Genomic DNA, 72089 nt, shown 5'->3' with positions numbered 1-72089 from the left:
GGTAATATTAATGCCAAATAAATGCTATAAACAATAATCTTCCATCCCATTTGATGTTTTCTCTTTTTAATTGCAACAATTTGTTATTCATATATGATATTTATCACTTTATAGCTTTATCATACTTTATACCTATATTATAGACATTGTGTTTGTATCTTTTATGTGAAAATGAAGACCTCTTGGGAGAAAACCTCTTTGCTATAGTTCAGTTATTAAGTGTCGCTTAAAGGTGTGTTAAATTTTAGTTCCCAGGATTATATTGTTGGGAAGTGGTGGGAGCTGTGGGACATGGGACCTAGTGAGAAGTCCTTAGTCAGTGTGGGGAAAACTTCAAAGGAGATTATGGAGCCAGCCCATCTTCTTGCTCCTTTGCTTCCTGGCTATGAGGTGAGTGGTTTTGCTCCACCAAGTACTCCCACTGTAATGTGCTTCCATGTACCCAAAGCAAGTGAAGACTCCATAAGTGTGAGCTCAAATAAGTCTTTTCTCTTTATTAATAGATTAGCTCAGCCATTTCAATATAATGATGAAAAGCTAACACAATCCATGTTAATGTTTACAATCTCATAGTTTCTAGCCTCACTGGCTCTATGCAAACTTAATAGAAATTTGTTGAGATTATTGAGAATGGGTGAAATTGAGGAAACTGATGTTGTAAAGTCTCATTATATTCCACATACTGTGCTACAAGCCATAAATTAGGTCACTTTTTTCCCCCACTCCAATTCAACGGAATGTAAATATTCCAAAAGCTAGATCACTGTCTATCTTGCTTGCATCTCCCCTACTCAGATATCTGGCAGTCACAAGCCTTCAGTATTTATCTGTTGAATGAGTGAATGAGACCATAGTACTTCAGAGTGACTGTAGATTGTCAGGGCATGCAATAATGGAACCTAAGCTTAAATGCAATATTTGACAGTAGTTGGCTAGTGTACAAGGTGCATTAAGGACGTCAGGATGTAGAGCAGGACATTTTGATACGGTCATTTTGACACTATAGGTTTTTCTTATTTTATGCATTTGCTTCAGAATGATTCTGGGGAAATATATGTGACAGTGACAAAAATATCATATGGCAAGTGTTTGTAGGTTTTTCCCCCTCTTATTCACTCCCAGCAATAGCCTGCTCTTCTGTCCGTCTCTGGATTTTGTTGTTCTGATCATATAATGAGGGTTATATCATATTGGAGAGATTTCTCTACTATATCTCCAGTAGAGAAGAACTAAAGACAGGAGAGGAAAGGTGTGATTGATTTACATAACAAAGATGATTCAGTAAGTCAAGAAAGAAAATAATTTACCAGGAAGAGAAATAGGTAAAAAGGGAGCTGATGTTCCTATGAAGAAAAGAGACTTAAAAAGTAGCAACTGTTCTTCAAAGAAGGGATTTGAATAGTTAAGTGGGTAAATAGGATTGATTAAGATGTTTGGAGTGTTTATATAATGTGCTTTCCCTACTTCACTACCTCTTTGAGGTACTGCAGTTGAGAATTTTCAAGGCTATTGGAGTTGGATTTTTGTTTTTTCTGAAAATGATGTCTTTAAGGGAGACTTCAAGGGAAGGGTTTAAAAACACAGATTCATTTGGCAATGTGTATATATTTATTTCTACTGATAAGTCGTGCTAAAATATATATATATCTTTGGTTCTGACTTCATTTTGAATCTCCATTTCTGCCATAACCCCATTTTTCATTTATTTTTTTCATTTTTTAAAGAAATATTTGACAAAAATAAAATGTATGTATGGCATTGATTATTAAGAAAAAATTTAGAATGTTATTGAGAATTCCTTATGTGATTTAATGCTGAAAAAGTTAATCATGTTTTCAGTGAATTCTCTCCCTTATTTGTTTATAAATGCACCTTTTAAAATAAACATTCTCAACAAAACTGCATTGGCAGAAATAGGAAGTTAAACCAAAAATAGTTTCTCATATATACAAGCAAACACAAATTATCATTATTAGGCCAACTATTTAGTTTTTCTATTCCCATTTCAAACTGTTAATTTTTAAGTGATAGATCATAAACTAAGGGAAAGGCCATATACAGAGTTTATTAATATGGAGAGAATAAGCATGCACCTTGTTTGATTAATGATTTTTCCAAAGAAAGTGAGAGCTCATATAGCCTAGCTAGAACTCCATTCTCTGTTTTTTCTTTTTAGGAGGTATTCATTTATTTTATTTTATCTATTTTGTATTATTTGATGATTTGAATAGATTTTATATGCACATGATGTAAAATTCAAAATATAAAAATGGTAAATTGCAGACAAAAATTATTTTCTCATCTCTGCCTCCATTCACTTAGTTCTCTTTCACAGATATAAATGCAGTTTCTTAGTAACATGGCTTTACAATTTAGTTTCAGTTATATGATGAATGATAAATCATTCTCTTGATTCCAAGGCCAGTGTTGCATGATAAATTGCAAATGCTAGTTAACATTTTCATTCTTTTTAAATTATTAATTAAGTTTATTGGTGCAATTTAGATATACATAATGATCACATTCATCATATGGAATTAGTACCTCTATGTGATGTATCTTGATTCATAGATTTTCCCATTCTCTCCCCTACTTTTTACCCCCTCTTCTCCTATTATTTACAAAAGCTTTGCTTCCATTTCATCTTTCTTTTCTGTTTTTTATTTTCTCATTTTTTTCTTTTTCCTTACTTCCTTTCCCTCTTCCCCCTCCCTTGTGCCCTTTCTCATTCGAACAGTTCCTTCCTATTTCTTTATTGTACATTTTGGTCCTTATTTACACTTTCAGTTTCTCACACCAGAGAAACAGTGAGATATTTACACATATATGTCTGATTTATTTCACTTACGGTCTCTAGGTGCATCCATTTAGCTATAAATGCCTCAAGTTTATCCTTCTTTATGGTTGAGTACTACTTCATTTTATGCAAAAACACATCTTCTTTATCCATTCAACAGCTGATGAACATTTGTGTTGTTTCCAAGATTTAGCTATTACAAACTGTGCTGCTAAAAACATAGATGTGCATGTATTACTGTGGTATGATGCTTTCAATTATTTTGGGAAGATACTAAGAAGGAGGATATCTGGGCAAAATGAAATCTCTAGTCCTAGTTTTTTGAGGAAACTCTATACTGATTTCCACAGTGGTTCCATCAGTCTACACTCTAACCAACAATGGAGAAGTGTTCCTTTTTCCCCATAGCTCCAGCAGCATTTGTTATTGGTTGATTTCTTGTAATAGTCATTCTTTCTGGAGTGAGATGGAATCTCAATGTTGTTTTAATTTCTATTTCTTGAATGACCTGTGATGTTTGACTTTTTTTCATTTATTTATTTGCCATTTGTACATTTTCATCTGAGAAGTGTATATTCTTCTCAAATGCCCATTTTTGCATTGGATCTTTAAATTTTGGAGAAAGGGTTGATTATTTTCAGTTCTTTATAGATTCTAGATGTCAGTCTTTTCTCTGAGGAACAATTGGCAAAATTTCTTCCCATTCTGTTGGTTGTCTTTTACTGTGTTGGTGATTTCTTTTGCTGTGTAAAAGCTCTTTAATAAGATGAAATCCCAGTTGTTGATTCTTTGTAATACTTCTCACAAGATCAGGATTTTGTTCATAATGACTTTGCCTATACTTATGTCTTCAAAAGTTCTACCTATTCTTTCTTCTAGCAGATTTAGTGTTTTTATTTTAATATTTAGATCTTTGATCCATTTTTATTTTAATTTAGTGCGTGGTGAGAGACATGGATCTGTCATTATTTGCAGATGATATGATATTCTACATAGACGATCCCCAAAACTCCACCAAAAGACTTAGAGATTTAATAACCAAATTTAGTCATGTAGCTGGATACAAAAATCAATAGCATTCCTGTACCAAAATAAATTTACAGAGAGAGAAATTACAAAAACCATGCCTTTCACAATAGCATTGAAAAAAAATACTTAAGAATTAATCTAATGAATAAAAGATCTTTACACTGGAAACTATAGTACTCTGAACAAAGAGATTGAAGAGGATATCAGAAAATGGAAAGATATCCTTTACTCTTGGGTAGGAAGAGCCAACATAATAAAAATAGCCATATTTTCGAAATTGTTAAACAGATTTAATGCAATCCCAATCAGATTCCCAATAGCATACCTCACAGAACTAGAGAAAAGATTTCTAAAATTCATTTGGAATCAGAAGAGACCTAGTACAGCAAAAGCAATTCTGGATAACAAAGGCAAAGCAGGGAGCATCACAATTTCCAACTCGAAATTATACTACAGAGCTACTGTGATAAAAGCAACATGGTAGTGGCAAAAAAAAAAAAAAAAAAAAAAAGATCTGAGGATCAATGGAATAGAATAGAAGATGAAGAAATGACTCTAAACAGACTCGGCCATCTTATCTTTGACAAAAGGGTCAAACACCTTTACTGGAAGAAAGATAGCTCCTTTAGTAAATGGTAGAGAACTCCATTCTTAACAAGAGCTGAGCCACTTCCCAATAAAACATTCACATGACTTCTCTGCATCCTTTCTACATTATTCCTGGCCCTGAACTTCCCCTGAGCTGTTTCTTCCTTCTCTCATCTCTTTGGTGAAACTCACTCATTCTCTAATTGTTTTACTGCCTCTTTAAAATCATTTATGAGCATACTAATTGTAACAGCCTTTGCCTACACACAGGTATTCAAGATTTCTACACATTCTTTCTTCTAGCAGATTTAGTGTTCCTGTTTTAATATTTAGATCTTTTTTTTTTTTTTTTGGTATCAGGGATCGAACTCGGGTCCTTGAGCTTGAGCAGCAGGAATATTTAGATCTTTGATCCATTTTGATTTTTGTTTGGTGCATGGCAAGAGACACGCTTCTTACAATTAGTATGAACATACTAATGGAACCATCTCTCATCTGCTTTAATGTCTCCTTTTATATAAGTAAAAGCAATATAGCCCTAACTTCCTTTCCCTGTAGAAGTCAGCTTTCCTTTCATGAGAGTAAGCATCTTGTCTAATCTTCAGATGAATTTGTTGGCCTGGAACTTTCCCAAGACTTCCTCAAAGTTGACATAAACTACTCCCATCAGTTTCCTTGTTGTCTCAAGTTCTTCAACATATAAATACCATTTAGTTGAAGTTAATATCACTTTTTGACCCATTTGACTTTTCCATAAACAACTTAAAACTGTTCATTTTATTACTCATATTTACTATATAATTTACTAATTTTCAATACCGAAGCAGCAAATCAATTCCAAGGTCACTTTCTGAGTCCTTTTTAAGAGATGGCAATGTGCCAAAGATCTGGTGCAGTGTCCAATTCTAATGAAAGATTAAACATTTTAGCCAGCAATTCCACTGCCTTCTGACTGTTTTAAAAACATTTGGTTGCATGCCATCTGTTCTTGGTGATTTATTTATGACTTGTTTGTCAGTTTGTTCTAAAGTATCTTCTACATTTATTTATTGATCAATTCTTCTGGCCTATGCACTCTGAAAGAAAATAATGATTAAACAGGTAATCTGTGCCCAGCAGAGTGCTGGGCAACGTGGAAAAGATCAAACATCTGAGCTATGCATCCATTCTCTGCAAGTTTATCATTAGTGGAAATAAAACAATAACAAAAACAAAATTATGTGGATTGTGTAATTCAGGTGACTCAGGCACTATTAACCACTGGTAGAAAATACATTACACATCTGATTTTAGTGTCTCTGCAACTCCTTCCTTCTGCTCTGTACACTTCATTGCCAAGCTGTTCCATCATTCTAAGGAATTTCTAGTAAGTGTTTCCCATGAGCTCTACTCTTATTCTTTTGTGTTAACATCCTGTGGGGCATTTGCTGCACAAAAGTCTCGTGGACAACAGTACCTCATCATAACCCCATAATCAGTGGTGTGGAGATTTTTGTCTCTGCCTGGCATGGCTGGCATCACTGACATTTTTGATCTTTCTTTTCACTGTGGCTTGATGTTGCCTCTTCATGTAACAAAGAAACAGGAAGGGTTTCATTCTTCCTAACAATATGTCCTTCGACTCCTGAAGCATAACTGACTGTACATCTAATTTTGTCCTTTATCAAAATGATCCCTTATCTAACTGGAGCCTCTTTTCAGAACTTGGTCTGACTGTGGAACAGAGTTCATAGCATTGTATATTTCCTCAGCTTGATTTCCTCTTCTTCTGATAACCATGGCCATTTTTTCTCTTCTGCAATCAAAATAAAAATTTTCATCGATACAGACTTAAACAAAAAATTCTGAGCCATATCACTGATCCCTTGTGTCCACCTTTTGTTCTTTCTTAAGTGAACCCACAATGTATCACAATTAATCCTCACAGAAATTCTACAAAGTGAGAACTCTACATGTTTTACAAGAGAATTTACTAAAGGCAGAGAAAACAGTTCAAGGGCACACAAGTAGTAAGATTCCATTATTAGAAATGTTGGCAGCCCACTTCAAGAGGGGTAAACTTCAGTAAATGAGTGCTTTGATTTGCATTCTTTTTGTGATAAAAAGTGAAAGTAATATTTTGATTACAGAGAAACCAGCAAAATGAATTTAAGACAAAATAGAAGCTTAAGTTAAATTTTCAGTGACTGATTGGTCCTTCCCTCAGAATCATTTTATTTTAAACTCTGTAGCCCTCTAAGCTAAATTTGAAATCAATAAACAATAAGGCCGCTGCTCAAATCAGGCATCATCTGCATCAGAATTTGTCATGTCTCAGCTTCGGATTGACAGCCAAGTGCTTATTAGATTGCTAGGCTCCCTTCCAATGTAGTCTTCAATTATCTTTGTTATTGTAAAGAAAAGAACATTTACTTGATGAAGTAGAGCTGATTTGCTTATTGTATGTCTCTGCATTCTCGTTAATCTCTCCAATTCTGCAATTTGTATTAGTTTTCTAGTTATTAGTGTGAATTCATGAGAGTATGTTTTATTATTAGTGCTGCTGTCTACCAATACCAAACCCTTTGGAATATGAAGAAAATGTAACAAATCTCTCAGGCCTGAAGTCTTTGCAGGCTCTATCTGAATGGCTCGACTACAGCAAACAGACAGGAAAGAGGGCTAATGTTTTAACTGGTAGCTCTCAAGAGTGGGAAGGAACTCATTAACTTTCTTAGTTATCACTGAAACAACCTTTCTTTCTTTCCCTGGTTCCTATGGGTTAATTGTAGTTTAAAACTTATTTTTATATGTTTATGGATTCTTTTAAAAATGTATTTTTAATGTTTGTAGTGTGTCTATTACTCTTTTTGGTAGTATATCCTGCAGTGATGCTAGACTCAAGTTCAACTTTTATGCAAAAATTTAACTGGAGATCCTTCAGCCTCTTAACAAAGAACTTCCTCCTGTGTGACCCACATGCACCCTCCAGTTTATAATTAAATACTAATCATAAAATGTTCTTATGTCTATTCAGAAGATCTCAATCAAGAGGTCACGGTGCTAGATTTGGAGGATAACTTGTTGTCTTAGTTACTTTTCTCTCATTGCTGAGACAAAATAACTGACACCCAAAGTTAAAGGATGAAAGGTTTATTTACTTCACTGATTGTAGTGGTTTCAGTCTATAATTGGCTGGCTCTAAGACAGTGTGGCATCGCAGAGGAGAGACAGTTCATGGTGGGCAGAAGGTAGCAAAGGAACAAGGGATGTCCTTGTTTCTATCACTGATATTTTATCCAAGCTACTTAGGACAGGTAGCACTCACACCCTTAAACCCAGTACCCTTGAGCCTACCACTGTTTCATGAATCAATCCCAGTGTCACACACTCTAGATCCAGCTACCCCTGAAAAAACCTCACCTATGACTGCATGAAGGTTTGAAGGTACATATAGACACAAATCATAACACATTTTTTCCATACATTAGATTTCCCTAAGTATCTTTGTATGGTACATGACAAACAGAGCCAGTAGGGGACCTCACCCTCTTGAATAATAACCTAAGTGGAAAAGAAAATTCAAAGGTTTTCTAATCATATACTCCACTAAGGAGTGCACTGTTTGCACTGGGATAGTATAACTTCTGCTTCAAGGCCTGAGAAATATAACTATGGAACTGGATATGTAGATTCACACACAGCATATGATGTTGTAACATGTAATTCCCAAATGGCAGATAACTGGCAATAGCTTTTTTAGAGTATAATTGAAAGGTTCTGATAAAGAGTGAAGTGTTGCAAGATGAATAATGGAGGAAATAAATGTTCATCAGAGGAAGGTGATAGTGATAAAAATACCTTTTTTAACGTAGAAAATACATTTATGTTTATTCTCCCTGAAAATTAAACCCTTATCTTTCTAGACATATATTCAGATGAAAGGGAAACATATTCTTTGTGTGTCTTGTACATTTTTTACTTTGTTAACTGCTAATTATGATCTTGTGTCTTCCTTTGCTATTGATTGTTAGACCTTTTCAGATGCCAATGGGACATGACCATTTCCCCATTTCTCATTAAATCTTACAATATTCGATATTTTGCTAAGATGCCCTGAGAGACAAAGTGAGAAAATAATGATGTTTTATGGCAGCAATTATTTCTCAGTTGATTATTCATTTCTTGTAGTTTGAACCTTTAGTGAAATTTACATTATTTTCTTATAGGTAAATGTTACTATCAATTTAATATTATAAATATGTCAGATATAAAATAATCATCCTTCATTTCTCTATATCAAATTGTCTTTAAGTGAGTGATCAGTCTTTACTATACCAATTTTTATTACCGATATTCATACCTGCATAGTACCATAAATCTTACTCATTAAATGAAAGATAATGGTTAGTAGTTCTAACTCATTAAGTGAAAATTGACGATTAAATATAATTCTTGACAGTATTTTCCATATTTCATGTTTTCCCTAACCTCTATGAAATGAGCATATATGTTTTCTTCACATTTGTGTTTTATCCTTTTACTACTTTATTTTTTCCCAAACAGTCCTATATTTGTACATTGAATTTTTCCGTATTATTTCAAAGCAATTTTGTACTATGTTCACAATGAATTGGATGCTTTCTCAAATATGTTCCAAATCTCCGTTCCTAGGAAAATCTCAAAACCCTTTTCATTTTCGTTTGAAAATACTTTGAATAGCTTTTTCATTTGTTTGTTTTAAATACAAAACATGTTCATATGTTTGGCCAAAAGTATTTAAAAACTGATTACATAAGACAGTTGTTGTAAACAGAGAATAATTTGAGTGTTGTGTGCTTTTTTTCTGTACATATTTTTTGCTAGTAAAATTAAACAATGCTCTTATCCATATCTGTATCTGTTGTCTGTAGTTTCTTACTTATTTATTTTTTGTGCATTTTTCTGCTTCTTCCTTTGAAATAAACCATTAGAAGTTGTATCATGAAGATAAATTCTTCTTTAGGGATATCTGTGTCTTTACTCAAATTTCAGAGTTAAAAATGCTCTTTCTGGGTCTATGTGTGTGTAAAATGCTGAAATTATTTGTATATATTTATTGACCATTCATATTTTTAAAATTATGAATCACTTGTTTATTGTCTTTTGTTCATGTGCCTATTAAAAGTTTCATCTTAATGGGTTGTAGACGATATTAACAACTATGTGAGATTAGCATATGTATATCTATAAATGTACAATTTTTAACTGCACACATTTTATTTGGTCAAATTTATTAATTTTGAAATAATCTTCCCTTTATTTTAAATGAAGAACTTACTTAACAATGTAAAATTAATATTGCCTATACTTTTAGGTTTTTGTACTTTCCATGATTTAGCACTTTAATGAATATATAGTTGATTTTTTCTCGAAATACTTATTTATTGTAAATTTCCATTATAACACGATCTCTATAATTGTATTATTCTACCATTCAAGAATTTTACAAAGGCATTTTTTCATGTTTTTATCTTTTTGTGCTGCTGCAGCAAAAGAACTGAGATTAATTGATAGAGATTTAGTTGTCACGGTTATGGAGGGTGGAATTTCCTTGTGTACTTTTTGTTTTGTTTTGTTTTCCTTGTATGCTTTTTTGGGATTTTAGTTTCTGTATACATGCATGTGTGGGAAGAACACTTGATGCAGTGATTTTAAACATTTTTGTGTCCTCTTCAAAATTCTTCTGAAAATCAATGGGAAATATTAGGGATTGAGTCTCAGAATACCAGCAGATTCTGTGTCTGGGGAGGATCTGGTCTCCGCTTCCAGGATGTCGCCTTGTTGCTGCATCCAGCAGAGAGAACAGACGCCACGTCCTCACATGGGAAAAGGCATACAGGCGCAGAAAGCCTCACTCTTTTCCTCCAGTCCTTTTCTAGGGCTATGAATCCATTTATAAGTGAGGAACTCTAGCCACCTACTGAAGGCTTCACCTCTTAATACTGCTGCAGTAGTGGCCGAGTTTCAGAATGATTTTGATTTTTTTTTTCTGGGTACAGGGGATAGGACTCAGGCCTTTGCACTTGTAGACAGGCTCAGTTCCACTGAGCTAAATCCCCAGTCCAAGAAGGATTTTGAAGGTGGCAGAAACATGTTAAAAACCACTTCAAGTGAAGTATTCTTACTACTCACATATATATAGGCGCACACACACACATATCAAAACCAAAAAAAGTGTACAAGCAAAACAAAATAAAAACAAGAAGCATACAAGGAAATTGTAGATGTTGATGTGACCATTACATTGATCGTGGTTATAGTGTAGAGGATGTTTGCATATATCTAAACTCATCAAATTGTATGCATTAAATATCTGCAGTTCTTTGTATAGCAATAATACCTCAAGAAAGCTGTTAAAAACAAATCTCTATATTGCTTTTTCATTTTCTTTCACCCTAGTATACAATTAGATTTGCCTTTAGAACTCTTGACTAAATTTACTCTTTTGTTTGCAGGACTCATTCTTCACTTTTTATGTCAATCGCATCACCACTACTCTGATTTCAACTAGCCTCAGACACAAATCATAATATTAGTAGGCAGAATAATGGTCCACCAAAAATGCTCAGTCCTGTATCTCTGGACTGTGCATGTCACCTTATACAGCCAAAGGAATTCGAAACATAAAATTAAACTCATAAACTTTAAAATAGGGAAATTATCTTGGACATCTGCATGTACAGAGCACAATAAAACGTGCCTTTAAAAGTGGAAAAGGAAGGCAGAAAAGTCATTCTGAGAGATATGGCAGAAGAAAACAAACAGGAGATAATCAAGACACAAGAAGGACTTGACGCTCCATTGCTCATTTTTATAATGAAAGGAGAAAGCCATGGATGAATAATGTGGGAGACCTCTAGCAGCTAGAATCAGCCTTCAGTTGACAGCCACAAAGAAATGAAAATCACAGTCTGACAACCACAAGGAATTGAGTTCTGCCAGAGGAGTGAATGAGCAAAGAAATGGACTTTTTCCAAAGCCACAAAGATATACAGCTTTGTCAAATTTTTACGTTACCTTAGAGACCTATGCTGAACTTCTTCTGACTTATAGAAAGGGTGAAAAACAAGAACCAAGAGAGACTATGTAAAGGTGCAAATTTCCAATGATGAATGTCATTACATTGTATACCTAAAATGTACCAATTAATAGAATGAATAATCGATAATGTAAAATAGGAAGAAAAGGTCCAAAGGGGTAGGGGTAGTGGGAGGGGCAGGAGAAAGGAAAGAAGGGAAAGGAAAAAATGCTGAGAAATGGAAAAAATGGAAATAAAGTCTTTGTAAATAGGGAAGGGTGGAGGGCGTGAAGGGAGGGCTAGGAATGGGGAAAAAATAAGAACCAAGATGCATTATGTAAAGGTACAATTCCCAATGAGAAATGTAATTGTGTTGTATACCTACAATGTACCAATAAAAGAATTTAATACAAAAAAAAGAACTATAAAGTAATAAATTTCTTTTGTTTAAGCTGCTAAATTCATGGTAATTTGTTGTAGCAGCAATAGAAAACTAATACATGAGACCTTATGATACCGGACAAACTTGCTTTAAATTCTGGCAGAGTCCCTTAATAGATTAGTAACTATACAGCTTTTCTCGCCACCAACCTAATAGGACTATTGGTTTTGAGCTATAAAGTAGTTATAATGATGCCAATGCAAACAATATTTTAATACCAGTGATATTTTGATACATGCACATATATTTAAAATGATTGTTAGTAACTTTTATTGTTTACTACATAGCAGATGGTTTTTAGTCACTTAGCATGTATTACTTATTAAAATCCTTACAATAAATTTTTGTTAAATGATGTTATTATAATTCTTTCTCTTTTTCTATTTTTTTGTACTTAATTTTTATTAGCAGATGTTTACTGTACATAATGATTACATTCACTGTAGGGAATTGGTACACATACATAACACATTTCAATTCCCATCACTCCTTTTGTTTTTCCAGCATCAGATACATTTATTTATCTTGTAAAAATAAAGTTAATTATCATATATACAAATTGAATAACAGACTAATAGGCCAAAGAACATATAAAACATGTAAGACAATTGTACTAAGTCAAAGTACACTTTTAGATATATTGTCTGCAAATAAAGGATGATTATTATTACTATAAAGCATTATTTGTAAAGGAGACAAAGCGACAGGTAAGGTAACATTCCTAATTGTTAAAGAGCATTGGAAATAGTGTACAAAATCTAGGTGTGCCATGTGAGTTCCAGTATTTGCATGCTCTATTACTTTTCTACAGTCACCTTATTATTACTGCAGTTATTATTGCTTTAATAATTATGCTATGGCTGGTTTGTCTTTGCTTTTCTCGTACTATTAAGTTACTATATCTTAATATCAGTAAAATCCTATAGATGACAGAAAAGTGGTTGTGGGAAGACTTATGTGTGGGATTTTAATCATGAGCAAAGATTGTTCTGGATCACCCCCTCTCTTGGTGAAGTGGCCAGCTTAGCTAAACAGAGCCTTTAGACCTGGTCTAGTTGTTGGTAATTCATTCTGGAATCACAAGACGTGCTTTTAAGTATAAGAAATTACTAAACCGTTCTGTGTGTTTCAGTAATTTATTTAATTTTCATATTCTGATTGTATAATCAATTGTCCTAGTGCTACATGCTTTGGTGGCATAAATTAAATCAGATTTACGGGGGTCAAAATTTGAAAATATGATAGAAATCATTCAAATAGAAAGCTTTATATCAGCATAACATTTTTAAGATTTATTTTGCTAAAGACAGAAGAATGAATTGTTGGATTTTTCAACTATATCCAGTGGGTCTGCATGTTTTGTTCATCAGCAAAGTTGCTTTTATAACACATTTCCTCTGGTTTTCACAGTGTTTAGCCATGGGACTTTTGTCTCATAAAGCAGAAGTGTGTGAGAAGTGAGACAGTGAGAAGCAGTGCACAGCTGTTCAATATTATGATAACACTGAAATGAATAAATCTGTCTTCCTTTGGGAGACAGAAGGTACCTTGCTCTAAAGCAGCAATGTGTGCAGAACTGAGATACTCTGAGTGCTTCGGATGTGGTGACAAGGACAGGGCTGAAAACCACAAATGAATTTGCAGTCAGACAAGACTCCTGTCCCCCACTAGGTAAATGATGTAACCAGTTGGCCGTCAGCATCCCACAGGCAGGTCTTGTATTTGACGTAAGGAAAGGGCAGCAATCATACTTTTTCACCCCAGTCTGAACAAGAAGAATAATTGAGAGCCCTTGGGGGTTGTTCAATAGGTTGAGCGGTGGAGGCTGGGGAGAATGGAGAATATTGCAATCAAGTCTGCAAGTCTGACAAGCCTGAGCAAAAGAAAGCAGTTGACTTTTTTTTTTTTTTTAATAGTACATGTTTGCAGTAAGTAATGATTACATTCACTGTGGGGAGTACTACTTGTACATAACCCATCTTCACTCTTTCTTTTTTTCCCCTTATTGTTCTCTCCCTCACTCCTCCCATAATCTCTTGGACCCCTTCCCTTTTACAAAAGAAATAGTTTATTCTCATTCCTTATCACTCCCAGTGCTCCTCTAGCTTTTCAATTAGTGTTTAAGTTCTTTGGCATAGGGTTTACTGTGCTCATGGCAGATATTTATGATGCTTATATTCAGTCCTGGTTTATAGGAACTTGGCAAAAGCTGTAGCTTACACATTTCAACATCCTTCTGATCAGTCTCCAGACTTAACTTTACTAACTCACTGTTGCCCAGAAGACACTGGGATGTTTTTTAAGAGCAGGTATGAATGTGACTTTCCTTGCTTGACTTCCAGCCAAAATCAAAATCAAAATCAAAGCATCTTTGTAATACATCCTCCAGAGTCTTTATGCCTAGAGCACCAATTACACAACAATGTCTCCAGTCTCATTTTCTGCTGCAGACTACTTTTTTTCACTCTATCCTCTGCATGTCATGCTCCAGCCTCCATTAAGTAGGTTCTAATTTTCAGGGTTTCCTGCTTGCCTTTCCTCTAAGTTCTTAGCTTTCTCTCCACTTGAAACATACGGTGCCAACAAATATTTGTTTTAACCTGCCAATTGCCTTTCATATTCCAGTACCCTGGTGAGAGATTTCTTAAAAACCAGAATGAATATGAGTATTGTAAGACTTCATTTCCTTTTTGTCCTGTATCTCTATATTTTATCACTTAACCACAATAAATAACTTTTTAATTTTGTTTCTTCCACTTGACTATGAATTCCCTGAGACTATAACTCCCCCCTTGTGCACTATGGTCTTCATTGTCTAGCACAGTGTTTGGCACATTGCATAGAGCACCCCCCTTTTTTTTAATCTCTGTTGAAATGGTATGTTCTCATTGCTCAGTGTAGGGAGGCTTTTGGGTTGATTAGATAAATCTAAATGTACAACATAAAAACACTCAAATTTATGATTTGTTAAATTCCAAGTTACCTTGATACCATATATTCAGATAATTAAAATTATTAATGACATTCTTTTCTGCAATTATTTTTCCAATTTATCATCTACATAACTACATAAGAAGGAACCTCAAAACTCCTCAGTCTGATAGAAAGTGTCACCGCTGTGTCACACAATTATTATTTTCATAAACTAAAAATGAAATGTCTTTGCCTTGATGAGCAGAATGATACATATATATGTGGGTATACATTTGCCTGTCTTTGAATACTTCGAGAAATTCACATATATTGTATAATTTATTGCTTACAGTACCACTTTGAGATGGAAAGTAAAATTTTTATTATCTTAATTTCATAGATAACGCCACTGGGCTAGGTGTCTTTACTACTTAGGCTGTGTCATCACCCAGTAAGTGATACAGTAGGCATATTTGACTCACTATATAGTGTCTCATTTTATTCTGAATTTTGGAGTGTTTTGAGAATTGGTTTTGCAAACTAAAACCATGCACATAGAAAATGCCATAATAAAAACGCCCATGTTGTTTTCATCACCATTTTGGTTTTTATCACTAGGTGTGGCAAAGAATAGGTACTTAATAATTTTTTGTTAGATGAATGAATGAACCAATATTTGGAATTTTCATTGTCTTTCAAATTTTTCATATTTGCAAATGGCACAGAGAGAAAGATGAAATCCTTTACAATACCTGACATCAAGGGAATAGTCGGAAGAAATTCAGAGTTGAATTTTAGGTCAGCTCTTTATTAATTGTGTGTTCATGGACCACTATTTCAATTCTCAATGTCAGTTTTATAATCAGATAGTTTCATCACTTGGCTAAAACGTAAAGAAAATATTACTTGTTTCATACAGATTTTTGAGGGAAGTTAATGAGATAATGTGCAAAATGCATTTGCCACAGAGCTAGCAGTTAGTAGATGCTAGATAAATATTAGTTGTTATCTTTCTGCTGTGAGGGAGAAGTGTTAATTCATATCCATTTGGGCCAGTAAGAAATTCAATCATTTTCTATTTTTTTGAAGTAGTTATTACATATTTATAATTCCAGGGGGCTTGATTCATGTGTGCCCTGTTAGCAGTTTCTAAGCAGTTGCCAGCTTTTGCATATCCCTGGAGTTCTTCTCATTCTGGTACATAGGTTGAAAATAAATCATACCGATATAACTCAACAGTCTCTTAGGCTGGTGGATTTAGTTGTGAGTTTTAGCTAGGAAAAATGACAACAACAATAAAATGTTTTGTAAATCCATACCTGATTGGAAAGAGGTCATTAGAAGTTAAGCTCTTGATTTTAATATATCTGGGCCTTAAGCTACCTTTTGTGTTTTGCTTGGTATGCTAATCCACATAGAAAGCATCACAAAAATTTTGATTTCATGAAGGACTCTCTAAATGATTTTTTTTAACCATGTGAGTGCTGAGATATGCAGTTTTGCTAACTGCTTAAAAATTTGGAAAACAGCATTAGTTTTGCTTTTAAACAAAACTGCCTTTGTTTTAGGTGTGAGCAGCATTTAGAAAGTGGAGAGAGATAATGATACCCTTTCTTGATTTCTTAGATGCCATATCTATTTAGTTCATTTTGTTCCTTTCCTTCAAATGCCTTTGTTTTGGTTTCAAGTAAGTTGAAAACGTTCTTGGTTGTTTCTGCAACTGAAATTGCTGCTTGTTAAATTCCAGGGACTCCTTTCCTTGGTAAAAGCACATGCATATTTCTGGATCAATGCACAATTTACCTCAGCTGCTTATGTGTAATCTTTGTAGCCAAGACTGACTATGGTTTAAATAGTGGCTCAAATCGTTACCTAATGTTCTTTAACTGATATGAGTATAATTTTCCTCTTTGGTGAAAAGTAGTGATTGATATCTGTTTAACCAGTCTGCTTTGTAGAGAAAATATATATATATATATATATATATTTTTTTTTTTTTTTCTGTCTAGAACAGAAGCCTGTACATATTAATTGCTTCTCTACTTCTCTCTGTTGAGTACTTTAGCACCTATGTGCTGGTGATGTTTTTACGTCTGGTTACTTTGTACTTATGTACCATTTTCGATTTTGCCAAGCCCTCTTTCATACTCTCTTTTCATCCTCATAACACATTGGGAGGTGGGTGACATAGTTATTGCCATTTCTATTTAGAAGCTGAAAAACTTTATTAAATTGTAAATTGCTTAGCCATAGGGAACTATGCCTTTTTCTCCTTAAGCTTTGTTCCTTAAATTGAGCCTAATGCAGGATTTGGCATACATTAGGAGTTTTATATATTTTTCTGAGCTGCTTAGTGGAAAGAGTAATAACTTGCCCAAGGTCACACAGAAAGAGGCAAAGGCAGGACCAGAACAGGGCTTCTACAAGGTTTGGATTGTTTTCCATTAGAAAAATGGTGAGCAATAAGTTTTTTTCCTCAAAAAGGTCAATTCAGGGAAAGTTGATGTTGATGTGCCACAATTTTTCCAATGAAAATGAAACTGGCTTTATTGAGTCTCAAGGAAAATTATATCCTTTCTACTCTCATTACTTCGTTTGCAGTAGAAAAGTGCCAATGAGAAATACTAGCACTCCTTTTTCACCACTACAATGTTAATATCTGGGCATATTTGAGAAGGAGCCACTTGGAGGCAACTCTCCAATCTTTTATCCCCTATATTGTTGAGCACTTTAGGATTCATAAAATGCTTTCACAGGCATTAACTAATTACATTCTTGAAACAATCCCAGGAAGAGGTATTATTAGCCACCACACACTATAAATGGAACACTAAAATTGGAGAAGGCAAATGACTTGCCTAAGATCAAACAGCCAATGTGTGTTGAAGAACCCTGGGTTCATTGCCTTCTATATTGTATATATTGTCCACATGCCCTCTTGACACTGTTCTATGTACTGGGGATACATATAAGGTAGATGTCCCACTCCAAACCAAAAAAAAAATAAAGTCCCAGGGGTGGAAATAAACCCTGAATATTTCTCTCACATACACCTCTGGTTCTGCTAATTGCCTTCCTTCTTTTTTTCCTCCTGTCCTTCTTTCTCTCTCTCTCTCTCTCTCTCTCTCTCTCTCTCTGTCTCTCCCTCTCTCTCCATCTCTCCCCCTCTCTCTCCTTCTTTCCTTCTGCCTGGAAATGTACTAGTCCAGACATAGTCTTTGTTACCCTGGAGGCTTTCTGCCCTACATTCTCTGCTTTGTATGAGCAGAAAACTTCTGTGAGAACTACACTGTGAGTGGCAGAGTAGTTTGATGGTCTTCAAGCTGCTCTCCACGAAACAACTGAGTGATTGATTCTACTAAGTCAAAGTTTTATTCTAGGTTATTAAATGCCAGTGATTTCCTAGAGTTTTGACTTGAAAATTGACAAATCAACTTTGTTATACTACACAAATATAGTAAGGATTCAGAAAACTTTCATTAACTATTCATGTGTGATCTTTCATTTTCACATTTATCCATGTGTTTTTTTCTCATATTCCTCATTCAATTTTGTTTACCTACAACTTGAGACTGAACTAAAACAACTATGTTTAACCTGATTGCCCATAAGAAAGTGAACAGTTTTCCTCTCCTTACCATCTCTCTTCAGAGAATTTTCCAAGCTTCTCTGGGGAATAGAGCAGAGATCTGTGGAAATGTGTAAGGCGGGTGCAGTTTTGCATGAAGTGTCCAAGCTGGAAAGCGTGAGGACAGAGTGAGGATGACACAGGAGGTTTAGCTCTCTGATGATGTAACTGCTGCCCTGCTTGAGGTCGCACTCCGCTGAACCCCTTTATCTTTCATCTATGCTTTCTCATTTGTCACAGCCGTATGAGGTAAGAATTAATTTTGAAGGGTTTTAAAAAGTATTTTTCTTTTTTTGACTTGACATTTGCTCACTTTCTCCTTTATATTTCACAGTTTATCTGCTGTATGTGACATCATTTCCCCAATTACTTTGAAGATTGCAGAGTTCTCTGCAGTTGTGATGACAATATCTTTTGGTTGGGAGAAAGAATACTTATGGGAAGTTCTGTTGGCCTCAGAAGAATTGCTGTTCTTGAAAACTTGCTCTGTATTTGCTTTTCTGCTTTCTGGACTCATAGAAGTAATCACTGACTTGCTTTCTATATGGTTGTGTTTGCCTGCTGATTGATGAAGTCCACATTTAGTGGACTTGCTGTGGTTTTTGTTTGTTCATTGAGTAATGCTGTTGAAAGTGAAATTAGACCCCCCCAAAGCAGGTGCCATTTCAGTGGTGGGTGGACAGATTTAGCCTGTGGACAGGAGGTCACCCTCCAGTTAGACACATACCTTTCTTTCTTCTCATATTTTCATAAATCTACATTACTAAACTATACCTGTGCACCTTTTTATTTAAAAACATGTAAGTGCAAAGATAAATCAATGAGTTCATTTTTGGGAAATTTTGACATCATGCAATTTGTAAGTATTTGGTCATTTTTGTTCTGTTCACTACTTTCCATGTTTCTCACAAACTAACGACTTTAAAAGGAAAGTTTTTCCAATTATATTATTTAAATAAAAAATAAAATCTTAAAAGTATATTCAAAAAATGCAGAATTTCCCAATAAGATAATTAGTATAACTAATTAGAAATGCTTGTGTTTTACTTCCTACTATGTGGTAAATCTACTTACTGTTTTCAAAGGTGACTTTAAGTGCAATATTGTTCATATTAATCCAATATTTGTGAGTACTTACTGCCCAAAGATACAATACTCAGGCCTTGAAATACTAGATGTGATTTTACAGTATTGCAATAGTGTCTTCACTGATTTCCTTACATTTCATCTCCCTATTCACCTAATCAATTCTCTACAATACCGGTTCCTTTAAAAAATTATTTCCAAGTCCTTATCAGAAATATATGAATCTCTCTCCATTTATGGCGATGTTACAATGTTTACTATGGTCTTATGGTGTATATGTTAACATTAGATGTAACTAGTTATAGGTAAATGGTAAATACAAACACAATGCACTTCCCATGTCCCTCTAAGTTTTAAATGCACTTTTAAATGTAACAAAAAATTACACAAATCAAACCAGAATTCTCAATATATTTTTACAAAATGAACATATTAATATATTCATTTAATATAACCTCTGCCTAGAGGAAGAAGGATAACATTGCCAGTCCCCAATTCTCTGAGTTCTCTGAGTCACACTTCTCCTCCCTAAAGGCAGCATCACTCTGGCTCTTCTCAGCAAAGCTAAGTTTTAGTTTTTGAGTCTTGGTACTTTGCTCAGTATTACATATGAGTTCATACATTATTTTGATTCTACTTTTTAGCATCACATTTTATGGATATGATACATTTATTTATTCTGGTATTCATGAAATTTGCTTTTGCTTACTTGTTTTGTGTACTTGTTTGATAATACTATAAAGAGTGCTGCTATGCATATTTGAATACAAGTTTCAGACAGTACAGATTTCATTTCTGTTTATTTATTTTGTCCATGGAATGTGGAATTGCCAACAAAAACATCAAGAATTGATTTAATTTTTTGAAACAGAAATATGTTGTGAGTATTTGCATTGTTAAAGAAAGTAAAGGAAACCTGTTAAACTGATGTATTTACCCATTCCCAATACTGGGCCACTTTTGTCTATTTCATAACCTGTTTTACAGAAATAAGCAAGTTAGTTAATAAGTATTATTTTAAAGAAAATATCTTCCCAGTTTAAAGAGAAAAAATAAAATATTTTGAATCATCAAAAAGGAGAAATCATAAAATTATTAAATATAACTTCTAATGAAGAACTTTCAGATACAATGTTAGAAACATACAAAATAACTTATACCAGTGCTTACTTATCTGGGTCTGGATTTTACCAGTAAATCAATAAAATTATTGCATGTATATAATATGTATATTTCAAATATATCTCCATATATTATACAGATTTAGTTATGTTTGCATCTTAAATGTTCCCCAAAGTCCCATAAACTAAGGTATTTGTCGAGAGATTATGAGATTATTGGAAGGTAATGAAGCCTTTAAGAAGTGGGGATCTATTAGAAGGATAATAGATCATTGGACACCTGAATTTGAAACGTACAGTATCGGGATTCTGGCCCTTTTCCTTCTAGCCACCAAGAGGTGAACAAAGCTCCTCTGCCACAGAATTCTTCATAATGTACTATGTTTCCCCAGAGCCAAGTGATGTAATTTAAATCTTTGAAACTTTGAAATCTTTTATCCTTGCAAGTTAAATTTTCTTGTGTATTTTGTCAGAGTGACAGAAATCTGACTAACACCAAAATTGTAATTGAAAACATTTAAATGAATGTAGAATTGTCTTTGAAGAAAATCAGGTGAGTGAAATAGAAGATAAAGTGGAGTAATTTATAAAGTGTATATACATACTTTTAAAGGAATTTGGAGGAGGATATACAATGTAATCAGAGCCCTTGAAGAAGAACAAAGAAGAAAAAAGCATTAATAAATAATCAAAGACATAATAGAAAACATTTCAGAAGTGAACTAAGAAGGTGGGCTATTTAATAGGTGTGTGTGTAACGCTATCTCATTGTCATTTTAATTTGCATTTCCCTGATGACATATGATATAAAATCTCTTTTCATATGCTTATTTGCCATTTGGTGGACTCTATATATCTTTTGCAAAATCCAAAAAATAACATGTTGAGATTTTGACCGGGATTGCATTAAATCTATAGGTCATTTTGGACAGAACCAACATCTTGACAATATTGTGTGTACTTACACATGAATAGTTCTCTGCTTGTAGTTCTCTGTTTATTTTGTTCTTCATTGATTTATTTTATCAGCATTTTGTAGTTCTCTTCATATAAATCTTATTCATATTTTTAGATTTATAGCTAAGTATTTAATTTTGTTAATGGAAAAAATATTGTGTTTTTAATTCCAAGTTCCACTTGTTCATTTCTAGTGTATAAGAATGCAATTAACCATTCAATGTGAGCCTTACATTCTGCAAACCAGCTATAATTTCTTTTTAGTTCCACCGTTATTTCTTTTGGATTTTCTAAGTAGATAAATATGTTACCTTCAAAGAAAGACAGTTTTATTTCTTCCTTTCATACCTGTTTATTTCCTTTTCTTCTCTGTTCCATTAGCTAAGACTTCTAGTATGATGTTGAAAAGCAGTAGTGAGTGAGAGGGAACATTTTTTCTTTGTTCCTGATCTGAGTGTGAAAGCTTCTAGTTTCTTACCATTAAGTATGATACTTATGGTAAGTTTTTGGAGATGCTTGTTAGCAAATTGAAATTCCCTTTAATTCCTACTTTTATCACGAATGATTGTTGGTGCTGAATGTTGTCAAAGGCCTTTTCTCCATCTATTGGTTTGGTGTGTGGATTTTCTTTTTCAGTACACAAATGTAAAGGGTTACCTTAATTAATTTTTTTGAATAAGCCTTACAGGCCCAGGAAAAATATCACTTCATCGTAGTATTTAATTATTATACATGATTGAATTTCACCGGCTAATATTTTGTTGAAATATTAATGTTTTCATCTATGTTTGAGAGAGAGATTGATTTGTAGTTTCCTTTTTCTCATAATATCTTTGTCTAGTTTTGGCATTGTGATTATACTGACCTCAAACAATAAATTAGCATGTTTCTCAAGTTTTTATCTTATAAAAGCAATTACAGATAATTAGTATATAATAAGTCCTTCCTCAAATATATGGTGTTAATAAATAGATAAAACTGGTACTTTCTTCTTTGGAGGATTATTAAATATTCATTTACTTTATATAATAGAAATAGGTTTATTTTGATTGTCTATTTGTTCTGGTGTTACTTTTGGCTGCTTGTGCCTTTCAAGAAATTGGTTCATTTTGTATTGTTTATCAAATAGGTGGGCATAAAGTTATTCAATCAATTTTGTAGAATTGTCACCTACTTCTAACATCATTAATTTGTGTCCTCTCTCAGCACATTCCAAGTAAAGTGTGTAGAAAGAAAATACTGATAAAATATCAATAATTTTAATAGTAATACACAACAAAATTAATCAAATACTTATTAATTTATCCAAATGTGTTTTTGAGAATAAAACACCAGCAGATATTATCTAGCAAACTAAAATGTGGTATTCCAGACATAGAGTTCAGCTCTATTTTTTTCTTTTTGTATTTCTTAGCACATATTTCACTGAGTATATTTTCCTCTTTTATTCAAAATGATCATGCTATTAGTCTTGCAGAAAAGTATATAGTTCAGGTTATATTTTAATATGTCCAAAGATATCTCTAAAAAGACTCATGAGATCAGTGATGAGTATTCCAAAGTTAAATGTCACTGATCCCACTCAAAGTGTAGGTATAATTTTGTACCAATAATAGCTATCCACTAAATGTGGCTGTTGCTTTTGAAAAGAAACAATTAGATTTAATTAAACAACATTATCAAGATGTAGAAAAGGGTAATAAAAATAAATTAGAATACAGAACACCAAAATTAAAAAAAAGCTGGTCTTGAAAACATTAACTTGTATAACTGCTAAAATAAAAATGGTACAGAAGGAAAAGGAACATTAATAGAATGTACTTTCATGATAAAATACAAATATATGTTAAGTGTCAGAGGAATGAAACTATAAAAAGATTTAAAAGCTTAATGGCAGTGAGGACAAAAACTACTTTGATATTTCAAAATTTGTTATTCATTTAAAAAGTATTAATTTTCTGTTATGAAGAAAGTAAAATCAGAGCATAAAATAAGTGTATAGATAATGATTTCTGAATTACAGACAGAATAAAGTGGTTTAAAATCTATAGAAAAAATAAAATCTATAGGAAAGGACGAAAAACCGCAGATTAAGTTGATTAAATATAAAGATATATTAAATATCTTGTCATTAGTAAAAAAAAATCTGCATATAAAGGTCCATGAGCCTTGAATTAAAAAGCACTCAGGATCAAGACTTTATTTTTATGTTATATATATTTAAATTGTAGAGATTATATCAAAATTTCCTAATTTGAAGTAGAAGAAAATAATGTTTTGATCTGATTGTAGTTCAATTCTAAATTCAGATCATATTAAACTACATGCTCAGCATTTTACTTTGAGTTCATAAAATGAAAAGAAATAAACAAAGGAGTTAAATATTGAGTTAAAACTTACAGACAAGTAAAGATAAAAATCAAAAGTGAATTCTCAACATTTGTTCAGAATAAGAACCAAAAGACATGTTTGCCTATAAATATTGAACAAGGTGTTTGACTAATCACTTTTTCACAACTTTGTGAAGTATCATTCTAGTGAACTAGATAATAATGGAATTAATTGTTATTTAAAATTTCAGTTTATATGTTTGAGTTGGAAATCAGGTGTTGTTAGTCACACAATAGGGTAAATAAATGACCTGAACCAAAGGTATTGATTACAAAGTTGAATATATTTAAACTTATAAATACAGGAGGTAATATCTTCATAGGAAAGTGATAAATTTCACAGTTGCCATGAATGAAAAATGCTAGCATGAATTTATACAAAGTTTCATATATTTTACATCATTGTATTTATTTTATAAACTTATTTTGGCTACAGCAGGAAAACCCTACATGAAGTAGAGTAATAAAAGCTTGTGTCTTCTTTTCTCTATGAACATTACAGAAATTTTAAGAGTCTTCATGAAAATAAATATAATATTGGAGGAAATGCAATAGAAAGAAATTCATTTTATGCATGAAGTTCTTGGATACTTTTTTGAATGTTTGTAATGCTCAGTTACATCAACCTCAATGCATAATTTAAGTATTGGAAGCATTATTTCTATTATCATTTGGTTTTAACAGCTACTGTATTTCCCTCTTAACAAACGTATTTGGCACAATCACAGATGAAATTTTTCTTTAATCTGCCATTTACCCAGTGTTTTATTTTAAAATATTGAGATTGGTTTCATATATGATTTGTGCCAATCTACCTAAACCACATTGAGCTATAATCCAAAAAAACAAGCTATAAAATTTAATAAAATATTTTTAGAGTAATGATATGCTTTCAGTCATTACCTAGGAAGTGAGTTTGACAGGCAATTTGTCATAGAAACTTTGAAACAGCACAATTGAAATCTTCAATCTGTTTATGTTTTGCTATATTCTTTAAAATCAAAGTACATCAGTTTAACTAGTTTTCTTGAAGTATTTCTTATATCTATCAGTTAAATAATTTTTTCATTCTATCTTCTCTATCATAAATATATTTAAATTCCCTGCTAGCCCTTTTGTATATGTTTAAAATACATTTGATTCACTACATGATTTAAGCTGGATCTAACCGTGATTATGTGGACTTAGCACATTCTCATTAAAATAGACCAGGATATGTTTGAGAGAGTTAAATGTTTTTAAAAAGATAAACATATTCCATGTATGTAGTAATATGAAATAAATTTATACCAAAAAGTAAAATTACCTTCAGAGAATTACACTAGTAGCTATACATTTAAAATGAATATGGATAGAAGTTGTAGTTGATATTATTGAAAACAGAACAAATATTTGCACAACAAAGGAAATAGTTTGAATATTGGGAGATAAATATTTCAGTGAGTAACTGGGGCCACAACCAGTCCAGAAAGCAGCAAACATTTGTAATTTTTACAAATTTCCAGTGGAGATTTGTACAGAATTTATTTTGTTCCTGTTTTGGTGAAGCTAGTTTTCCTGACCTTGAAAAGAGTCTCTGGTTTGGATAATTCATTTCACTTCAAAGAGTTTTTTCCTATGTGTGTGTGTATTTAGTTTTAAAAATTATATAGCTGTAGGCATACGATAGCTTGTTTTGTAGGATTTTCTGCTTGTCAGCCTTTGCCCTTCCTCTTTTCTTCCTTTGGCTCTACTGTTCTGTCCTGATTAGCTTTAATTCCACTATCAGTAATTACTTATTTATGTGGCCTTCTAGTTGGTCAGTTTGAGAGTCCACAGGGCACAATTTACTTCAGGCCCCTCAGATGGCTCACTATAGGAAAAGCCTGCAGTTACTCACCTGCTTTTTTAGGGGAAACTCCTTTGTTTTGGCTGCTGTTCTCCAATCAGCCTCCTGCATGTTCCAGGGAACATCTGTGGCCTCTTTGTTATCTTTTGTCTTTTATCAGAACTCTTGTTACTAGTGTGCAGTTCTTGAGGGTATGTGTTTGTCCCTGCATGCTGATATATTAGGGTTGGTGAGGATATTTTGCTATGTAGTTTTATTATAAATACCATCTGTGCATTTTGTATTTGTTCTCTAGTGATTTTTTCCCAATTTTTTGTTAAAATTTGAGTACATAAGTTCTCAGTTTATGAATCATTCCAGGAGAATTGTTCATAAATTGGATTTGTTCGTAAGCCAATAAAGTTACAGTACATCTGTGAAAGTTTGAAACTCAAATGTTTGTCAATCAGGGACTTAATAGGTAGAAAACTGCCATAATATTCTAAAGATGTATCTTTAAACAGATTTATATGTGATCCTTATGTATGCTACTCCAAGTCATGGTTTTTCAGATACTGTGCCTATTCCCAGCTCAGAGTTGGCATTTCCCTTAGTTACAAAAACAGAGAGAGAAAATTTGAATAACTATTGTTTAGCAAAGTAGGGTATCTGTCAAATCTAACCATGGCCTAATCATCAGTGGGTGATACTCATTTCTGTTCAGAGACTGAATACTACAGATCAACAGGAAAAAAGATGGAGCTAACACTTTTTACAGCTTGAAATTGCTGCTTTCTTTGAAATTTTAAACATGAGCCTAAAAATGCGGAGAATTTTTTTTCCTCATCCTGTTTCCTCTACCTAAATTCATCCTATATCCTATATTTTCACTGACTGATTCCTACTTTTTCTTAGTTCTGATCTTTCCCATGAAGTCATCCCTGACCCAAGCTTTCCCTTTATCTGAATTAAATATTTTCTCATTACTTTTACTACATTTTCATTTTTTCCCATCTTCTCATCAGACACAAAGTTCTTCAGATAACGATAGTGTCCTTTCTTTTTTTGTATCTGTATTACCAAACACAACACTGATCATGTAGAAGGGACTAATAATGAAGAATTAATATTAGATGAATGAATGATCATAAATTATAAATAACTTTTTCACTTTTCATTTATCATTGACTGTGTTAGGGTGAGTGATGCAACAGTCCCAAAGATATTTACATATTAATGCTAAGAACATGTGACTATGTTAATTTTATATGGCAAAATTGTCTGTGGAGATGCAATTAAGGATTCTGAGACTAAGAAGGTTGTTTAAGTCATCCAGATAGATCCAAGGTTTTATTACAGTGGCTTTCACAAGAAGGAGAGATGAGGGAAGTATACTACAAAGCTACTGTTATAAAAACAGCATCCTAGTGGCAAAAAAACAGACCTGAGGACCAGTGGAACAGATTAGAAGATGCAGAAACAACTCCAGACATACTCAGCCACCTCATCTTGACAAAGGAGCCAAACACCCTCACTGGAGGAAAGATAGCCTCTTTAATAAATGGTGCTGGAAAAACTGGGTTTCAACTTGCCAAAGATTAAAACTAGACCTTTATCTCTCACCATGCACTAAACTGAAACTGAAATGAATCAGAGATCTAAATATTAAAGCAGAAACACTAAACTGGATGGAAGAGAGTTTACGTAGAACTCATGAAGACATTGGCGTAGGAAAAGATTTCATGAACAAGATCTCAGTTGCATGTGAGGTAGCACAAAGAATCAACAAGTGGCATCTCATCTTATTAAAAAACTTCTGTACTGCAAGAGAAACCACCAACAGAGTGAAGAGACAGCCCACATGTGGGAAAAATTTTACCAGCTATTTCTCAAAGGTCTACTATCTAAAATATATTAAAACTTTAAAAAATCAGACCTCCCAAAGTTAGACTCAATCCAAAAATGGGCATCTGGAATAAAGAGACATTTTTCAGAAAAAGAAGTAAAAATAGCAAATAAACATATGAAAGATGTTCAGCATCACTGGTCATTTGAGAGATGCAAATGAAAAGAATGCTAAGATTTCACCTCACTCCAGAAAGAATGGCTGCTATCAAGAAATCAACCAATAACAAATGCTAGCAGAGTTGTTTGATAAAAGGAACTCTTCTTTACTGTTTGTGGGAGTGTAGACTGGTTCAACTATTGTGGAAATCAGTATGGAGAAACCTCAAAAATCTAGAATTAGAGGTCTTATTTGACCCAGCTATTCCCCTGCTGGGTATCTTCCCAAGAGAATTAAAGGAATCATGCAACAGCAATATATGTGTATACATGTTCATAGAGGCACAGTTTGTAATAGCTAAAACTTGGAAACAACCCAATTGCTCATCTATTGGAGACTGGATAAAGAAAATGTGGGTTTCTTTTTATATAAAATGGAGTATTACTCAGCCATAAGGAATGAGAAACTAGAGAAATTTGTAGCTAAATGGATGCACACTGAGGCCATACTTTTAAGTGAAATAAATAGGACACACATGTGTAAATACCTAATAGTTTCTCTGGTGTGAGAAATTGAAAGTGTAAATAATGACTAAAATATATAATAGATAATGTAAAATAGGAAGAAAAGGTCCAAAAGGGAAGGGGAGGTGTGAAGGGTAGGGGAAAGGAAAGGAAAGGAATAAATATGAGAAAAGGGAAAAAAAATGGAAACAGAGTCTTTATAAGCAGGGAGAGGTGGAGGAGTTGAAGGGAGGGCAGGGGAATGGGGAAAAAATAAGAAACAAGATATATCTTGTAGAGGTACAAATCTCCAATGATGAATATCATCATATTGTATACCTAAAATGTACCAATAAACTTAATGAATAATAAAAAAAAGTAGATATGACAACAGAAGAAAGATATTGTAGTGAGGCTTCTAAAGAGCTTCTGGACAAGGGATGTGGTCAGACTCCAGGAGTTGGAAAAGGCAAAGAAACTGATTGTCCTGAAGTCTCTACAAAGAATTCAGTCCTGCAAACATCTTAATGTTAGATATCTGGCCTTTGGAACTGTAAAAGAATAAATCTGGTTTGCTTTAATCCTCTTAGTTTATGATAATCTACTATGGCAACCATAGGAGAATTAACACATATTTTAGTCCCTGAACGTTATAAGATCCTGTTGTATTAAATGTGTAATGTGCAAAAATGACTTTGAAATAATATAATGAGGGCCAGGGAATTTAGCTCAGTGTTGCCTCAGCTGCCTCAAAAGCACAAGGTCTTGAGTTCCATGCCTGGTGGGGGAGGGAGGGAGAAATTATATAATGAGTGGAGACTGGAAGAAGTGTAGTTTGCCTTGCACAGACTATTGGTAGAAATTATGAATATGAAGGCACTGCTGGTGAGAGATCAGAAGGAAATGAGGTACATGGTGGACGGAATGTGAGCCATCTTGGAAGATGACTGCAGAGCTATACATGGAACATTTAAAGATATAAGCATTGAAGATGCTTCCGGTATGGATTCAGAGAAAATTAAGATCTGGTTATTGGAAACTGGAAGGAAGTACATTCTTGCTATAAAGCTTATTTGAATTATATCCTAGAGTTTGCTTGAAAGTAAAATTTGTAAATCATGAACTTAAATATTTAGCTGAGATAATTTTATGGAAAAATGTTGAAGAAATTGCATGGATTCTTCTTGTTTAAAGTAAAATGCAAGAGGAAAGAGATTAATTACTAAAGAAAAAAGGAAATGAAAGAAAAGAAAGGAGAGAGGGGGGACTTTATTTGGGAAAATTTCAGGCTATTTTTGTTTCAGAACATAATAAACCTAGGAAATGTCTGGAAAGCATATGCTGGTTGTAGAGTCAAGGGTTTGGCTATGTAATTTTTTGCCAGTGCCTGCCATGGATTCAAAGTTTAAAGTATTCAGCTCTGTAGGGGGCTCTTTGAAGAGATTAAGCACGTGATTCATTAATCCTCTCAGCCAAGTCAACAGAATAGACAAGAACGATCTGTGGAGGAGTCTTTTATCTCATGGACTGAGTCTCTGAAACATACATAGAAATGCACAGTTATTTAAAAATGTTATACCAGCAGAAATACTGTCAGCTTGGACTAAGGGACAAACAGAGGGTGCAATGAAAGGATGCTTTTGGAATTTCAAACTTCCACAGGAAATAAACAATCTTATAAAATGACTCAGTTGCAAACACAAACAGTACTTCCCTTCTTGTAAAAGAAAAGATTCAGGAGCCCCAGGCCTAAAAGGAAGATCTGGAAGCCCCTGGTTTCATACTGAGCCTATTGTATAGAGTTATGAGCTTAGGAGGCAGAACTCCAAACCAGAGAGATCACTGTAGGCACTGAAACCTAATAGAGGATTTCCAGTTGGACTTTGAAATTGTCTAGGACTCATGATTCTTTTCTTTCTTTTTCTTCCTTTTTAAAACAAATGTTTACAGCTGTTAAAATGTGCCCCCAAACCATTGTTGTTGGGAGCAGATAGCTTGCTCTAGTTTACCAGGTCTGCAGGTAGAAAGAAATTCTGTTGCAAGATATATTAAACCCAGAATCTCATCCATTTCAATTTAAGGCAATTTAAAATGACATTTGTGATTTTCGAACTGATGAGTCTTTTTTTTTTCCCTTCACCACCTCCACCCTTCCCTATTTACAAAGACTTTATTTCCATTTTTCCCATTTCTCATCATTTTTCCTTTCCCTTCTTTCCTTTCCCCTGCCCCTTCCACTACCCTACCCCTTTGGACATTTTCTTACTATTTTGCACTATCGATTATTCATTCTAATCATTGGTACGTTTTAGGTATACAATATGAACTGATGAGTCTTTGATAAAATTTCAGAGTTAAGTTTATGCTATGATGGTTTGAAATGTTTCTGGACCTCTGAATGCTGAATACATTTCATATTTGGCATGGACATGGATATATGAAACCCAGGACACACTGGGATAGGCTGAGTGTCCATCCGCCTCTCCTGCATGCCTCAAAGATGACCCCATTCTAGACTGTGGGACCTGTGAGTATGTTATCTTATTTGTGGAGAGACTTTTTAGATGTGGTTACACAGATAATTTTGAGGTGAAAAGATTTTCCTAGGTGTCCCAGGTGGGGCCTAAATGTTATCTCGATTGTCCTTACAAGAAGGAAGCAAGAGGATGAGTACAGGGTAGGAGATGCAATGACCAAAAAAGTAAGTTGGAGTGATGTGAGGAAGAACCCATGTGTCAAGGAGTGCAAATATCCTCCAGAAGCTGAAAAAGGCAAAGAAATACATTTCATTAGGAAAACTCTAGTAGGATCAAAGCCCAGCTGACACTTTGATTATAAGAGCATGGGCTTCAGGATGGTAATAAACTTGCATTGTTTTATGCCATTAAACTTGAAGTACTTTGTTAAAGAAACAATGAGATATTAATACACTGTTGTTTTTTTACTTGCTGTCTCTGATCAACAAAATACACTATTATGTTATGCAATAATCAGCTGCCAATTGTTTCATGTTCACATAGAATATATTTCCAGTAAACATTTGAAGACACTCTCCTTTTAACAGCAATTTTTCTATGACTTTTCACAAAGTACATAGGAATTCCAGTTCCATAAATAAAAATGGTTGTCACTACAAGATGTTTTTTTCCCTATAAAATGTTTTGCCACAGGCAAGCTTTTATCTTCTTCCTCATTGTTACTTTGTATTCTCAGTGTCTCACCTTCAGAAAATGAGGCATCTCCTAACATACATTAGACCACACAGGGGCACTTAATCATGTAAACAGTGAAATCAGTGTTACCACTAATCTTTTATCTAATGGCAAATTTCTCAGCTCTGTGTACTTTGATGGTGATGATGAAAGGAAATACTTTTTATTTTATTCTAACACAATACACATTCTCACTTGAGAATCCCAACATGTGCTGGTTGTAATTATAATAAAAAAAATTAGACTTTTTTTTCTTGATTGCAGATACATTAGCATTACTTTGCAATACAATGCTATTCCAATTTTTCTTTTCTTTTTGAAATGCAATGTGTAATGTAGAAAAAAAGAATGATGTACCTAGTAATATTTTATCCGTGAAAAGGACATTAGTTTTTCCTTTCTTCCTTTTGTTATGTTAAGGGCTATGTTGGAGATAATGGATCACAATGAAACTATTTTCACTGTGATTCATCAGTCTTGGAGGTTGGGGGCTTCATTTACTCTGCTCTTAATGATTGGTTTCTGAATGACACGACCTTTTGTGCCATGAAAATAAGCTACTTCTAAGGCTTAAGAATTACATTTAGGAAGAAGACAGAAAGTGCACTTGTTGTCAATAAGTAAATTAAGATGACAAAAAGCATGTGAGATTGTTTAGGTTCCCTATTTTAAAGAAGTGAAGAGTAAGATGATTTTTCACTTAATCATGTAGGCAGAGCTTCTCTCTTATAGAATTATTAAACAACAAAAGCAGTTTGTGGTTTGACAGATGCAACATTTTCAAGAATAGCTGGGTAGGCGCGGGGGCTGAGGGGGTGCGAGGCGGCGGCGCGGGGTCTCCGGCCCATGGGGAGGGAGGCGGGAGGCCACGGCCTGCGCGGGGGCTCGAGGGTGGGGGTAGTGGGGAGGGAAAATGGATAAACTGACCATCATCTCAGGATGTCTCTTTCTGGCCGCCGATATCTTCGCCATCGCCAGTATCGCCAACCCGGACTGGATCAACACCGGGGAGTCCGTGGGAGCACTCACTGTGGGCCTTGTGCGACAGTGTCAAACGATCCATGGACGAGACCGGACATGCATCCCTCCCCGGCTTCCCCCCGAGTGGGTCACCACACTGTTTTTTATCATCATGGGAATCATTTCATTGACTGTCACATGTGGTTTGCTGGTGGCTTCCCACTGGCAAAGAGAAGCTACAAAATATGCTCGTTAGATAGCATTCACTGGAATGATCCTTTTCTGTATGGCTGCCCTAATATTTCCAATAGGATTTTACATCAATGAAGTCGGAGGTCAACCTTATAAATTACCCAACAACACAGTAGTTGGGTCATCATATGTACTTTTTGTCTTATCAATTTTCTTTACAATAGTAGGATTTCTATTTGCTGGCAAAGTTTGTTTACCAGGCTGATGAATGTCTAAACTGCTTGACATTCTTTTTTTTTTTTTTTTTTAAAGAGGGTGGGAGGACAAAGTCAAGGCATCTGAGCAGTCTTCTCATAGGAAGATGCTTAGATGAAACTGATGTCGAAAAGAAAAATTCTTTGATTTGTTCTCACTATGCACTTTGGATTAAAAAAAATTGAGGAGAGCCTTTTTCATAACCAAATACAGACAATACTGACTAAATCTCCTGAGCACATCAGGCAGTCAGTCTGCACTGTCACAGCAACCTAGTGAAGGAGATGCTTTATACTGAAAAGCATGTGGCCCTTTGTGACTCTGTTGTTCCGTTTTTAATGTCTAAAAATTCATTTGAGGTATAAAAAAACAGTCTAAGTATTTATGAATCATGATGGACCAGAGGGGATGCAAGAGAAGTTCATGTGGGGCTGGCCTCACCTCCCAAGAAATTAGTATTTACAACTTTCTTGTAACGGTTTAAGCTTTTAGCACCAGAATGAATTGCCATTGCATTACTGTACCAAGAAGCCAACAGATCAAAACTTGTTTGCTAAAATATATGTAAAAATTCTGAAATTCCCAATTTCTGTGTACAAAACAAGGAAAAAGAAATCAAACACTAAAGACATGTTGTTTGGGGTGGGTGGGGGAAATCTTCTTTATATTTATATACATATATATATAATATATATATTTTGCTGATGCCGTATATAGTGTGTATATGTGTGTGTGTGTGTGTGTGTGTAAATTTATGTATGCACACATGCAAACAGTTCTTGGAAGATAATTCTGAATGCTTTTCCTGCAACACACTGTGGTGTGCAAACCTAGAACTCAATAGAAAACAAGCCATTTATCTGAAGGCTGCATAGTGGAGAGAGTCTTCAGTTTACCTCATTCTTTGTAGCAGCCCTTGATTTTAACAGGATTTTGTAATAGGTACAAATAATCCCATACATTTCTAGGTGCAATTTTAAGTTAAGCTAAAAATTCTTTCTAGGGTTAATTTATTTGTATATGATAGTAGAAGTTAAGATCATGTCAAACCTTATAATTTGGGGAATCTGACACTATTTAAATTATTGGCAACTGTTGTCTATTGTATAGAGATTCTTTTTTTCTACTGGCTTGGGTCTGAACATTAATAATGCATTTTATATGTTCAAGCACACAACTTTACATAACTACAAAGTTCAGTAGCAAATATCTGGCTGTTTTAGCTATTTATACTAATTTCATTCTGCCATAAAAATTAAATTTCTAGTCTTTTAATCTGTCAGCATTATTAATATATCTTTACCAAATACTTGAGCAATACAATATTTTCTTTATGTGCTATATGCCTTTGTTTACTAAAAGCTAACATTTTTGCATTTATGTTAAAGGCTGTACTAAACCCACAGCTTTTAAGTTTTTCCCTAAAAGAAGATTACAGCTAACTTTTGAACTCAGAAGTAGTTTTAAAGTACAGTATTTCTCTTTTCCACATTTCCATGCCTTCATGTCAATGCTTAGTTGTTTTTTCTGGCGAACACTATAGATAATCTCCTGTTTAAAATGTGGGCAGAAGGGTGTTTCATGGCAATAGAGCTAAGTTTTTTCTCTTAATAGTGAAATGGCAACCCAAATGTCCCTATTGCTAAGTAGAGGTAGAGTCCTATGTAGCCCATGCTTCACACAAACAGAAGTAAACGCACTGTTTTTTAAGAAGGTAAATTACCAAAAAATAGAATAGATACTTCCAGGATGGGGTTACTTCCTCAGATATTCATAGTATGAAATGGAAAGGCTTGATGTGTTTCACACTGGCTTGTTTGATATGCATATATGTGACCATAAATGTAAGTCCAACAGTATTGCATTGTAAAAACCTCATATTTCAGCTCACTGGGAGTTGAGGGGGGGATTTGAACTACCCTATGGTGCATTCCTTGAGTGTTCAAGGGGAATATTATACTTTTCCTTCCCCGGGTTTAAAAAAAAAAAAAACCTTTGGAAAATCCAAGGAAGACCATCCCCCCTCTCCCCAAGTATTATGATGTCTAGTCAATTCTAAGAATACACCAGATATGTTCTGTGGACATTTGGGATTGCAGTTCCTGTTACTTGATTAGCCCTCAATCAAATAGATCATTCTGAAGGAAAGCTTTGGTTATCACTGTTATACCACTGAGATAAAGTGTTTGCAAAGTATTGTTCAAATTAATTTATGATATGACCAAGAGCTTTTCTCTTCCAAAAGATGGATTTTATTGTAAATAGTTTCTCAAAATATTTTTCACTGGATCATGAGCATGGGGAGAGAAAGTTTCTCAGCTGCTAAGAATTTCCCCACTGTTTACTTCTTTCACTTACAGTGGTATTGCATATAAGATTACAGAATTTAAGGTTTTATTTGTATCTGTTACCCGAACCATCCTATTGTCTTTACTTTCATCACTGTCTTGGAGGTCCATTGTGTAAAGGACTGGCAGGGGAAATGTCCCTCTGGTTGTCCAGCATTCTAACCCAGGACTGAGACATCCCATCTAGTAGTGTGTGAGGTCAAGTCTTTGTGCTCTTCCAGACCAAACAGTGAAATGGACTCATTCATATAAGTTTCTATAAATCTTGTAAGTGAAAAGATAGCCAACTGTCAGCAGTTGCTTTTCAAAAGGTCACTATAAGTACTATATAGTACAGTATTAATTTATAGCAGGAAATCATATCTTATAAACTGTATATAAAACACTGTTTCATGGTGCAATCATTTGTCAAACTTTTGTCTGGTACATTGTTTTCAGAGTGTGCATTCTTCTCATACCTAAGACTATCACTGTAAAATCTGCTGAAAACTATTTGTAGGTTTTATTTGCACAAGACTGAATTAGTTTGAAATTTTTGGAAGCTCCTTTTTAACATGCCTAAACATCTGTAAACAGAAAAATCTTCAATTCATTAAAACCAAACATTTCAGGATGATTCTTTCCAAAGGTAATCCATGTTCTATGTTGTTAATGTGTGTATGTAGTTTTTCTAACTCTTCCACTTCTTACAGACTACATTGTTTCACTGGTTTTGTTTTTGAAGGTTGTCTTTTTTTTCTTTCTTTTTAATGTTCTAGATGACCAAAACACTTCATTGATTTTTACCCTTTTGCCTAAAGCTTTGATATCTCCACTTGATGTGCTATGAATTCACTGTTTAATCTCTTAAGTGAAATAAATAGTCCTGGTGACAATCTCTTGACTTAGAGAAAAAGCTGAGAAAAAGTGTCAAAAACTAACTTTGGATATATTCTTAGCTATTATTTTGCATCGTGGGCTTCATAGGAAGACCATGTTGCATTCATTTTGTCTTTGTTAAAAGACTGCTGGCCACAAGTTACTCTGATTGTAGTAACTTTTATCAATCCACTTTGATCTTTTAAAAATTAAATTTACATTCACAATTCTACTGTCATTCAGAAAAATTTTGAAGGATAAAAATATTTGAAGGAAAAAAGTGGCCTGTGTAGGGAGAACTTCCTACACAGAACTTTTAGTTGTATCTCCTCAAGAAATTTTAAAGTTTGTGATCAAGTTCTGTATATTATCCCAACTTTATTAAGAATTGTTTTCTAATTGGTTATAACATTTTTCAATTAATAATTTCAAAACAAATTGTTAATACAGCTGTATAAAATGAACATAATTTTCTTCATTTGTATTTTTGTTATTGAGCAAGTTTATCAAAATAAATTGTCTACTAAAGAAAAAAAAAAGAATAGCTGGGTAGAATCTCTTGATATAAGCCACTCATCTAAGATCATTGTGCAATCTTGAAAGGTTTAATTCTAAATCTGATTTTAAAATTATCCAGTTTAAATAATTGGGTAATTGACAAGACAATTACAATCTCTAGATTAGTGCTTCTTTTAACATATTAATCTTTCTAAATCTGAAATGCTGTGATCATCATATCTGATAAAATCAGTCACATATAAATGCTGGGAGATACTGTTTCATAGCAAGTTTTTCATTTCTTCATATGATTTATTTTTGATTCTAGTAGTGGGTCCTCTTATTAATCTCACTTTCTTTTCTTGAAAAATTTAATAAATTCAGAGCTTATAACTAATACACTTAGGACCCCAAAGTGAACCTATATTTTTACATTTAGGCTTTAAAAAATTATAAAAACACCTGAATTTGGGATCTGGAAGACAAAATTTCACTCATCTTCTCCAAGACAGCAAACTGATCCCTCCAAAAACTGCAACCTATCTTTGGACAAATTCTGTTTTATCTTCTATTAAACTATAGTTCTGTTGTCAAAGAAATGTTGACTGTCATGTTTCCTGCTAACTATTTTATAGAAAGACTGCAAGAGAGGAAAATTAAATAGCTGGGAATGTTGGGACAGAATTGCTAAGTGCTACTTCCCGACTCAAACCACTTCTGGTATCTGATCTCATTCTGGCAACCCCTTTGGAGTCAAGAAAATTTCTTGATTATTCATTAAAATGTAGGGAAGAGTATTATGTTAATTAAGCATTATTTTTTAAAGAAGTTTGTTTCCCTTCGGATTTTTAATTTATTTATTTGAAGAGATAATATATAATTATATACTGTTTCTGATGAGAGAAATAAATGAGATAGAAACCATGGCTACCCTGTTGACCCTTCTTGTAGCTCCACTGAAGTGACCTCTTCAATGAGCCTTGTCAGATTTATTTGAGAAAGCCCAGATTAATCTCATTATTTCATCCTTGGAATGTCTCATTATCCCTGAAAATTGGACCTACCAGTGATAGATGAATTTAATAGATTTAACAATATTATAAATGCATTTTTCATTTATGCAAATTCAGATTTAAAGCAACAAGCAACCTAATTCTTTCAAAAAAAGAAGAAAAGTAAGGTAAGCATTACTTACTCTATATTTCCAAAGATAGGCTTTTACAATTTCTGTTAAAAGTATGAAAGAAATATCAGTTTTTAAATTTATTCATACTGGGACACTCAAAATGAGGAATTGTATCTTTGCTTATTAAATGAACAAAATCTTTTCATATATGAATGTAAATTTTTTCTCATATTACTTAAAGGAGGGAAAGCTGATGGTAGAGCTCTTATAAATTGCTTTGGAGTTAAACTGAATGTTTCTGATCTAGGCTCAATCACTTAATTTTGGCAAATTATCTCATTTTTAACATTTTTTCTATAAAAGAAAGACAATGAAAATATGCATACAATTGTGTCTTTTGAAAATCAAATGTGATAGCCCATGCAAAACACTTGGTATACTATCTGACATAAAGTATACAGTCAGTGTGTTAGATATATTTATTATTCATAATAATGTAATTTACAGTCAAACACTGACATTCCAAATGTAGCTTCATAGAATAGACTATTTACAGAAAAAATGTCTACCATTAGCCAAATATTGCTTTGTTCTATTAAAATATAAGCTCATAAAATAGAACAAAGGGAAAGCTCCTGAATTTCTACACCAAAAATGTATATTGAACTCAAAAGTCCTTTGAATTGTTACCCGTTTTACTGCTTTTAAAATATAATTAAATTTATGAAAGTCCAACATAGTGAAAGGTTCTTGGCATCCCACTTCTGTGTTGAAATGGTATACCGCTTTGGAGAACAGTTTGATATTTTTCCCCTTTTTTTTGTTGCTTGTGTTTTACTTTGAGAAAGTGTCTCACTATGTAGTTCAGGGTGGCCTTGAACTCACTATGTAGCCCAGGCTGGCCTGGAATGCACAGCAATCCTCCTGCCTCAGCCTCCTCAGTGCTGAGATCACAGGCATGTACCACCATGCCTGGCTTTTCCTCTTATTTTAAAGGTAGATTTTCAGTTAAAAAAAAAAAAAAAACTCTCTGAAGAAGTCCACTAATTTGTTATTATAATTCAAGCTCCTATTTTGTCTGTCTTTAAAACTTACTTAGTTTTTGTTTATTTTTCCTTCACAAAATGAGAAGACTGATAGTTTGGAAGAAAATTAGTAGAGCAGTTTTTCCGTAATCTCTTCTTTGTGACTGAGATGAGTGTAAGTACACTAGAGAAAACAATAATTTCTTCATGTCTCTTGCATCACTCTTGTGCCTAGAATTGTTATTTATATTACCACCAAAAATAGGAGTTCTTGCTCATTAAAATATATTCTTCTAAAGATAACAGCTAAGTAGTTATATAACTTTTAAATCCATAATATCTGGGTAGGAGGGCCTGACACTCATACAATTTCAGGAAATTCATTTTATGTAATTGATTAAGTGAAAGACCAAAGGAGGAACCATGTAGGAAAATCTTTTAAGGTTAAATTTTGAAGAAACTTGAATAACTTTGTGAATTCCTTTGATTAGCTGAATCTGATAAAATAATGTATTCTCACTTCCTCAGCATCTGCTTTCAGTAACATTAAAACAATAACTTCTTTGACACATTTAACAATTCATGGCCTGATGAAATATACAAAGATACAGATGCAGTAAACATCCTGAGAAATTCTCAAAGCTCCTATGTTTATCCTTACCTATCTAAATTTCATTTCCTTCTGTAATTTTCTATTGTTATGGCTCAGATTTTAAATACCCTCAGAATGCTCATACCGAAGCCTGGATCCCTGATGCAGCAATGTTCAGAAATAGGACCTAGAGAAGTGATTTGATCCTGAGGGCACTAATCTTATCAATGAATGAATGAATAGCTGAACAGGCTATTAGGGGCCAGGCTAGTTGGGGCAAGTAGGTCTTGGGAACCTATCTTCAGGGACTGCATCTTGTTCCAGCCCCCTCTTCTCTAGTTCTAGTTCTCTTTCTACCTCCTAACTGTGATGAAAGGGCAGCTTTGCTCTGTCAGCAACTCCACCATGATTTCTGCTCCACTAAAGGCCCCAAAACAACACAGCCCAATATTCATGGACTGAAATGTCTGAAGCTCTGAAGCAAAGTAAATCTTTCCTCCTTTAAGTTATTTATTTGGGGCATTTTGTCACAGTGATGGAAAGCTGACTAACATATATATGTTCTTGATATCTTTACATTGTTACTGCTATTATTGAGAGGATTTATTGTAATACATGTTTTGTATGTTTTAACTTCATTTACTCCTCAAAATAAAACTTTATTTTAGACATTATTCTTGGATAAAAGATGAGATCAGTAAAACTCTGACAGATTAAATAACTTGTCAAAAGTTATATACCTATTAAATAATGGAGCTAGGCTTCAAACTAGGCTTCCCTAAGCATGATGCAACTTAACCCTGCCCCTATACATCAGGAGTACTGTGAGTTATGGAGTAAAGAGACCAGCCTTACACAATTACTGCCCTTAAGTATAAAATATTATGCTGGTATAATACCAGGAAATACACAGGCTGGAATAGGGTGTAAAGTTTGCCTCAAGGCATTCAAAACATTTTCACAGAGGAGATGGCTATTGGGGGTGTATCTTTCTGGACAGGTAAGTTGTACAGTGTGGCAATTAATTATTTCATTTAAGTAGTCCAAGAAGTGGAAATAAGCAAAAAACAAACAAACAAACAAAAAACCCAAAAAACTGTTGGTCGTCCTTTCATTAGCGTGCTGAATAACATTTAGTGAGACCAGGACGTATACCTTTGGATGACTTCCTACAGATTAGGCTATTTTCAATTCTTAAGGGTAGGAGTTTACTTTTAGAAAAGTCATACACAAAATTCATAATTGGAGGACTGAAAATGAATTTTTCCCAGTAAAGTTAAAATTGATTGATATTCAGAACAAATGATAACCTTAAACTTTGTATTTTGCTACCTAAAAGTGATATGGAATATTAACAAGTGTTGAATATATTTATAAATTCTTTCCAGATTTCTTAGCTATATATTTGCATGTATGCTTGCCCAGTGTGTCATATATATACATATATATATATATAAACTTATTATAATTATTAGTACCTCTTATATAAATTGATGTTTCATTGTGACATTTCCATAATATACAAACATACATTCATCATTTCCACCTTTCCTACTGCTATACTCTACCTACTTCTAGGGAAGATCCTTTTCTTCTATTTTCTTGTCTTTTTTTTAATGTCTTACTTTCCTCATATGAAAGAAAACTTGTGCTACTTGTCTTTCTGAGACTGGCTTATTTTATTTAACCTGATGATCTTCAATTACATCTATTTTTGAGCAAATGACATAATTCTAATGTTTTTTATGACTGTATAATATTCCATGTCTATATACACCACTTTTATTCATTCATCTCTTGCAGAATATCTGAGCTGATACCATATCTTGACTATTGTGAATAATGCCACAATGAATATTGCTATCTAGGTATTTCTTTCATATTCTAACTGATTCCATTGGGTGTATAAAAAAGGTTAGATTTTTAAGGAACCCCCATACTGTTTTCTATAGTGGCTATTGTAATTTGCAATCTCACCAATAGTGTACAAAGATTCCTTTTTACCTATAGCCTCACCAACCTTTTTATTTTATATTTTCTTGATAAAAGCCATTCTGCCTCAAGTGAGATGGAATTTCAGTGTATTTTAAAAAATTATTATTACATTAAGTTTATTGGTAAATTTTAGGTATAAATTATGATCACATTCATCATTGGGAATTTGTACCTGTACATGATATATCTACGTTCTTGTTTTTTTTGCCATTTCCCTTCCATCCTTTCCACCCCTCCACCTCTCCCTATTTACAAAAATTTTGTTTCTGCTTTTTCCTTCTTTTTTCATAATTTTTCCTTCCCTTCTTTCCTGTCTCCCAGCCCCTCCCTATTTCCCCTTCCCTTTTGGAACTTTTCTTCATATTTTACCTTATCTATTATAAATTTTGGTCCTCATTTACTCTTGCAGTTTAGCACACCAGAGAAACTATTCATTATTTACACATGTGTGTCCTATTTATTTCACTTAAGAGTATGGCCTCAATGCGCATATATTTAGCTATAAATACCTCCAGTTTATGCTTCTTTATGGCTGAGTAGTACTCCATTTTATTTAAAAAAGCAGACATCTCTTTCTGCAGTCACCAGTTGATGGGCATTTGGGCTGTTTCCAAGTTTTAGCTATTACAAACTGTGCCTCTATAAACATGGGTGCACATATATCACTGTGGTATGATGCTTTTAAATATTTTGGGAAGATACTCATTAGGGGAATAGCTGAGTCCAATAGGACCTCTACTCTTAGTTCTTTGAGAAATCTATACACTGATTTCCATAGTGGTTGCACCAGTCTATACTCCCACCAACAGTGGAGAAGTATTCCTTTTTCCCCACAACCTAGCCAGCATTGGTTGATTTCTTGATAGCAGCCATTCATTCTGAGTGAGATGGAATCTGAGTGTTGTTTTCATCTACATCTCTTGGATGAAGAGTGATGTTGAACATTTTTTCATATGTTTATTTGCTATTTCTATTTCTTTGTCTGAGAAATGTCTATTCATTTCGGAAGACCACTTTTGGATTGGATCTTTAAATATGGGGGGGTCTGATATTTTAAAGTTCTTTATATATTCTAGATAGTAGACCTTTGTCTGAGGAACAGCTGGTAAAAATTTTTTCACACATGTGGGTTGTCTCTTCACTCTGTTGGTGGTTTTCTCATGCTGTTTAAAAGCTTTTTAATAAGATGAGATCTCAGTTATTGATTCTTTGTGCTAGTTCCTGTGTGACTGAAGTTTCGTTCATAAAGTCTTTTCCTATGCCAGTGTCTTCAAGAGTTCTACCTAACCTCTCTTCCAGCCAGTTTAGTGTTTATGTTTTAATATTTAGATGTTTCATCTATTTCAATTTTAGTTTAGTGGATGGTGAGAGATAAAGGTCTAATTTTAATCTTTGACAAGGTGAGACAGTTTTTTCAGCACCATTTATTAAAGAGGGTGATTGTTTTCCTCAGGTCTGTGAAGTGTGCTGTTGGAATTTCAGTTGGGATTGCATTGAATCTATACAGCAGTTTTGGGAGTAGAGTCATTCTCACTATATTGGTACTTTCTACTGAAGAACAAGAAATGTCTTCATTTTCTGATATCCTCTTCGATCTCTTTTTCAGAGTGCTATAGTTTTCTCTTTTTTAAATTTTATTTTATTGGTACAATTTAGGTATACATTATAATGACATTCATCATTGGAAATTTGCACCTTTAGATAATCTCTCTTGGTTCTTATTTTTCCCTCTTCTCCTGCTCTCCCTTCAAACCCTCCATCCCTCCCTATTTACAAAGACTTTGTTTCCACTTTTTCATTTTCTCATATTAATTCCATTCCCTTCTTTCCTTTCCCCTCCCCTTCCCCCTTCCCCTTTGCCCCTTTTCTTCCTATCTCACATTATCTATTATACCATTTAGTCCTGATTTACACTTTCAGTTTCTCACACTAGAGAAACTATTTGGTATTTACACAAGTGTGTCCTGTTTATTTCACTTAAAAGTATCACCTCAATGTGCATCCATTTAGCTATAAATGTCTCTAATTTCTCATTTTTTATGGCTGAGTAGTATTCCATTTTATAAAACCCCCACATTTTCTTTATTCAGTCTCAAAGTAGAGATCTTTTACTTCTTTTGTTTGATTGATTCCTAGATATTTCATTTTTTTGGATGCTATTGTGAAAGGAATTTTTTCTCCAATTTCTCTCTCAGTGATTCTGTTGTTCATGTAGAGGAAGGCCATCGATTTTTTAGTGTTGTCCTTGTATCCACAGCTACTCTCTCTTCTCAATCTGGTTATTAAGTCTAGGAGTCTTTTGGTGGCAATTTTTGGGGTCTTCTATATAGAGTATCATGTCATCCACAAATAATGATAGTTTAACTTTTCCTTCCTTATCTTTATTCCTTTTATTCCTTTTTCTTATCTAATTGTTGCTGCTAATGTTACCAGGACTACATTTAACAGGAGTGGTGATCATGGGTATCTTTGTCTTATTCCTGATATAATGTGAAAGATTTCAGTTTTTGACCATTTAGTATGATGTTGGTTGTTGGTTTTTCATACATTCACATTATCAGGTTGAGATAAAAACCATCTATTCCAATTTTTCTGCAGAGTTTTTAATCATGAATGGATATTGGATTTTGTAGAATGCTTTTTCTGCATCTATTGAGATGATCATATGGTTTTTTATCCTTGACTCTGTGAATTGATTTATGTATGTTTAGCCATCCTTGCATTCCTGGGATGAATCCAACTTGGTCTGGGTATATGATCTTGATAATTCTCTGTATTCCTTTTACCAGTATCTTATTGAGGATTTTTGCATCTATGTTCATTAGGGAGATTGGCTGGTAGTTTTTGGTTGAGTCTTTCTCTGCTTTTGTGATCAAGGTAATGCTCACTTCCAGGAATGAATTTGGGAATATTGCTGCCCTTTCTATTTTATTAAAGAGATTGAGAAGTACTGGCATTAGCTCTTCCTGAAATTTATTGTAGAATTCACCAGTAAAGCCAGCAGGACCTGGGGTTTTCTTTGTTGGTAAGCTTTAATTACATTTTTAATTTCATTGATTGATATTGGGTTGTTCAGAATTTTTATATTTTCATGGTTCAACTTTGGTAATTCATATGTATCTAGGAATTGGTCCATTTCTTCTGTGTTTTCCATCTCACTGAAGTACAGGTTCTCAAAGTAAGTGTTGATGATCCTCTGTATTTCTATTGGATCTGTTGTAATTTCACCCTTTTCATTTATAATTGCATGGAACTGAGCCTTTTCTTTCCTTTTTTGATAAAGTTGGCTAAGGGTTTGTCAACTTCATTTTTTCTTTCAAAGAATCAACTCCTTGATTTGTTGATTTTCTGTATCATTTTGTTAGTCTCCATAGCATTGATTTCTGCTCTGATCTTTATAATTTCCTCCCTTGTATGAGCTTTGGATTTGTCTTGCTCTTCTTTTTCTAGGTGTTTGAGGTTCAGCATCAGGTTATTTGAACTCACTGTTTTCCTAATATAGGCATTAACTGCTATGAATTTCCCTTATAGGTCTGCTTTCATTGTGTCCTATAAGTTCCTGTATGTTGCATTGAAATTATCATTTAATTGTAGAAACTGTCTAATTTCTTCTTTAATTTCATCTGTGACACTTTGGTTGTTCAGGGGGGTGTTATTCAACTTCCATGTATTTGTGAAGTTCTTGTGTATTCTTTTGCTATTAATCTCCAATTTCATTGCACCATGATCTGACAATATAAAAGATGTAACTTCAATTCCTTTGTATTTTCTTAAACACATTCTAGGAGCTAGCATGTAGTCTATTTTGGAGAATGACCTGTGTGCAGCTGAGAAGAATGTGTATTCTGGTTTTGTGGGACAGAACACTCTATAGACACCTATTAAGTCCATTGAGTTCTAGTATTTTGTTGTTGATTTTTTTTTTTTGTACCAGGGATCAAACTCAGGACTTTGTGCTGGCCAGGCAGGTGTGGTACCACTGAGCTAAATCCCTGAACCTTGTTGTTGATTTTTTGTCTAGTTGATTTATTTGTGATGCTGGGATTTTGAAGTCCCCTACTAGTATTGTATATGTGCTTATGTGATTTTTCATGTCCATTAATATTTGTTTCATATAGTTGGGTGCGTTAGTATTTGGTGCATATATATTTATGATTGTCATCTCTTCCTCTTGGATTGTTCTCTTTACAAGGATGTAGTAGCCTTCTTTGTCTCTCTTAATTAGTTTTGGTTTTTCATCTGCTTTGTGTGCAAATATGATAACTACCCCTGCTTTTTTCCAGGTTCTTGTTCCACGGAGTATTGGTTTCCATTATTTCTTAATTACTTTTTAACTTTTTGTTATTCTATTACTTTTTTCCTTGCCATTCCAATTGATGTTGGTGTTAGGGAGGTATAGAGGAAAATAAAAAAATAGGATCAAATCAAGATTAAACACAGTAGACCAAACATTAAGTTCTGTAGCTCCGCATCCAGGATTCAGGGCACATAGTTATTATAAGTGAGTTTCAGATGGTTTGGAGACTGATCCCCACAATGACCTTCCAGGATATAGACCACATACACTCTCTCTTGGGCTGGCTCTGCTCAAGGCCTGAAGACTTCCTTAGAAGATGTTCCACATTCCTGGAATGTCTTAATTCCCAAGGTCTTCACTACACTTTTGCCTTTAATACCACATCGTCATGCATTCTCTCTCTGTAAATGTTTGCCTGAAGTCCCAGGACTTCCTCTGAAATCTAGATGGCAGCCGCCATAGTCTTACAAATCTGGGATTCCATGTGCCTCACCAGCCAGCATCTGGTGGTTTACCCTGTGCTCGACAGCATCCATGGCCCTTGAGCTTTGGCTTCAGTTGTCTTGCAGCATCTAGATGGTTGAGCACCGTGAAATGATTTCCAAGGAACCAGTTACCTAGGAGGCACTCCTACAGAAGGGGTCCCAGTAATTCTTTTGTCAAATGACAAATTTATATTTTGCACCTTGAACCTGTGTTAGGTGTGCTCTTGGAGATTCTTGAGCTGCTCTCTGGGCATCTTTCTTCTTGTTCTTTTCCAAGTACTTAATTTCTTTTGAATGGTGCTAATCTCTTCAATAACCATGCCTCCTATAGCCTCAGCTTTACATGGAATTCATTTTGGGGAAACATTCAAGTTTTAAAATTTTTTCTACTGTATGTTTCACACCCAAATCTCACCATAAATCTGGCTAAAAACAGACAGGAATACCCTTAAAATGTCCTGAACATTAGGCTTCCTTGAAATATCTTCCACGAATCAATTAGACCCTTGTCCTTAATCACAGCCCTCCACAAAATCAGTATATAGACATACTGTAGATGCAATTTTTTTTGCCAGAGTGAAACAAAGCATTTCCTATAGTCTATTTGCCAACAGGGTATTTGTTTCCAACTAAAACCTTCTGACCTGACCTATTCTTTCCATATTCCTACCAATATTCTGATTCTTTGAGCTCTGAACAGAATCACCCAACAAGTTCTGCCTTAGAGGCTTTGTCTACCTGAGTTCTCCAACTTTGTCCAAACTTTTCTGCCATCCGGTTCTGATAATTTGAATGAACCCACTTTTCTTAAAATTTTTCTGTATAACTTTCCCCATGCTGAGACATATTATCTGACACTTACATTTAAAGTAGGATATGTTTAATTTGACTCATCATTTTAGTCCATGACTAGCTGGTTTTAAGAGAGAAACATCATGGCAGAAGGACTTGGTGGAACAAATATGCTAGGTTCATGGATGCTTGAAATTTGAACATGGGAACAGTGCCAGAGAGGAAGAGGCAAGAGATCAGGAAAAAAAAGGGAGAGAGAGAGAGAGAGATCGAGTATACTAACCAAGATCACACATCCATGACCCACCCAGACACACCTGGAAGTGTGCTTTTCTAATCCAATAGACAGCCAGTCAAGTTCACAATTGAGCTTTACTATTACAATCATGGAAATAGACAGAAAAATGAATAAATAAATCATAAGGGAAAGGTAGAAAAGACATAATAAAAAATTAAAAATTTTGAATATTAAAAGAAAAGAGTGGTAAATACAAAGTAAAAAAGAAATATGTAACACACTCATATATTTTTCAAGTACCAAATACAAAAATGTCCTCTTTACAAATTAAAAAATGTATTAAAATTTTATTACTATATGCTTGTGATACATATTGATTATATTCATCTGTGGGTTTGATACATCTACATATCTCATCTTGATCATTTTTTCTCCCTTATGCCTCTCCTTCTCCCCCTCACTCTTTCCTTAGATCTCTTTTCTATGCCTACATAGTCTATCTCCCTATTCCTTAACATGTTTTTAAAAATTTTCCTCTTGAAATTATTTATATTTTATGTAACATATTTAATCATGTTATATTTAACCTGTTGTAACTAATTTATTACTGTCTCAAGATCCATTCACTTTCCTAAAATGATTCAAAGTTACCTGATTGAGAGGTAGTCCATTGTGTAGACATAACACATTTTTCTTATCCATTCATCTTGTGATGGGCATATAGCCCATGTGTTAGTATAAACAAATACATGCATGTGTCATTGAAGTATGATGTCTTTAGCTCTTTTGAGAAGGTACTCAGGAGATGTATAGCTGGGTCAAATGGTATTTCTATTTTTAGTTTTTAAATAAATCTCCATACTTATTTTCATACTGATTGAACTAGTATACATTTTCACCAGCGAAGTAGAAGGAATTACTTTTCTCCACATCTTCAGCTGCATTTATTGTTTTATTGAATCCTTCAAGAAAGCTATTCTTACTGGATTTTCACTTCTCTAAATGATCAAATATGCTGAACAATCTTCATGTAAATATTGACAATTTGATTTCTTCCTCTGTAAAGTGTCTGTTCATATTAATTGCCCATTTTTGGTTAGGTCTTGAATTTGTGAGGGTATAAATTTGTTGAGCTTTTCATATACTGTAGATATTTCTCATCTGTGAGAGCAATAGCTGTTAAAAAATATCCCATTCTCTAGATTGTCTTTTCACTCTGTTGGTTGTTTCCTTTGCTGTGCACAGCATTTAAATGTGATATAATCCCATTTGTTTATTCTTCATATTATTTTTCTATAATTGAGGTTCTGTTCAGAAAGTCCTTGTCTAGGTCTAAGTGTTCAAGAATTTTACAAACTTTTTCTTCCATCAGATTCAGTGTTTCTCTTTTTATGTATAGGTCTTTGACCCATTTTGATTGATTTTAGTACAGTTGAGAGATTTGAATTATGATTTGTTCTTCTACAAATGGATAGCTAGTTTTCCCCCCTTTTCTCCAGCATATATTATTAGGTTTTTTGTTGAAAATCAGATGGCTGAAAGTGCTTGGGGCTATTTTTCCATCCTCTAGTCTATTCCACTGGTCCATATGTCTATTCTTTGTGACTGTACTATGCTGTTTTTACTACAATAGCTTTGAAATTTGGGATTGTAATGTCTTTTGCCTTGGTCCTGTTGCCCAGGATTGCTTTTGTTATTCTGAGACTTTTCTTATTACATATAAATTTCACAATTAATTTTCTAGTTATGTGAAAAAACTTATGGTATTTTGATGAGGAATGGATTAAATCTACATATAATTTTTAGTAATATGCTCATTTTAATGGTATTAAATCTACCTATCCAAAAACAAAGAATTTCTTTCATTTTCCAATGTCTTACTCAATTTCTTATTTCAGAGCAATATGTTTTTCATTATATACGACTTTAATTTCCATGTTTCAGTTAATTTGTAGGCTTTTAAAAAACTACTGTGAAAAGAATTGTTTTCCTGATGTCACGTCGCTGAGTGGCACTGGGGTCTCCAGCCCACCCTTGAGTTTCCCCAGGCTTCTCTCTCTCTCTCTCTCTCTCTCTCCCTGACATAGGAAGAGGAATTAGAAGGCAGTGCAAAGTGAGAGTACAGTTTATTTATAGAAGGCAGAGGGAAGAGATACAAAGTCACTTTAAACAGTGGGGGCCCCAAAACTGGGTAACCACTGATAGAACCAGCAGTCCTATATTTATGGGATTCAAGTGGTGGTCCTTCCCTCTGCATGCAGTCCTACCTGATTGGTTGGTTTATCCTGTCACTAGGGGTTTGGGTTCAATATTGCAACAATTAGGGTGGACAATGTTAGAAATGCAAGGTCAGGCTGCCTGTTATTTAGATTCTAGGAACACTGCAGAGGTTGTTTTCCTCCTAATTTTTGAAGAACCCTTATCTCCTTTCTGACTCTTCTTAGGGGTCATATGTATTCTGCTCCTCTAGAAATGATAATCCAACTGCTGACAGGATTAAGGGCAATGCAGGATCTGGTTGCCTGCATTGAGTCCTACTTCATGTGGCATTTCCTTTCTTGCAAAGGGGGTACTCCTTTCTGAAATGTCCAGTCTTTGGGCAATGATGACAGAGGTATCCCTTACCACCTGATTTGGGTCCTGTGCCTTATACTCCTTGTGGGGTAGCTACCAGTTCCCTGTATCTCCCCTTCTTTTCCTGTTGTGCCTTTATATTCCTATTATAAAAGACCTTGGTGGGTTCTCTTAAGCAATCATTTAGTCCCAACTGGCCTTGTTCTGGGTCTGCTACCAGCTTTAAAATCTTGTGTTGAATATCAGTGGCTGATTGGGTTAGGAATTTATCCTTGATAAGAATTTCCCCTGCCACAATATCAGCACTGAATGAAGTATATTTGGTCATGGCACCCTTCAGACATTGTAAAAACACAGAGGAGGTTCTTTCTCCTCCTGGTAGATTTGTCCCAGTCTTGCATAATTAATAAGATTGACCTTTGTTCCATTTAGTCCTTCTTTAATACAATAAAGTAAATAAAGGCATGTCACCTATCCCTGTGGAGTCCCATAGTTCCATTGTGGTTTATATATAGGGACCACCTCAGCTCTGATTGAGATATAAACCTATGGTTCTCCCTCTTCTCTTTGAGTTCCCAATTCTGCTTCAGAGTAAACATCGCCAGCCAGGATGTCCAAGTCCTAAACTCTGTCCTTTTCTCCCTGATTAAGAGTCTCAGTGAGGGGAAGGAGCACATTTTCTAGGGCCTTCTAACAGGGAAGCTACTCTTCCAAAAGCTCTAATATAGTCATCAGGATCATCTGTGAAACTCCCCAGGTCTCACTTAATTTTCCCCAATTCCAAAAAAGTGAAAGGAAACTATTTTGGTTCACCCTTCAAATTGGAGTGGAGAAGCAGTTCCCTCCCTGGTAGGGCCATCAGTACTGGTGCTCCAATTTTTGAATAAGGCAGGACTAGGTCTCAATTCTTTTTCTGGAGTGTATGATTCCTAAGGAATTGGGACAAGGCTGCTAAGAGTGAAGGGTCTAAAGAACACTTGGAAGCCCCATTGGAGTAGTCATGGAGAGTAAAGAAGAGCTGTACATAAGGCAATTTTACTTCATTTTTCTTCTCTCTTACAAAATAAATCTAAGTGGAGTATAGTATTTGTTATGGATTAAATCTAGATGTCCTCTCAAAGCCTCATGTGATCATAGGTGGGGATTTGCAGAGTCGTTTGGATCTGGGGTGTGTGATGCTGGGATTAAGAGTGTATGATATCGGGCCGGGGAATTTAGCTCAGTGGTTTCGTCACCTGCTGTGCAAGCACCAAGGACCTGAGTTTGATCCCCAGTACCAAAAAAAACCAAAACAAAACAAAAAAGAGAGTGTATGATAACTAGGGGCGGGGGATTTAGCTCAGTGGTTTCACCACCTGTTGCGCAAGCGCAAGGACTCGAGTTCGATCCCTGGCACACACACACACACAAAATTATATATATATATATATATGTATGTATATATATATATATGTATGTATATATATGTATGTATATATATGTATGTATATATATGTATGTATATATATATGTATGTATGTGTGTGTGTGTGTGTATATATATATATATATATAAAGAGTGCATGATAACTAAATTAGTACATTGATTGCATTGGGATAGTTCTGGGTGTGGATAATGGGAAGGCCCATGCTGGGTGTGAGTACTATTTGCCGTAAAGGCGTGTAGCCTGGATAAAATATAATGGACAGAAAGAAGGCTGCTGTCATTGCTTGTTGCTTTACTACTTCACTGCTTGCTGCCTTTAACTATTTCTTCTCTGTGATGCTCCTCTGCCATGCCACCCTACCTTGGAGCCAGCCAACTATGAATTGAAACCTCTGCAAACTGTGAGCTACAGAAAACCTTTCTTTCTTTAGCTTTGGGCATCAGGTATTTTGTCTGAGCAATGAGAAAAGTAAATTAAACAGTGTTATGAGAGCCCTGGCTGGCTATTTTTCCTGATCCCTTAGCAGGTAAAATGTCCAGACATCACTACAATAAAAACTGAGGGCTTTTCTTCTTAAGGTTTGAGAGTCTAAATCTTTCCAATGTTTGAGCAAACACTTCAAGAATGAACATGGTGGGACAGTAGAAGATCCATTTCCCAACTGTGGGAAATAGAGAAAAGGACTCAATGGAAACCTCTTCCCAATGGGTGACCCCATATGGAGTGTTTCTCCCATATAGACAGGGAATCGCCCATCCTTCCAGGAGGCCTATTGGAGCCTAAGATCCCCACGTGCAGAGCTCATTCCACCATTTTTGGGTTTTATCTGTATCTTACCTGTTAATGGAGTAGAGCTATGACCTAACCTGTCCAGACTTCCTGGTCACACCCTGGACATTTGTATCTGATTTCATAGCCTTTGTAACCTTGGTAAGACCACTCCTCAAACACATATAGGTTCCCCAAAGCCTCTCTCTTGCTGGGGCTAAAATGGCAGTTAAGGCCAGGTCCCACAATGCCCTGTAGGTCTTGTGGGGTTGGTATTGGATACAGGAGGTGAAAACCCCTCCCAAGTCTGGTTGAGGCTGATCAGGCCTCCACTAAGACTCAGACAAGGTGCACTTATTTAAAACTTCCAATACATGGAGAAGGAGGAGAGAGCCCCTAAAGCACTCCTTTCCAGATCTTTTATAAAACTTGATGTCCCTGTGTAAGTCACCAGGTAGAGTGGGAATGACAGAAGAGATGAAAGAGGAAGGGAAGGAAGTAGTTAGGACTCAGCCACTGTGGGAGAAGAAACCAAACCAAATGCCCAGTTTTACTTCTCAGTGCCATAGCAGAAGGAACAGTTCTGTGTGCAGAAGTCCAGTTTTAAAAGGGGACATCTATCATCCTCTGAAAAAAAAGATAGTCTCACCAGCTTTCTGTGAAAAATCTTATAAGCCATATGTGGTACTGATTCCTCCCAACTTTCTGTGGCTTATTGGTACTCCTTATGAGTTGGCGAGTCCCTGTGCTGTGCAGTTTAGCTATTTGAGAATGGACTCCCTCTGAAACAATTGCAATGGATTTGTCCAAAGGGGCTTTTTCATTTTAATGTAAGGACTTCTATTTTAATGTAAAGAGTTTTTTTGTCAATTTTTTTTGTGTGTGTGTGTGTGCCGGAGATCGAACTTGGGTCCTTGCACTTGCACAGCAGGCAGTGAAACCACTGAGCTAAAACCCCGGCCCTTTTTTGTCAATTTTTAAAAATAATGAATGGATGTTGGATTTTGTCAAAAGTTTTTCTACATCTATTGACACAATCATGAAGTTTCAGCCTGACTTCTGTGATGTATTACATTTAGTGATTTATATATGTTCAACCATCCTTACATTCTTAGGATGAAACCAACTTGATCATGATGAATGATCTTTTTAATGATTTGTTGTATTTTGTTTGCAGTTATCTTGTTAAAGATTTGTGCATTTATGTTCATTAAGGAAATTGATCTATGCCTCTCTCTCTCTCTCTCTCTCTCAAGTGCTGTTATGTCTTTCTTAGCTTCAAGAATGAGTTTGATAGTGTTCCTTCTCTGTCAATTTCATGGAAGAGTGTGAGGAATATTGGAAATAATTCTTCACTGAAGTTTTGTAAAATTCAGATGTGAATTCATTAAGTCCTGGGATTTTATTAATTGCTTCAATTTTATTGCCAGTTATTGAACTCTTTTGGGCTTTTATATCTTCTTGGTTCAGTTATAGTAGTTTATTTGTCTAAAACTCAATTCATTTCTTAAATTCTCCAATTTATTTAAATGCAGATTTTTGAATTGCTCATAATCCTTTGGATTTTGATGGTGTCTATTGTGATTTTACCATTTGCATTTATAATTTCACTGATATGTTTCTTTTCTTTAGTTTGGTAACATTGGCTAAAAGTTTGTCTATTTTATTTATTCTTTCAAAGAACTCTTTGATCTTTGCATTTTTTTAAAGTCTCAAATTCATTAATTTCTGCTGTGATCTTTAAAATCTTCCTTGTACCAGTTTTGGATTTGGATTACTCTCATTTTTCTAGGACCTTCACATGCATTTTTTGGGTGAGGGGGATTTGTTCTACTTTTCTAATCTGGGAATACACAGCTATATACTCTTTTTTTGATTGCTGTCATTTTGTCCCATATGTTCTGTTATGTTGTACAGCTATTATCCATTCTTTTCATAAATTTTTTCAAGTCTTCCTGGATTTCTCCTGTGATTCATGGATTGTTCAAGAGCCTATCACTTAATCAACATGCATTTGCATAATTTTTGTGATTTCTTTTGCTGTTGATTTCTAGTTTCATTGCATTATTATCTGATTAATACACATTAAATTCTTCTAATTCTTTTGTATTTATTTAAGTATGCTTTTCTGGCCTCAGATGTGACCTATTTTGGAAAAAGTTTTAAGAGTTGCTGAGGTACGTGTATTCTATTGTTGTGGGGTGGGCCACTCTTTTAAGACCATATCTTCAAACATCTGGTTCAACTCTCATTTTTTTGCGACTTTGTCTGACTGACCTGTCTATTGGTGATGGTGAATTTTCTCATGCTTGTGTTGATGTTTATTTGATCTTTTACATCCAGTAGTATTTGCTTTATACTGTTGTGTGCACCAGCATTTAGTGCATATATATTTATTATTGTTATCTCCTTGTTGAATTGTTCCCTTTACCAGTATGTGTTGACTTTCTTTTTCTCTTCTGATTGGTTTTGGCTTGAAGTTCAGTTTGTGTGAATATAGGACAGATACTTCTGTTTGCTTTCAAATTCCTGTTTCTTACAGTACCATTTTCCACCCTTTATCTTTCACTTTGTGTTTCTTCAATGATAAAATGTGACTCTTATATGCAACACACAATTGGGTGTTGTCTTTTATCCAATATGTAAATCTATGTCTTTTGATTCAGGAGTTAAGACTATTTACATTGAGAATTATTACTGAAAGTCATTGACTGATACCTGTCACTGCATTGTTTTTCTGTTTTTGATTCTTTTATTTTCCACTTTTTGATGTATTCATTTGTTTAGTCTCTTTGGTGTTGTTGCTCTCATTTTCTCTGTCTAGGATTTCTATGAGTATGTTTTGTAGGGATGATTTGGTGGTCATAGATTTCTTAAGGTGCTCTTTTGCATGTAATATTTTTAATTTTCCATCAATTTTGAAAGATATTTTTACAGTATAATCTTGATTGAAAGTTATTTTCCTTTAGGGCTTGAAAAACAGCACTCGAAGCTCTGCTGCCCTTTAAGGTTTGTGTTGAGAAATCTGCTGACATTGCAATATGTTTGCTATTATAAGTTATTTGGCTTTGCTCTAACAGCTTTAAATAGTCTATCTGTGTGTTGAACTTCTGGAGTTGTAATGGTATTTTATCATGGAGAACTGTTTTTGATTGTTCCTTCCTGGGATTCTACCAGCCTCATTTACCTGGAAGTTGAATTCTTTCCCCTAGCTGGGAAATATTTTCTGCTTTAATTTTGGTAAATATTTTTTAATTTTTTGTTCTCCTTTAACTTTTCTTTAACTACTATAATTCTTAGATTAGTTTACTTTGAGTTCTCTAGGAGCTGATGGAGCCAGTTTTCATGGTCTCTTATTGTTTCTACCATATGTCTGAGTACATATGGTCTCTTGCATCAACTTTATCTTCTAGTTCTGATGCTTAGCATTCATCATTTCTGCTGCCCATACTTTCAGTAAATTTTTTATGACATGGATTTCTGTTTGATACCTTTTATGGTCTCAAATTATTTTCTAAAATGGTCATTCACGTCTTATATCATGTTAGTTAACTCAACTTCTTTTTTGTTTCTTCTTTAAGCTCACTAATCATTTCATCAATTAAGTCCCTTATGTATTTGGTTACATTATCTTTGAGCTCAGTGACTTTCATCATGTTTTTATTTTGTTTCATTTGATTGTTTCTTCTTTTATTCCTTCATACATTTCATTTATTTTTTGCTTCTTCCTCATCAGCACCCAAGGGATCAGCTTTTACAGAGTTAATTATGTTTGAAGGTATATTGTTGTCTTGTTTTTTTCATGTTTCTATTTGTGTGTGTGCTGAGCATTGAGGGTTGAGGACCAATTAGAATAGAAAAACTCTGTAGCTAGTATGGAGATCTCTTTGGTTAGTGTCTGCTTCCTAATGCCAAAATCTTGACTGTGGTTCTATTTTGGTATTTATACACTTCTTTAACCTATTCAAGATAATTATAACAGAATCAGTCATTGTGTTGCAAGAAGAGAACATCTTCCAGTTATATCAGCATCTAAAGAGCCTACTTATATCTATCATGTACATTAAAACTTGTTTTCATTACATCACCCATTTTTCAATGACCCCGAGAATCTGTGACATTACTACTGCCATGTAGGCTAGAATATTGGAGGGTGAGGCAAAGAAAAAGAAAGATATAACAACAAATAAAACAAAAGATACTGAGGTTTGTTGATATTATATTTATAACCGGGGTAAAGGGCTGGTGGAAAGCAGGTTAGAGAGTATATTATTTGTGGGAGCAAGAGAAGGATTGCAGAGAGAGGAAAGTGTAATTGGATATTGAGAAAAGTTGAGAAAAGATCAGAATATGCTTGTGGTAAGCTTGTGTTTAAATTGTCTATTCACAATTTTTTTGAAGGCTACCTTGACTTGTCCGTGAAAAGTACTAGTTAGGTATTAGTTAGGTTAAAACACTGGTTAATTCTTGTTTTCTTTTTCACGTATATGGACACCTCTCATATATATTGAAAGGAGAAGAATAAAAGATGAGAGAAAACAACAAGAAAGAGGAGGAAAAAAACCCCAAAACCCTACACAATAAAACAAAATCAAAATTTCTTCTCAGTTCTATTTAAACTACAGTATGGATTCAGTCACTGAACTTTTCACCCTGCATTCATGAATACAGAAGCTGTGACTTTTAGGTGGATGGCCCAGATGTCTCCTTCCTGTACCTCCACACTTCATAAAGCATCACTATATCCACCAGGTGCCTTCCTCACCCCCTTCTCGGTCCACAGCCTTCCTGAGTCAGAGCCTTCCTGTAATTTGTTCTCTGCCTGCCGGTGACTGAAGGTTCTTGGGCATTCCAGTGGACCTCTGAGTTCACATTCCCTCTGTTTAGTTTCAATTTTGCTCCTATAGATGTGGCTAGCTTGATGCTTTTACCTTTGAGTTTTGTTTGGGCACTTGCAATTGAAATGGAAAAGGCTGTATAGTGTGGCTCTGCTAGTGCCTTCTTTGGTTGATTTATGAACAGACTTTCTAGATCTCTGCTCCTTTCTTTCCTCATGAATCCTCGTGCCTCTGTGCTCACTTTCTATAGATGTCTAGATGAACATGCAGCATCATGACCTCTGGCTAAACCGCATCTCTTCAACTGTTTGCCCTTGTCTCCCTCTCCACACTCCACAGAGCATCACTTTACTTCCTGTGATCTCTGTGGTGTAGAGGGCTCACAATATTTAGCAGCCTTGGCTGGTGGCTGGGAGTGGGAGGCCTCCCTTTTAGGCACCAAACGGTAGGTGGAGAGCAGGTATCAGGCAGACTTAGAATTCAGGAGAAAAATAAGGGAGTTCCTCCTGTGGTGATGAGCAAACTACTTTTCTCCACCCCACCCCCCCGCCCCTCCCCGGGACTGGCAGAGTGCAATCCCAGTGATCAGCTTTGACCCACCCACACCCCCATTAGAGCTGTCCCCTTGTTCTTTACTTATTCAAGACCCACCAGTGCTAGCTCAGTCTCCCTCTTCTGGGTGAGTCTCTGACTCTCAGTTTCTCTGTTGCTTTACTAGTAAATATCTTCTCCTGTGGGTTCTGTCTCCCAATGGGGAAAGCGATTGGATAGGAGCCCAACCCAGGGCTCTGACCACTACTGCTGCATTCACACCTTTCCTGAGGATGTTAGATCTATTCCCAAGAAAGCAAGTCCACAGGGCCAAGAGTGTAAGGGGTCCTGTGGTGCAGAGGTATCACTGCTTCTCTTTCTAAACCCTCCTGATGCTGGACTTGATCTGCTTTTCTCCTTCAGATTAATTCTCTGTATGTGGCTTTGTTTACCACATCCCCAATTTTGAGTACCCGCATTTCCTGAAGACCTCCTCTCATTTTCCCTCTCATATTTCTGCCTCTAGCCAGCCATCATGAATCTCCAAAATACAAAAAAAAAATAATGAAACATGAATCTATTGTCTCACAGAGATAATGGATCATGAAGGGGAGCATGATATTTGCTACCTATGGCAATTGACTCTTCTTTCTGTGTCTTCTTTTGCCATGAACCCATTTGTGGGAGCAAGACCTGGGATTAATCCATCCCTAATTGTTACTTTTGTCTTGCTCATGAAGCATCCATTGAGAAAGGTTTAGGACCAGTGTTGGTTACAGTATCTTTCAGCCTCCCTATTTACCAGTACCTTCTATCATGAAATGCACTGTTCTGCAGCAGAAATACATTCTAGAAAAATTTGCTCAATGCACTCTCAGGGTAAGGTAATTCCCAGTGCTGCAGCATGTCTGGGTTTCCACTGATGTTTGTAAAGGCCATTTGGAGGTCAAGCCAATGATCTTCACGGGGTGAGGGGGCAGGCTTGGCAGGCACCACACAATCCACAATCCATGGCTCTGGAGTTCTAAGACTCAGCTCTTGTGCTTGTAATCTTTGCTGTTGGACCCACACAGCTTTTTCAGCTGACTGTTGAGCTACTGGTCTTAAAGTGGAAATGCATTTGGTTCCTTTCCATGTTACCAACCAATTACCTAACTTTGAAGAGTTTTCAACAGGATTATTTCAATGGTACCTTTCTCCAGGGCCAAAATTAGTTGCCTACTGAGACTGTGTAGTAATGTTTACTGTAGTTCCCAAGGGCAGAAAAATGTAGGAGTGTTACCCAATTCACCAAAATAAAGCCAGTAAATTCAGAAATGACCTCAACATGTCTCTACATTACAGCAGCACATGTTGGGAAGTACAGAGAATTTCTTTAGCACCAGCCCATTTTCCAGACTCACAAATGGCATTATGCCCATTTCTGTGTTGGTTTTACTCACTGGAGCTCTTTCTCTTTCTCTGCAATCCCCTCTCTCTGTTGTCCTATTGCATGTTCAATGCCCAGGCCCTCCCTTGTTTCCTGTTCCACTCTTCAGAGTCTCCTTTTCTCCAAATCTTGGTCTATCCACCACTGAGCTTCTGTGGTCTCCCACAATTACTCACTTCAATGAGCAGCTCCTCTCTAAGTTTTTGTTGTTGTTGTTGTTTGTTTGTTTGTTTGTTTGTTTGTTTTTAACTCACAGAGATGTGACTGCTGGCTGCTTCTAATGTGACAACTTCCCCAAAGCTATCTGTATCATTTCTTTGTGTTTTCCTGTCAAAAAGTCTACATTTTACTGGTTCCCTCATACGTCAATGAGTTGGAGAAAACTTTCTCAATGTTGCTCTTGTATTTGTATGCAAATTATGCTTTTAACTTCTTGAAAGTTATATTTTAGCAACTCAGTATAGAAACTTTTATTAGATCAACTACCTTGAATATATAGGAAACTCATAAAATTCCCTAGTATCTGGGAGTTATACATCCATCTGAAATAGAAAAGATAGTCAAAATCCTTTTTATGGCTTTTTTGCAAACATCACATGGTAACTCATAAGTATGTATACTTTTTAGATGTAGATAAAAAATAAAATTAAATTAAAAACTTAGGGGAAAAGAGGTAGCATTAAGAATACCTGAAACAATGGAGATGATAAGCCTTGAATGCTATGCCAATGAAACTGGACTTATCCTGTAGGAATAACTGTTATATTACATGATTGTAATATATATATATTCAATTACTTGAAATGAAAAATATGCTACATCTCTTTTGTATGTTTTCTATGTTATTGCCACCTCATTTGATTGTCATCCTAATATCTACTGGATAAAATTTAAGAAAAATTGCAATACATTTTCTGGACATTCTTTAATAATGAATTACAGTAAAATTTATCAATTCACTAATCAGTATGTTCAGTCCCATGTAGTAGTCAAGATTTCTAACTTGATTCAAAGCCTCTCCACATCAACTTGGCCTTCTTTCCAATGTTGATAGCCAGGTTTCAAAAAGGGACATGGTTGGGCAGGGTATTTAGCTCAGTAGTTCTGCCACCTGCCTTGCAAGTGCAAGGTCCCAAGTTCAATCCCCAGTACAAAAAAAAAAAAAAAAAAAAAAGAGAGGGAGAGAAAAATAGTCATTATTTCCCTTCTTTCCCTCCTCAGAATCTGTGTTTTTGTTTCTCCTTTCACAATATCTGATTGTTAGAAAAAAAAAAATCAAAGGTATGCACTTAACAGAACAAGTTTATTCCAAAACAACCCTCAAACCTAAGAGGGACCTAGACCAGACTGCTTACTCTTGTACAGGCTATGAGGTCTTTTATAGGGTCATGAGGAGGAGAGTTCAGTGAAGGGGAGTTGTGGCTACCTGATAAGGACAAGGCTTGGGAGAGTACAGGTTGTAGTGGAGACTACCAACAGCAGGATTGGATAATGATGGGAGTTATGGGGTACAGCAGCACTTCCTGGGCCTTATTAAACCATGCTTATACATCCTTAGTAGGTGTAAAAGCACAGCAGGGGAGGCAGAGAGAGGTTTAGAGTGGTCTCTTATCAGCCTAGGATGGCAGTGGACGGATTCCTTCACTGATGACATATAGTTCTTGCTGAATTTTGCTTGTCTAGTTTTATCCAAATGATGGAGTGTTAGTACTCTGACAGTATCTAAACTTTCTTTCTCCCAAGGCACTTTTGAAGGCAATTTGAAGGAATCCCTCTTATTCTTTCCTGAGTCTTTTAACTCCGTGAACTCCATCATGCTTTGAATGGCCACCATATGATTAAACAAAGAAGGTAAAGTATATTATAGATGATTGATATGTTTATTAGTATTATTGTTACTTTTTTCAAGTTTTGAAATATCTTCAACATGTGAATATACAGATATACACTTGAAAACTCAATTTCCTGTCTCAGATTGTCTCAACTATTCTAGACACAACTTTAAAATGATAACAAATATAGATATGAATACTGTTTGAAGGATTCTAAACATTTACATAAAAATTCTTTGCAAAGTCACAACTACTTTATGGCATAGTCATTTCAAGTTATTACACATTTTTTAAATTTTTTTAATCGCCAAACTGATTGGAATTAATTTTGTTTGCTCTTTATTTTCCATTCCCAGACACCAATCTAATTGATATTGTTTCTGCTTCAGTTGATTAGTTTTTCTGTTTATTTGCAATTTGGGGTTTGCAGGGAAACAATGATAAGCAGAGTGAATGTCAGTAAGTTTATCAGCATGTTGCTTTTCTGTCTGAATTGAATGTGGAATGTAAAATATTCATTAAAACTCACTTTTGAAACTTACAAATAAATAGTTTAGAAAATTACCTAATTTGATGGCAACAGAAATTCCCTAAATACAATTTCACCCATTATAATCCTTATTAAAATGTAACAAGCCCACTGACACACCTTTCTTACAGTACTTCCAATAGAGGTATAGGTGTTACTACCAAAATCTTGAGTGCAAGAAATATTGGGTAACGTTTATTTTGTTGCTCTCCAAGATGTTTTATTTGTTCCTTTCCTCCATTTCTGTTTGAATTATTTGCTTTACCATCCTTCCCCAATTTTTAATTCTGTTTTCACATACCCATCCCTAGATATACACCTGAATTTTCTTGAAGCAAATAGTATTCAGATATGTTCATCTGCTATGTGGTCTTTTTGTTGATTTCAATAATGTATGTCCATTCTCTGACCTCTCAGTTAGTAAAAATACTATTAAACAGTTTTAATATTCCACTTTAGCAGCTGCTATCTTTCACTTCCTTACCTGCAAACCAACAACAAAACAAAACAGAGAAAAAGAAAACTCAATTATTTTGAAGATCTGAACTCTGATTTCTTTTTCTAAGGCATTTAACTCAGCAATTATTTTCAGTAATTTACTTTATTTATAAAATAGTAACCAATCATAGCTGTATTGTGATGCTTAAAAAACTTAAACATGATAAAGACTCCATTGTGGCAAAGAGTATATGTAGTTTGACTTCAGATACGCATGGCTCAGCAATTCCTTTATACCTGTACAGTTTCCTCTGAGGCTGTTTTAGATACTTCCAATTGTTTCAAGTCCCTTAGCTACTTTGTAAGCCTGTGGTCTTAATAGCACACATTGAATGTTATGTCACTGAAAATCATAAGATCATTTGCTTCCTTGAATATTGTTCTTCTTCTTTTCTTTTTTTTTCACCCAGTGTTCTTCTGTCCTAGGATGAAGATGTTTAAGTTTCTAGCCTTCTCAATTGGTGTGCGCATTCCTTCACATCCACTTTCCTCTTTGATGATTTTCACAATATTTTTTATTTCTTCATTCCTTTACTTTTTTTCTTTCTGTACATCTACAAATGAATGTATTTTTCCTACCCTAAACAAAAGACAAATACTGAAATCAGCTTAATAGATATTGCTACTCAGTGCACTCATTTGAAGGACTGTATTACCCACCGTGTCTGTCAACATCAACACTCTATTGTGTTGTAATCTTCTTCATTTCTAATATTATTTACAAATAAAGCATATCTTAATATTATGAGACAAAATATTAAATATACAAATATTATATTATGATACAAAATAGCATTTTAAAAAACAAATTCTATTTGCTCACAGTAACTTTGTAGTAAAAGTGGGGAAGACCTTTGCGAATCATTCATTTATTGACTAGAATTCCCTTAATCTTTTTTTTTTTTTGGTACCAAGGATCGAACTCGGGACCTTGCACTTGTGAGGCAGGTGCTAGAACCACTGACCTAGATCCCCGGCCCCAAGAATTCCCTTAATCTTTAAATTGGGAAAAATGTTTTCAAATCTCAGATTTAATATTTTGGATAATTTCATATTATTTTTGTAATTTAATTACACATTCTGTAGAAACTGTCTTCTCACTGTCTTCCTAGATCTGTGGACACATGAAAACTGTGTAGGTCCATGAAACTCAAAATGCTCACCACTCTAAAATCTCCCTAGCTGAAGGCTTTGGAACCCTTTATCTAAACCACTGAAATAGATTCCAAAGCAAATTCTTTCAATTACTTATGCTTTCTTAATTACAGTTTTCATTACAGAATTCCCTCTGATAACAGCCACTGCTTCCTTATAAGGTACTGGCTTATAAGGTACTAGAAGATCCTTACCTCCAGCTCTAAATCCTACCACTTTACTATGCAGAAGAAATAACATAAGCCCCTCACAATTTGTCAGAAAAACAAAACAATGAGAGTTACAGGAAAGAGAAATAGGAGCTGAAACCAGATCAGTGACTCTAGACCAGTGATTACAGACCAGTGTTAAACTTCAGAATTATCAGAGAATCTTTCAAAAATAGAGAGAACAGGCCCAAAGTTTTGTTTTCTGGCCTTTTTCTTTCTCTCACATTTAACAAATAATGTGCTGGCAAATTGGGTCAACTTTATTTCCAAAATATCTAAGACCTCACCCTTCCTCACAGCTTGCAAAGCTGTTACCTCAGCTACTGTCATCTTCTCACGTGGGATGTTACATTTCTTTAAATGATCTCTTTCTGCTTTTCAGTTTTCTCCACACAGTAGTCAGATTGCTCCTGTTACGTGATAGTCAAGTCATATCGTCTTTATTCCAAAAATTCTCCAGTAGCCTTTTATCCCAGAGTAAAATCCAAAATCTTAAAATAGTTTTCAAGCTTCTGGTCTGCTCTGTGCACCAGTGTGGCCACACCACCTCTAGCTCCTGAGCTCGCAAGCCACCCACACTCTGAAATGTGCTGTAACATCATACCAGATTCCAAAGGCTTAGTAAAACTAATATAAGATAGCCCAGGAATTACTTCACTGATTACAGGTTAAAATAGTTTTCATATTACCAGGCTAAATTGCATATCTTATTATAGTTCATTTCCAGTTCCTTATTTTGTTTTGCTTCATAATGTGGTTGTTGGAAAAAATTAAACTTATATAGGTGGTTTACATAATATTTTTACTGGACAGTGATGCTGTAAACTCTATGTATAGTTTCCATTGACTTTCTGACTTTTTCTGATAATCCTTCACTATTTCTTTCCATAACGTCCTTCTTGCTGTCCATGGTACCTACCAGATATGCTCCAGCCTCGAGGCATTCGCATTTTAATTTTTTTCAGTCTGGAAGTTCCTTTCCCCTAATATTCCAAAGTATATTTTTTCTGTCCTTTAGGTATTTTTCCCTAGTGTTATTATTTATTTATTTATTTATTTGGTACCAGGGATTGAACTCGGGACCTTGTGCTTTCAAGGCAGGCATGGGAACCACTGAATTAAATCCCCCGCCCTCTAGCATTATCATTTAAATGAAACATTCCATGGCTACTTGACCTAAAATTAAAATCCATGAAAATTTGTATCTCTGTTCTGTATTTTTTCCTCAGTTGTCATCTTTGTATAATACAGATTCATCAGATAGACAAATGGAATATTATAGAAACTCTTTAAATCTAGCAGATGTTAGCTTCTGGAGCCCAAATCATGAAATACAGTGGTTACAGCAATGTTTACTTTGAATTCAAAAAATAATAGGGCTTTAAAACAACAAGAAAGACCTCTCAGGACCTTACAGCACATGATTAGAAATGTGAGTCTGATGCAGCATACAGGAGTCTAGAAGAACATGACTTTCATATTTGTAAGGTACAATTGTGAATCATGGAGGTCCAGAAATTCACCTCCTGATGACAGTTGTGAGAATGCTATGAACTCACTTCAAGCCTAGGAAGGGCCTATACCTTTTAAATAAAGTCAAAATAGGCATTAAAGGAAAACTCCTATCTCTTGTTCCAAAGCACATAATATACTAGTATGGTGGCTAAAAGTGAGAAATATTATCTGAAAGAATAAATGTATTTGGATTGTTACTAATAAAGATTCCTCTTCTCAGGAGTCATGACCTTCTCCCAGCCCTGGAACACTTACCTAAAGATATCTAGGGATTCCATTTTTCTCATGATGCATATATTAGTGACTCATTTCTTTTTAACTGCCTAACACACTATAGGCCATATGATACTATGATATAGATATAGACACATATTATACATACTTGTTGTTTATTATAGATCACTCTGGATACTGTATAGGTCCTAGAAAAATAGGTGGTTCACTGAGTAAAGGTACTAGTTTTGACTCTATCACTTCCATCCAAGTCTTGAGGAATCCACTGCTCTCAGTTACTGATGTCCAAGGGGAAGTCATTTTTATCAGACAGTACATTGCAGGCTGCACTTGAAAGGGTTGTACTGCTTACATCACTATGCAAATAACAGTTTATTAAAAATGAAAAATTCCGAGCAGTTGTTAAATCCGGATATAGGATTTCTGCATCCAATTACTGTTCAGCAAGAACATACATATACAACAGGACAAAAACAGAGAATGCAAAACATTAAATCTGTTTTCAATAATTACCAACAGTGATCAAAACTAATTCCAAATGTACTTTCAAAAGCCCAAAAATGCAATGTGTCACATACTGCTTTAGAGTTAAGAGGCAGAAAGAAATGTGCAACTGGATGGAGACACCTCAAAGAACTAGGGCTAGAGGTTCCATTTGACCCAGCTAGTCCCCTGCTGGGGATCTCCCCAAAAGAATTAAAAGAATCATACCACAGTGATATATGTGCACCCATGTTTATAGAGGCACAGTTTGCAATAGCTAAAGCTTGGAAGCAGCCCAAGTGCCCATCAAGTGGAAACTGGATAAAGAAGATGTAGTTTTTTTATACAATGGAGTACTATTCAGCCATAAAGAATAAGAAAATAGAGACATTTATAGCTAAATGGGTGCATATTGAGGCCATACTCTTAAGTGAAATAAATAGGACACACATATATAAATACCGAATAGTTTCTCTAGTGTGAGAAACTGAAAGTGTAAATAAGAATTAAAATAATTAAAGAAAATAATTGATAATTTTAAATAGGAAGAAAAGGCCTAAAAAGGTAGGGGTGGTGGGAGGGGAAGGGGAAAGAAAGGAAGGAAGGGAAAAGATTATGAGAAAAGAAAAAAAATTGGAAACAAAAACTATGTAAATAGGGAAGGGTGGAGGGGGTGAAGGGTGCATAGGTAATGGGGGAAAAATAAGAACCAAGATACATCATGTACAGGTACAAGCATCCAATGATAAATGTAGATGTATTGTATACCAAAAATGTACCAATAAAAGAATTTAAGGAAAAAAAAAAGAAATGTGCAACAGGGATTGGGAAGGGAAAAGAAAATATAACTGCTAGGAGTATTGATACTGTTTTAAAAATGAGAATCAATAGCCTAGTACAATATGGTTGGAGGAGGAAGTAAATTTAGACAGCTTATATATGGTTTCTGAGCCTCAGTTTCCACAGTGATAAAAGGTATCTACCTCCAGTACTTGCTGTAAGGTGAAAATAATGCAGTACAATCCATGTACAACACTGTGTCTCATGAATAACAAACATTCCAATAAAGTGTATTCATATTTTTATTATTGAACCCATTGCTGTTTATCCAATGAAGAAGATTCAACCCTGGTTCTTCACCTTTACCATATACATCAGAGAAATGTTTATCCATATTAGTATGGCTCTTTAACAAAGATATTGCAGTATAATCACAGAGTTGCTCTTCACAAAGAACTATTTATACAGAACCTCTGCCTCTGAGGAATTTACAATCCTCAAGTAATATATATGCAAGTGAAACAACACCAGTATTAAGGGATACTAGGCACTTACTGAGGATGGGCTTTATAAAAACAATGACTGCTATTCATTTAACAATGGCAAGAAGAAATAGATAAAGAAGAATATTCTTTACTGAGAATTTATATTACATATCAAGATAGTACTAGTATTTTAATTGATTCACCATGTCTATCTTTTATAACACATGACATAAGAAGCATTACAATCCTCTTCATTTTAGGGATAATGAAACTGAAGCAGGAAGGGATACAACATGTAGTATTGTATTGGGGGATATTTTAGATCTAAGTCACAACAATATCTGAAATTAGAATGCTGGGAAGATCAGGATCTGATGAATGCTCTCTCCTCGATTTCCAGTGGCTGTTTTTGCCCTGTGTCTTCATGTGGTGGAGTGGGTAAGAGGGGGGGACATAGAGACAAAAGTGGTAAGATCTTATTCTCTTAATATCTAGTATTTATGCTAGTAAATGGAAGACACCAGAAGTCAATTGAGCTTTTCTAACTCTGGGCCATATTTTGCTGCTATAACTTTACAGGAAAGACAGAAAGATGCTTGGAACATAGGAAATATAAATTAACTTTTGGTTGAAAGAATAAATCAATGAGTTAATAAAATAATGAGTAGTTTAGGAATTGAAAGATTGAAGAAAAAGTTTTATTCAATAACTTACTTGACATATATGTATTAAGCATCTACTATGTAACAAATATGATAATAAAACCTAGGAATACAGGAGAGCAGGAGATGTAATTTTTTTCCTTTAATGAATTCATATTTAATAAATAGAAGTAAATTCTGACAGATGCTATAATAAAGGGAATGCTATAACTGCTACAGTAAGTTGATTGAAGAGATTTTTATCGGCTGTGTTGTGATAGATAGAAAATGTCTAATAAATGTAAGATTATTAGAAGATGTTCCCCAATTAAAAGAGAAGAAGGAAAGATCTTAGGCACAGAAAACAGGAACTCAAACACCAGGAGTTTTGCAAGAATATCACTACTTCGAAAAACTAATCAGGTCTGAGTGGCTGGTGTGTAGGTAGGATATTGTATTAGATTTCCTCTTGCTGAGATAGAATAGTTGACAGCCACAACTTTAAAAAGGAGAGATTTAATTCATCTCATGGTCTCAGAGGATTCAGTCCATGGCTGACTGGCTCCAAGGCAGAAACACTGTGACAGACCAAAGCTGCTTAAATCATGATGGCTGAGAAGCAGAACAGGGGAACAGTGCCAGAAAGGATCTGGTGAGGAACTATATTTAGTACATAAGGTCACCCTTCTATGACTCAGCAGATGCACACAGGAGCATACTTTGCTAATCTAGGTGTTGCCTAATCCAATGAAATGGACATATCATGATTAACAGTCACAGGTAGGAATGTGAGGGATAAGATTAACACACTGTGAGGTTGATTCCCTGCAGCTGCACACCAGAGCAAATGCTGACATTGGAAACTGAAAGGTCAATAAATGAAAAGGGCAAAAGACATAAATATCACAGTAGACTACCTAGAAGATCAAATAAGATTTTACCATTTTTAACCTATGTCCTTCCCACATGAAGACACAGAGAAAAAGCAGCCACCTGAAAACCAGGGAGAGAGCTATCATTAGACCCTGATCTTCCCAGCATCCTGATCTCGAATATTGTTGTGACTTAGCTCTAAAATATTGCCGAAAAGTCTCATGTTCAGAGATGGGGCTTGGTTAGTTGTGATAAGTCTCTGAGGGTGTGATTTTCCTTCATTGTGCAGTCTGCCTTGGAAGCAGCCAAATATAGGCTGAATCCACTGAAACTGTGAGCCAAAATAAACCCTTCATGCTTTAAGTCACAAAAGTGTCAGATATTTTGTCCCAGCAAATTTTGTCCCAGAAAATTTGTATTGAGAGTAAGGTCATTGTTGTGACTGTACCTGACAATGTGGTTCAGAAGCTTTTGGAACTGGTTTGCAGGAGGAGTTTGGAAAGGTTTAGAGATGTGGGCCAGGGAAGCCCCAAAATGCTGTGAACAGTGCTGGCTATGCCATACTGGTCAGAATGCAGAAGACCAGAGTGCTGATAGGAATGAAAACAGTAAAGGTATGGTTCAGGAGATTTTAATTGGGAACAAAGTTTAAGTTGGAAACTGGACTAGAGGCCATGTGTGTTATACTCTGGCAAAAATCTTGCCTTCATTTTGCCTATGATCTGAGACTTTGCAAGACACTGAAATTGAGGGTGCCAGACTAATTAATCTGGCAGAGAAAATTTTAAGGCAGTATAACATTTGGGCTGTGGCTTGGATACTGCACATGTCTTTTAGCTAGGTTTACAGTGTGGATAAAAAGCAAACAGCAAAACTGAATAATTTGAAAAATGTGCAGTTTCAACAGACAGGAACACCTGCAAATATGGGGCAAAGAAGAGCATGGTTGATGAAAACAGTAGCATTAAAAAGAACTCAAGTGTTTTGTATAGGGACATGAAGAAGTATGCCCTGAGAACATCTCAGAAATCAGCAAATCTTTTGAGAAGATACCCAGAAGAGCTAGAAGTAGTTGAAATGGAATTTCTAGTTTTACTTTTTTGAGGAATATTCATACTAATTTCCACAGAGGTTGGTTGGACTAGTTTATATTTACACCAACAATGTAGAAGGATGCCTTTGCATATAACCACCAGCATTTGTTGTTTTTTGAGTTCTTGATAATAGTCAATTTTTACTTTGATTCACATTTCTCTAATGGCCAGTGATAATAAACTTTTTTTCATGTACCTACTGGCCATTTGTACTTCTCTTTTTGGAAAGTGTCTCTACATTTCAATTGCCCATGTTTTGATTGGGACTTTTATTTTGGGAGTTTAGATTTTTGAGTTCTTTATATATTCTGGATGTGTTCTGAGGGGTTTCTAGCAAATGTTTTTTCCTATTTTCTAGGTTGTTTCTTCACTCTTTTGTTAGTTTTCTTTTCAGTGAAGAAGGTTTTTAATTTGATTTGCAGTAAATTCCTGACTTACAAACATTCAAATTGTGAACTTTCCCAAATATGAATGCACCTCTATTAAAAACATTTGTAGATGCAAACGAATGGAGGAAGTACCTCATATGTCTACCTTACCATTTTAAAGTAACTGTAAAAGTAAAATTAGTTTATTTACAGTACAAAAACAAACAACCATAAACCCCACACAGGACAAGATGAAGATAGCTGACATTGTAAAATCATCACATGCTTATCTGTGGCTGATGATGGTAGAATCATCATGTGTTTATCTATGTTGATGACTGTAAAATTATCACATGATTATCTGGGTAGCATGTGCTTAAGAAATGTACCCTACCATTTGCTTGAGATGCAACATATGTACTCCTTGTAAAAGTGTTACTCACATTTACTGCATGCTGAAGAAGTCCCCAACTGTCCTTGTCCTCCTCCCAGAAACAGAGGCTAAAACCCTGCTTGGCCTGATTGCACCAATGAGTGAAGCAGTTATTTTTAGGAACCAGCTTACCCCTATAAATAGGAAGTACACCTCAAACTCATTAGGTATTACCAGCAGGATGCCCTCTGTCCTTCAGTTCACTCTGCTACTAAGACAGCTCTTCTGTTTCCTCTGCATTTGCCACCCTTTAAATAAACTTTCACTTTGCACCACCATATCAGTATTGACTCCACCATTTTCCACTAAGAGTCCCACATCCTCATTCTTTGCTAGGATGAGGGCAAGGACATGAAGAGAGGTGGAGGGTCATTACGGGGAACACCCTAGGTCCCCCCCGCCACCCCGCCATCACCTAACACAACATTACAACCCATATAGGGCAAGGCTGCCAGAGCACATGCAGCTACAGTGTTTATTGTTTGCCTTCCTGGGTTTTGATTTTGTTCTGATCTGGTTCTTCTATTCCCCTATTGCTTCCTTGTGGCATGGGAATGTTTACCCATTGTATTTTGGAAGTGTTTAACATTCTTTTTGATTGTAGGAGTTCATAGCTAAAAGTTTGCCTTAAGTCTGAGGAGACTTTGGACTTAGACTTTTCAGCACTGCTGGAGCTGTTAAGGCTTTGGCAACTCTTAGAGATGCACTAAAGTCATCTTATAAAATGAGATGGGCCTTTTGGTGGCTAGGAATGGGATGTTAAGGTTTATATCTAAAATGTCCCCCCAAAATCTCACATTCAGAGGTGGGGCCTGGCCTGAAGGGGTGGGTAACTGAGGGGGTCACTTGGAAGGACATATTCTCATCCCTGTTCCTCCCGTTTCTCTCTCTGCTTCTTTCTTGCCATGCAGTGCATAGCTTTCCTCTGCCGTGGTATTTCTGCTTTGGAGCCAGTCAGCCATTGAATGATTCTGCTGAAACTGTGAGCAAAATAAACCTCCCCTCTTCCAAATTGTGGCTCTCTAATATTTTATACTAGTGATAGAAAAGTGACTAATACAGACATCCAGTCTCTAGAACTGTAAGAAATAAATTCTTGTTGTTTAAGCCTCCTAGTCTATGATACTGTCGCAATTCTAGCAGACTAAGACAACTGAGAATTAGAAATACAGTCCAGAGTGTATAGAGAGACAGTAATGGGAGTAGAAATAAATTTAATCTAGAATTGTGAGGCAGGGAAAATGTGAAGTGAAAAAAACCTTTCATTTTTTTATTTATTGATTTTTCTTTTCTTTTTTTTTTTTTTTGAAAAAAACTTTCTAATACATGTTATCCTTGTCTGAGGCAATTTGTGCTTTACATAGAGTTGCTTGTGTTTTAATAAACAATAAAGAGAGAAACAAAGCGAAATATCCAAAATCTTTCATTAAAGAATTGGATGTATGTCTTCTACATCTGAATCCACAGTAAAAGAGGTATAATGATTATAATCAATGATAAAAAAATGGAAGGAATCTGATTTAAAAATTTTGTTATTTGGACACTAATTTTGTGAAGAAATATTGCAAATTTTTGATAAATCACTTCACTCATGCTATACCCCTATCTTATGTAGAGAACCTAAATGGTGGAACTGGGTCTTGGCAGAAAAGAACCTTTCTCCTATTTCAGGGAAGAGGAATCCTTGTTTCTGTACAAACTTCTCAGTTTGCTTATGCTTAAAATTCCATACCGTCAGGAACCTCATTCAAACAGTTGTGATTTTATACTATATGATCACTTGCTAAATTTTTCTCCATGTTCAAGTTTTACACATCCTATAACAAGGACAGTAAGTCCATGTATTCCCCAAATCTTGCTACACCTCCCTCTGCATTCACCACAAAGCCACTTTGAAAGCTATTTTGTGTTTCTACCTCCATTTACACTCTAATCATACTGCCATGCACTGTTTTCTGATTTTAATCATGAAAAAATGGCTACAATTTGTTTCAAGCCACTCCTGATCTGCTAGCTGATAAATCTATAGGACATTCTCCCAGTTTTACTCCTGTCCAGTGTGCCCACTTTTAACTTAAAATATTTCATCCTTCTTGACACTGTTTTCTTCTATGTTGAGTTACTGCCTTTTTCCATATTTTGCTTTTTTCCTCATCCTTAGAAAATTGTTGTCCCCTAGGATTTTGCTTTTGGTTTTCTTTTCTCATTCTGCCTTT

At 34.9% G+C, this 72089-nt stretch overlaps 1 pseudogene; it reads left to right on the top strand.

The window, feature by feature from the left end:
- Window positions 1–32430: 32430 nt before the first annotated feature.
- Window positions 32431–32983, top strand: LOC101715003 (uncharacterized protein C16orf52 homolog B pseudogene; annotated as a pseudogene).
- Window positions 32984–72089: the final 39106 nt, after the last annotated feature.

The sequence above is a fragment of the Heterocephalus glaber genome, unplaced genomic scaffold, assembly GCF_053883595.1.
Source record: "Heterocephalus glaber isolate CG9 unplaced genomic scaffold, H.glaber_assembly_v1.0 deba00001442, whole genome shotgun sequence".
NCBI lineage: Eukaryota > Metazoa > Chordata > Mammalia > Rodentia > Bathyergidae > Heterocephalus > Heterocephalus glaber.
The sequence above is the reverse complement of the archived record's forward strand: the minus strand, read 5'-3'. Positions and strand labels throughout refer to the sequence as shown.